Source organism: Macrobrachium nipponense, chromosome 25 (genome assembly GCF_015104395.2).
Source record: "Macrobrachium nipponense isolate FS-2020 chromosome 25, ASM1510439v2, whole genome shotgun sequence".
NCBI lineage: Eukaryota > Metazoa > Arthropoda > Malacostraca > Decapoda > Palaemonidae > Macrobrachium > Macrobrachium nipponense.
The window spans coordinates 1,757,097-1,818,526 of NC_087214.1; the positions used below are offsets into that span (position 1 = coordinate 1,757,097).

At 42.4% G+C, this 61,430-nt stretch overlaps 2 protein-coding genes across 2 annotated transcripts; both read left to right on the forward strand.

The window, feature by feature from the left end:
• The first annotated feature begins 35,795 nt into the window (after window positions 1–35,795).
• LOC135198948 (gastrula zinc finger protein XlCGF49.1-like) lies at window positions 35,796–36,497 on the forward strand. The gene has a single exon (XM_064226867.1). The coding sequence runs from the start codon at window positions 35,796–35,798 to the stop codon at window positions 36,495–36,497; it is 702 nt and encodes a 233-aa protein (XP_064082937.1).
• A 196-nt stretch (window positions 36,498–36,693) lies between these two features.
• On the forward strand, window positions 36,694–37,248 carry LOC135198949 (zinc finger protein 300-like). The gene has a single exon (XM_064226868.1). The coding sequence runs from the start codon at window positions 36,694–36,696 to the stop codon at window positions 37,246–37,248; it is 555 nt and encodes a 184-aa protein (XP_064082938.1).
• Window positions 37,249–61,430: the final 24,182 nt, after the last annotated feature.

Sequence of the window (61,430 nt, forward strand, 5' to 3'; positions counted from 1 at the left end):
AAGTCCGACAGAATTTCAAAACTCCCGGCACACGCAGTGGCCGGCTAGGTGGTTAGTACCCATTCCCGCCGCTGGGAGGCGGATATCAGGAACCATTCCCATTTTCTATTCAGATTTTTCTCTGTCGCCGGTAGTGTGAACACCTGTTTCTATTACCTCCGCCTAGGATTTTGAAAACTTCTTTTTTGCCTTGAGTATCCTGATTGACTTTTGGTTTTTTTTTGGACTGGATTGTTGGCTTGGCATACGCGATAGTGTTTTGATTTGGATTTTGGCTTTGACTTTTCTTTTAATACGATGTCTGGATCTAGTTCTACTAGTTTCAGGGTGTGTGGTGTGCAAGAATGTAAGGTGAGGCTACCGAAAGCTTCGGTAGACCCTCACTCTGTGTGCACGAAATGTCGAGGTCATGTATGTTTGTTGAACGATAGATGCATCGAGTGTGAGGAATTGACAGATCTTGAGTGGAAGGCGTATGATTCTTATATAAGAAAGCTTGAGCGTGATAGAATCAGGAGGTCTTCCTCCAGGAGTGCTTCTGTGAATAGAAGTCAGGGTAATATTGTATCACCATCGACCCCCCCTGTAGATTTTATTGAACCTAACCCTGTAATGTTGCCTTCGGGCAATCAGGAGGTGTCTACAGAAGGAAATGTGCTCTCTACGATCATGGAGTCGATTCGTGCCCTGGAGTCAAAAGTGCTCGCACTACAATCGGATGTGTTGAAGTGCAATGAAAGTGTTGGTGCATCTAGTGTTGTGGAGGGGGCGTCAGATCGGTCCCATAATGCCTCCAGGTCTAGACCTCTGTCGGACTCCCAGGACTTAGGGAGTGGGCAAGTCGAAAGCCGAAGGAGGGTTACGGGAACTAAAAACCGGTCTGACGTCCCTTCGGCAGAATCTGTGGACGCTTCCCAGGCTGCCAAGGATCGTGCGCGGGCACGAATCCTTAAAGAATGTTTCTCATCCTCCGAGGCGTCCTCCCCTCACTGGGGCTGGAGCTCTCGGAGAGCCTCTCGCGAGGAGAGCGGCAAGGGCGCAAGACGTCGCACAGGCGGCCGTCGTCCTTGTCGCCCTCTTAAGAGAGGTTTTAGAGAAGAGGACGCTTCACATCCTTCTTATCAACCTTCTTTTCATTCGTCACCTGAATATTTTGAAGCCTTCCCACCACAGAAAAGGACCAAGACTTCATCGGAGGAGGACGCTTTTCAGCGCCCAAGTCGCTCTAAATTTGCCCCTGAGACGAAGGAGAGGGCATTCCCTCGCCCGTCTTCCTCTCACAGGATTAGTCCTTCTCCTGATCAAGAATTTTCTCTGTCAAGAGAGATACTGATGGATATGCAAAAACAGTTGGCGTCCTATTTTGCAAAGAGAGAGACAGAACCCTGTCAGTGGAGGAAGGACTGGTGGCTGCCTGTCAAGAGAACCAGGCAGTCCCCGGCTCCTTCTCCTCGTTCTTCGGCCTCTTCGTCACCTTCTAGCAGCCGACTCATTCGAGAACGTGAAAGCGTTCCTTGTGAGAGATGTCTAGGAGAGAAGAGAGCAATGACAAAGACGTGAGTTGTCGCACAGGCGGCCGGCGTCTTTGTCAAAAGGTCGTGAACGTCCAGAAATCTCCGACTGGCAATCATCTTTCTAAGTTTCCTCTCGTGAGCCAAGATCAGAGCGAGGCTCGCCAAGATCAAGAGCCTCGTAAGGACGTCTCTGAATACGCACGACACGCTCGACGTCCTGCACATTTAGTCGTTAAGGAAGATAATGTTAATGAAACTCGACGTCATGCTTTGCGTGACGTTTAATCAGGACCGCTTTTGAGGAAGCTTCAACGACATTTGGACGTCCTGCTCTTCGAAGCGCTCGCCAGGACGCTCGGCGTCCTACGCATCGGACACTCTCCAGGACGCTCGGGAGGACGCCTTGGAAGAGTATATAAGTACGAAGCGTCATGATGTGCTGCAGGATGTTACCATTCCAAGATCTTAAAGTGTCGAAGTTAGCGGTGAAACAGAAACGGATTGGTACTTCTACCCTACTTCAGACAGAGGCACCCTCTTGTGAACAGGGCCTCAAGGATTAATAACATCACGATCTTTGAAGGACGCTGCTGCTAGAGAAAGAGAATCGTCTAGTGATTCGTGTCCTGCGGACGATGAAGAGCCAACAACGTCATCCTCCTCGGATTATAAGACGTTGACTCACCTTCTGAAAAACTTGTTCCCGGATAAGTTTCAGGCACCGGTTCCTTGCTCTCCGCCTTCACAGTTGGCCTCATCGAAGACCAGGAAAAGCACCTGGCTTCGTTAAAATATGGCCACTTGTTCGCTCTCTGCGAACCGAGAGCATTTAAAAGAATCCAAGATTGGATGGACTCAGGAAGGCGAAAGGCAACACTTCCTTTGCTCTTCCTCCATCGAGGGCTAATCGGGAGAGCAGGAATCTGGTACGAAACGGTGGAGAAGAAGCGGGACTGAAAGCTCTGTCTTTCTCCCAAGGCGATTTCGCTAACTTGGTGGGTAGGGACTTCCACCCGTAGTCGGTGGTTAACTGTGTACTCCACCTTGTTTAAAGTTAAACAACCCTTTCCAGCTGCACTGAAAGTAAATCCTATTAAAATTTGGTATTTTATAATGCTGCAGTTTGTTCTGAATTAGTTTTTAGCTACCTCCAAAACTGAATGTTGCAGTATAATATTTCTGTAATCAAATCAGACAACCATTTCAGTTAGTGATCATTAGCATTACATAAACCCATTTTGTATCTTGAAAGTCAGGGTTTATGGCATATTAAAACCTGATATCAAAAAAGCAGATCCAACCTCTGGTAGAATATTTGTTTTCAAATAAAAAAAAATCTTGAGAGGTTATTTCATCTACTATCAAATTTGCCCCACTCCTGGCCCGTGTGTACTACTTCATTAGTCCACATAGACCAGTCTTTGTATTAAAAGAAAGCAGGCCTACACTTTCAGTTGGAAACCTTTTATGCGAATGTCAAAATTTCAACAGCCAATGTCATTTTTGGGAAATAAATGAATCTTATAGCCTAGTCCAGTGAGAGTCAGATATTTAGACCAAGTGGTCTGGTTAAACACCTAATGATAATTGTTTTGAAGGAACAGGTTTTGGTTTTGTAGTTCATTGGAACTAAACCTAGAATGGTATTTATATCTTTCTCCATAGATTAATCTGTGTACATTACATTGCAGAATTATTGTACTCTCCTTTTGAAGTGGTGTACTGTATGTGTAAACTGTTGCAAATAAAGCTTTAAACTAGTCCGGCAATACATTTTCATTTTGAAATGTTTAAATGAAAGTAGTATATTTTAAAATGACATATTTTTAGTTAAATATTAATTTGAAGTTACCCAGAAACATTAATAGGTACTTTAAAGGACACAGGACAGGAATGGGAAAGATTACATTTGTTCCTACACAATATACAAATCGTCGGTCCTTTACAATAGGAATTACTTAAGGCGTAGCATGGACACAGCTGCTGAATTCTTCAAAACAAGGCTGTTCAGTAGTTAAGTACCAGTCTGGTCGTTGGTATTCCCTCCGACGGGACGTAAACATTTCAATTTGACTTTCACCCATCCTCAAGGTAAGGACGTGTTCTTCACCGCTTTTTGTTTTTTTGCCCAACTGTTGTTCACTATTTCTTCAACTTTGCTGTCTTGATAGGATTTATTCCTTTTTCTGTTGAAAGTTTGTGATTGTTGTGTTTAAATGAATACCAGCAAACCCTAGATTTACAGCCTTTGTTGCCCTCTGCCCCCAGCCGGCGCTGCCCCAGGGTAGACAGCAAGAAGTGTAGAAAGATCCGCACCTCATTTGAGGTAGATCCTCATCCCTACATGCCTCCTGCCGAGGGCGTGAGTGCCATGGAGATATCAGGTGTGCGGAGTGTCCCCTGTGGTCCGCTGTTCAGTGGGGGAAGTTTGCCAGGAGGAGGAGGTATGTGAGGAAACCTAAACCCATGGTGGGGAGTAATTTGCCCCCAACCACTCCTAATATTGCAAACCCTTCATCCTCATGCCTCTCTCCTGCCAACTGTCCTGTACCCTCTGCCACCCATTTGGGGGAGGCCTCTCTCTCCACTTCCTCCTCCGACGATTCGAGGGTGGAAAAGGAAGGGGAGTGGTGGAACTGTGGCCACTGACCTGGGTAACGCTCCTCTTAGTGTCTCTGCTCGCTTCGAAGGTCCTCCTTCAGAGTGAGGAGGGACTACCCCTAACCCGACTTTTGCTTCTGCAGGTGAGGTGTCAGGACTAGGCCAGGCATGGTCTTCACTTGGTCTTGCTGCTGGCTCATCAGTGTCAAGGTTCCCTGTGCCTCCCTTGTCACCTGGTGATATGGCAGGGATGCCAGCCTTACCTACTGTTATGCCTGCCATGGAATAAGCACCAGAACCTTCTGTTCCTGTGCCTGTCTCTATTGCCGACCCTGTCCCTGCCTCCGGACCTGCTCCTGCCTCTGGACCTGCTCCTGCTCCCGTACCTGTTATTGCCCCAGAACCTGCTCCTGCCACCAGACCTGCTCCTGCTGATGTTCCTTGGTAGCGCTGTCTTCGTATTCATCTTAGTCGTCGTCGTCTGCCGCTCTGCCTTGCCTCCCCTATTGAAGGTTTCATGAACTAAGAAGGGGAAGATAGCTTTTCCACCCCCTAAGAAGCCTTGCCTAGAGGCATCTAAGGGTCTGCGTCCGGTCGCTCTCTGTCGGCTAACTCCCACTCCTTCAGGAGAGGAAACTGAGACTCTGCCCTCAGGTCACTGCTGGTGGACCGGGGCTGTGTCGGAGACTCATTCATGAGTTTTTTTTCTCCACATATACAACCTCCCAAGGGAAGCATACATCCACAGTCAGTGACGGGGAGTCAGCTCTCCATCACGACAGTGCAGGATGCAAGAGAAGGGACCTAGCTGCGGCTCGGACCCACCTACAAAGACCAAACCTGGTTCTTCATCAGAAGCTGGTGGATTGAGTCCCTGTCCCCCAGGATAGGGCATTGTGAGAGGAAAAGAGGTCCCCAGTACAAATCCTATTTGCTACAGGCTTCGGCCTTGTAGAGTGTTGAGGTGCATCATAAAGACGATGCTTATTCTTGCCAGGCAGTGAGCCACATCACTGCTAGCAAGGGCGCTGCTCTCACCAGCACTGCTACCAGTTCTGCTACCAGCGCTGCGAGAACCGATGCATTCTCCTAAGCAGAGCGTATTGTCCTTGCAATCACTTTCCTAGACCCATCACTTGTCACCCCGTGGGTTGGTGCAAGGGAGCAGCTCACTCCCCCCGGCAGCAGAGTTGCCAGGAGGAGTGAAAGCATCCGATCTACCTCTCCTATTTGCTCTACTTCCTTGAGCTACAGCAGGAGGGGTGAGCTGAATAGTAGAAATCCCAAAGAGCCTCCTCCACGGGATTCAGCGTTGGCGCCCAACATCACTGGTGTTTTAGGACCCCATCGAACATACGCTTAAGTTGTCAAGGTTGGATCCAGGGGGTCTGGCGAGGTTCTCCCTCACGTGGGGGTAGATCGGGAGGAATGATCTCTGGAAGGACCGGTTGGTCCTTTGCCAAGAGACTCAGACACCCCTGAGATACAGAGGATCTTTGTGTAGATTTTTGCACTGATACGTCAGCACAACGATCTTGGGGAAGCAGCAGCCACATCCTCTACAGGAGATTGCCCCTCCCACCTTGAATCTTTTTTGGGACCCAATAGGGAACCCAGGGCTTCGATGGGACTTCTGTGGTCAGCCTTGGCTGATGGAGTATTGGACCAGGTGAATAATCTTGTTTCAGGGCAAGAGAATTCACTTATGTCCAACAGATCGGATAGACTGCTTCCCCCTCCTCTACCTTGCCAGAAGTGCTTTTACACACCTTCAGAAAGGCCTCTGCCAACAGAGCAGGTGGATCTGGACCTGGTTCACTAAGGTTTAGATCTGTCGCTGCAGCAACTGACGAGCGAGAGTATTTCTCTCTTTCAGCATGAGGCAGCGACAATGTAAGCTTCTGCTTTCAGAAGACTGTGTCAGTCTGGGGGTACGGCTATTCTGGTTCTCAAGAGGTGTGATGCTGTCTTCTCTTGCTCAACCAGGTCGCTTGGCTCTGAGTTGGTTTTGGCCTTATGGAAAGAAACCTTTTCTGGCTTCTACTTCATTCTTCAATAGCGAACAGTTAGATGATCCGGTGGACAAGAGTTGGGATGATGATTAGGACTGGTGAAGGCTTCTGTGTCTTCGCATTCCACTGCGGCTAGACCTTAAAGTCCGGCTAGCTCTTTTTCAGCCCCAAAGAAGTCCTCCACTTCTAAGGGAGACCGAGGAACGACCCAGCCTTCTTCTTCCTCTTCGAAGGATGTGCCATCACGCCCCTTTCAGCTAATCTTGCCTTCAAGGAAGGGAAGTAAGGGTAAGAAGAGGAAACGCATAGTGCCTTTAGGTCCACCATAAGCATAAAGTCGTTCTCCCTGATCAAGGCCAACAACTGAATGTGTTGTCCTCCATCTTGACCGAGTCAGTATCTACTGGTCTTAATAAATCTGGAGAAGGCCAATCTTGAACCCAAGCAGAGGACGTATCTGGGCATGGTGATAGACACGGTAGCAGCAAGGGTCTTCCCCTCGTACTCTCGTATCAGCAGGCTCAGAGAGGCAGCTCGGCTGTTCCTGTCAAGGTAGGAACAACCTGCTCCTCAGCTTTGGCAAGTTGTGATTGGTCACCTGTTGTCATTAGAGAAGTTGGTTACCTCATGGGCACCTTCACCTTTGGTCCCAGTCACAGGATCCTCAGTCATTCCTCGTTCCTCTCTCAGGAGTAAGGGAAGACTTGCATTGGTGGCTAGACGACAGGAACCTCATCATAGGAGTGGATCTGTCCACTCCCCCTCCGGACATGCTCCTGTTCTCAGACACATCGAACAAGGGATGGGGCACACACCTGGAGGAGTTGCTGACTGCAGGAGTATAGAACCTTCATGACAAGTGCCTTCACATCAATGTCCTGGAACTCAAGGAAGCCTTCCTGGCCCTCCAAGAGTTTTAGGAACGAGTGATGGGACACTGTAGTATTGACGAGCGGCAACACCACAGTACTGGCATATGTCAAAAAGCAAGGGGGACTTGCCTCTCTCAAGCTACACTGATTGACAATGCAGGTGCACGAGTGGGCAGTAGCTCACTCAATAGAGCTGTCAGCCTGGTATAATCCAGGCAAGAGGAATATAGTGGCAGACAAGCTCAGCCACCAGAGTCAGGTGATGGGAAATGAATGGTCCCTACACCAGGATGTAGCAGAAAGACTTTTCAGCCTATGGGGGCATCGTGTCATAGACTTATTCGCCACCCGGTTCAGCAGGAAGGTGGAAACCTTCTGCTCTGTTGTTCCAGACCCATAGGCAGCTAAAGAGGACACATTCCAAAATCCGTGGTACAACCTAGAAGTTTACACTTTTCCCCCCGTTCTGCCTGATTCGAGCTGTAATCAGCAGGATGTGGATCACACAGAATCTTTGGATGATTCTGGTGGCACCCAAATGGCCTCAGGCTGTTTGGTATCCTGACCTCCTGGTTCTTCTTTCCGAGGCACTAAGAGAGATCCCCCTATGGTGGAATCTGGTGTGTCAACCGCACATTGAACGGTACCATCAGGCAGTAGAGTCCCTGTGTCTTCCTGGCTGGAAGTTATCCACCATTTCCTGCGAGCAAGAGGCTTTTCTCGTCAAGCAGCAACTGAGATGGCATGATACCACAGACAGTCCTCTGCAGCAGTATACCAGGGAAAGTGAGCCATCTTCTGTGGTTGGTGCCATAGATGGTGTATCTCTCCGGTCGAAGCCACTCTTCAGCAGGTCGCGGACTTCCTTGTCTACATTTGCTGAGAGAAGTCCTGCTCTGTTTCAGCTGTAAAGGGCTATAGGGCTGCGTTGGCCTTGGTCCTAAAGCTTGAAGGTTGTGGATATCTTCTCTTTCTTCGAGATATCTCTACTCATGATGAGCTTTGAGAGGTCTTGCCCACTCAGGGATTTCAGGCCTCCTGTGTGGGATGTGACTCATGTGCTACAGAGCTTGACTCATGCCCTTACGAGCTACTTCAAGAGTCCTCAGACAAGGATCTGACCCTCAAGACCTTCTTTCTGCTGGCCCTGGCATCGGCAAAGAAAGTAGGCAAACTGCGTGGTCTTTCTTCTGATGTTAAACACTGAAGAGGTAGGTGAACGGCTACACTCGACTTCATCCTAGATTTCGTGGCAAAGACTCAGAATCCATTGATCCCTGATGCTAGGTTCAAGTCCTTCTCCATCCCCTCCCTGAGTGACTTCGTTGGTGATGATCCTGGTGAGATGCTACTTAGTCTAATTAGAGTACTATGGCACTATCTAATTAAGAGTACTGTGGCCTGAGTCTCAACGACTCTGTTAGCACCGGTGGTTACAAGAAAGAGGTGTCCAAGAACTCTGTCTCTTTCTGGCTTCATGAGACGATCAGGAAAGCATATTCTGCTGCTGGCGATGACTCCTATACACTTCATCTGAGAGCTCACGAGATCAGGGGTATTGCCCCATCCCTCACATTCCATAAGAACCTGTTGGGTCAGGGCAAGCCAGACCACCTTCACTTCTCATTACCTTTGGGATGTTGCCCACAGGTCCCTGGACATATTTTCCTTGGGACCAGTGGTGGCTGCTCAACAAGTTGTGTAGCTTAGACAGAGTCGCATCTCTCCTCATTATACGGTATGATTGACCATGAATGTGGAGCAACTGGCTCTTCTTCATCCCTTTCATCCTACTCTTTCCCTCTGGGTAGAGAGTTAATGCAGACCTTAAAGTAACCTATCTATTCCTTTTTATTAGCAATATAAGCAAAATATCCGCCCCTTCCCTTACAAGGCAGGGAAGGGGGCTTTGACATAAGACAACCTATACTTGTATTTGCCTTGTAGTCTCCAAACATATGGTACGTTTGCCTTACCACAATGACGACTCACATCTCTCCCTTATGGGAAATGCCCAGAAGATTGACTCTGATCTCGCATTTTCATAACTCTGATCAGATGCCAGTGGCTGGTTCTTCTTCTTTGTTCTTATGTTCAGGAAGAGAAATCCAGGTAGGCTGAACCCCATTTGGTTCACTAAACTCACTCAGATTCCTTCCTCCAATCAGTGAGTCTTCCTATTGTAAAGGACTGACTGTTTGTATATCGTGTAGGAACAAATCACAATTTTTGAAGGTAAATTGTGTTTTTCCTAACTATACAAACCTGAGGTCCTTTACACTAACTGCCCACTCATGCCACCCACCAATCTGTTACCTGGGCCAAAAGCAAATTGGAATGGTACATCTGGTTGGAGGGACTACCAACGACGGACCACTAGTTAACTACTGAACTGCCTTGTTTGAAGAATTCAGCAGCCGTGTCCAGGCTATGCCTTAAGTAATTCCTATTGTAAACAACCTAGGTTTGTATAGTTAGGAAAAATAGTTTACTTTTTAAAGAATTGTGATTTTTTCACACATGTTTTGCACAGCATTAATCTAACATTTGCATTGAAGCTTTATGTGCTTATTCTACAATCTCATTGGTATAATATTGTGTATAGAAAACTTCTATGTGCTAATGGAGATCACATCTCTCGTCACAGATAACGTGTACTATTGTTACGGATGATCACTGATAACAATCTGCGAAGGAAAGGAAGTTTTCTTTAGTATCGTGTTAATTTCCTCAATAACATATTCTAGGTAAGTGATATAAAAGGGAAGTCATTGCACTAAGAGAGAATGTCCATGAATTATATGTAGTATTTAATGTAAACTATATAGAATCTTTAGTCACTTTGTTCAAAACCCAGTCTGTTAGTTATTCATGATGCACTGACTGATATTTGTTCCTACACAATATACAAACCTGAGGTTCTTTACAATAGGAATTGCTTATGGCAAAGCTGGAGCACAGCCAATAAAATTCTTGAGGAAGGTGGTTAGGCAGCACCTGCCGGCAGCTAGGTGGGGAGACCTGCTGGGTCAGATGTAAACATTCATAATTTGTTTTTGGCTGTCTTCAGGTGAAGACGTGTTTGTTCTGATACGTAATACAAACCATCGGTCCTTTAACAATAGGAATGTAACTTGCGGCAGTTGGAACCGGTCGTAAGCTTCGAACAAGGGAGTTCGGTAGTTAACTGCTTGTCCGACAGTGCGGGCACCGCGCGACTGGGAGGTGAAGAATCACTTTGCTTTCGGCCGCGCTGGGTGACAGACGTGTTCTCCACTTCTCTCTGCCCGCCATCATCGCATGCTTCGTATCTTCAAAACCTTGGTTTGCCTTCTCTTTCTAGTGTATTTGTGTGAAAATCCTGTAAGTACTTGTGACTTTTGATTTTCATTTAATTATGGATTCTCATGAGCTGGAGAGTTCCCCACGCCCCCCCCCCCCCCCCCACCCCCCCCCCCCATCAGCCGTAGATGCCCTGGTGTGGAGGGCCGTAAGTACGGGGCTTTCCGCTCCTTTCTGAAGTTGACCCTCATGATTTGTGTGCTCGGTGTCAGGGGCGCGAATGCTCTCGCACCGAGCCCTGTGATATTTGTTGTGTGTGGTCGGAGGAGCAGTGGGCGCGATTTGAGGGGAGGAGGAAGACGACTAAGCCTTCCAGGGAGTCATCGGAAAGTTTTCCGGCTACTCCCCTGGTCTCCAGACACGTCGTCTTCTTCCTCCCTCTATCTCAACTCGCGCGTATGGCTCCTTATCCTTCAGGGGGGCAGGGGGTTCTCGCTCCTCTTCGCCCGATCCGTCGAGGCTGGAGAAGGAGGCGAGATACCCCAACATTCAGTTGTTATTCGGGGTCTTCCGTTTGCTCGAGGTGGGACTCTCCCCCCCCCCACCCCCCCCCCCCCACCCCCCCCCCCCCCCCCGGGGCGAGGGGGAACCCTCCCCTACTAACCTGACCTTTCCTGCTTCCTCAGGTATGCCTGCCGCGGGTGACGACCTCGGCCAGGTTTGGTTCTTGGTTGGGTGCTCCAGGGGACACCGAGTGTTTGGGGGGCTGTTGCATCACCTGGCGAGTGGCTCTGCTCCAGTAACACACGACCCGGCGTAATAACCACTACCACCACCGTCGACCCCGTGGGGTATGCCACCCTCCTCACCTGGTGTACATCAACACGTAACCATGGTAAACACCTTCAGCTGCTGTCCAGGCGCTGCTTCCAGGTATTCCGAGGAGGGTCGTGACTCTGCCACCCGGGTTCGCCGCTCTCACCTCAGCCCCCAACTTCTGGTGGCACAAGAGCTCGCCCCTGGAGCTGCCGCCAGTACCCAGGATGTCGCTGGCTGCTGCCCCACCTCCTGCCGTACCTGGACCAATCCCTGCTGACGTCGGTCCTGCCCTTGGTGTTGCTGCTCCAGTCGTGGGTCCTTCCAGACAGGTGCAGCCGGGCTGTGTTGCTTCAGCAATTGCCGGCTCCATCCTGGATGGAGGAACCTGACGACTGTCCTGAGGAAGCTGACGAAGAAGAAGAGGAAGGTGCCGTCGTCGTCTTCGTCGTCTTCTTTGTCGTCGCCTGCTGCCGCCTCTTCCCCTTCGACTTCCAAGGCTTCACAGCCGAGGAAGAAGAAGGCTGCCTCCTCCCCCCCTACCCCCCAAGAAGTCTCCTTCAGGAGCTTCTAAGGGCCCTTCTCACTCCGGTGTGACGGGGGGTCTTCCGCTGGTCCTCCCGGGGCCCGTCTCTCCTTCCGCAAGGAAGAAGAAGACGGGGACCAGAGGGGTACCGGCTAACACCGGTACCTCCTCACCTGGTGCTAGGGGCTCTGCCGCTATATCAGGTTCCGTCTCGGCCTCTCGTTCGCGAGAGGTACCGGGTGTGCGGTCGCCCGCGGGTGACCGTACAGCCAAGGTTCAGGCTTCCGAGTTCGCTCGGCGCCAAGACCGAGACACGGAGCGGAAGACTGGTGAGAGTCGCTCAGGTGACTCCCGCCAGACCAGCGATCCGTGGGTACCCAGGGTTGACCGACGGTCCCAGACCGGCCGCGGGCCGAGGCAAGGAAGAGGTCCCCTCGATCGCCAGAAAGCGGCACGACGCGCTGTGAGAACAGGCCCCGCTCCCACCGCGACAGCGGACTCTGCCGGTCCCCTGACCGCCGCTCCCACCGGGACCGGGCGGGTAGGGGGACCAGCAGCAGCTCCTCTGACGCTCGGGACCGGAGCCGCTGTTCGCGGTCCAGCCGCTCGGGACCGGAGCTGCTGTTCTCGGTCCAGCCGCACGACCAGGCCTGCAGCTCGATCGCCTGCAGCCCCCCAAGCACAATGGTTCTGCCGGTGGGCGAGTGGGGAGCGTTAGGTCTTCCTCTCCTATCCTTTCAACTTCCTCGGGTTACACCGGGAAGAGCGAGGTGAACTGGAGTGATCGTGGGGAGTGCGCTCCTCACGGTCCCACCACGACGCCCTACACCCGATCGTATGTGCAATTGGCCAGACGAGACCATGAGGGGTCTGTTGCGGTTCCTCCTCGGGAGGCGTTCTTGCTGGAGGGACTTGACAGTCCTACTCCACAGGATGCAGTCACTCCCGAGATCCAGAGTTCGTTTTCGGAGGTTATTGCGCTGATCCGTCAGCACAACGACTTCAGGGAAGGATTGCCGCTCCCACCTTCTGAGCCTACGTCCAGGCTCGAGTCGTTCTGGGGTCCTAAGAAGGAACCCAGGACGACGGTGGGTCTGCCGCGATCTACTCTGGCTGACTTGTTGCTGGGCCAGATGGACACTCTCATCTCCGGACAGGAGGGTTCACTATGGTCTGGCAGGTCTTCCAAGCTACTTCCCCCGCCTCTACTGCGACAGAGAAGGTTCTACGTGTCATTGGATGACCCTATGCCGCCCAAACAGGTAAACCCGGAGCTAGCTAGGCTAACTCCAGGGGTATCTCAGCAGCAGCTCCTGTTGGAGAACCTATGGTTCTCGCTGCAAGAGGCACTCGCCTTGGAATCGACTGCCATGGCGGCATTCCAAGCAGTCTCCTGGCTAGACCTGAGTTCCCTCACAGTGTCTAAGGTCGCGGCCACCTCGGGGAACATCTCTCCTGAAGGTGACCCGGCTTTCGGGAGACTGTGCCAGTCTGGAGGTAGAGCCATCTCTTACCTAGCCCACCAGACAGCAAACCTGTGGGCCAACCTGTTTCTTCGGCGTGACCAGGCCGGCTGGGCGTGAGGCGGCTCTGGGTCTTCGCAACGGACCGATGCAGAGTTCCTCCTCTCTCTTCCCAAGAGAGATGGTGGACGCTGTGGTGGAACGACGGCGCACTGACGACAGTGACCGTTTAGTACACCAGGCAGTCTCGAAGGCGTCTGGGCAGCCTTGAGCTACTGCGGCCAAGCCCAAGAGTTTGGTTAGCGCTTCCTCTGCAGCCAAGACGATCGCATTGTCGAAGCCCAGAGGAAAGACTGCCTTCAACTTCTTCAAGGAGCGACCATAACCAGCCCTCCTCCCAGCCCTCCTTCTCATGAGGGGGAGCTGGGAAGATGAAGTCGAAGAGAGGTGGGAAACGCTAGGGACGGCGTTCCCCCTCACCTGCTGCCGGAAGTGGGGGGTTGCCTTGCGAGCCATTGGGCAACATGGCAGCGCTATGGAGCGGAGACCTGGATAGTAGACGTCCTTTGGGAGGGGTATCTACTACCCTTCGAGTCTCGGCCACCCCTCACCTCCAACCCGGTCCACCTTCAGACTTACGTTTCCGTATCATCCAAGGATGTAGCACTTCAGCAGGAAGTCCAAGCCATGCTGAGCAAAGGAGCTGTGGAGATCGTCAGGGATCGGTCACCGGGCTTCTACAGCCATCTTTTCCTGGTGGAGAAGTCTTCCGGGGGCTGGCGCCCGGTGATAAATCTCTCTCCCCTGAACCGATTCGTTCGCCAGTCTCGGTTCACGATGGAGACGGCACGTTCCGTGCTCGAATCCATCAGGGAGAACGACTTCATGCTTTCGGTGGACTTGAAGGACGCATATTTCCAGATACCCATTCAGAGAGAATTCACCCCTAGAATAGATAATGAAGATAATGATATAGAAGTAAGGGAAGAAAATAGTGAATATTTAGCTGACATAGATATTAATGAAGCTGATATTGTGCAGGCTATTAATGAAATTAAAAATGGAGCTGCAGCAGGGCCTGATGGTGTTCCTGCTATTTTGTTAAAGAAAGTAGTTCATTCTATCGTAAAGCCACTTGCAATATTATTAAGACAAAGTGTAAGATACAGGCATGATTTATGATGAGCACAAATTAGCATATATACCCCTATTCAAAAGTGGATCAAGACTAGAGGCAAGTAATTATAGGCCTGTGAGTCTAACATCACATATTATGAAAGTGTATGAAAGGGTAATGAAGAAAAATATTATGAATTATTTAATAAAAAATAATCTGTTTAATATAGGACAACATGGTTTTGTACCCGGAAAAAGTACACAAATCCAACTGTTAGTCCACCGTGAGAACATATACAAAAATATGAAAAGCGGAAATTAAACAGATGTGGTTTATCTAGACTTTGCAAAAGCTTTTGACAAGGTAGACCATAATATAGTGAAGAAAAATTAGAAAACATAATATAGTGGATAAAGTAGGAAGATGGTTAAAAGAATTTTTACACAACAGAAAACAGATAGTTATTGCAAACGATGAGAAATCGGATGAAGCTAAGGTCATTTCCGGTGTGCCACAAGGTACGGTGTTAGCTGCATTACTGTTTGTTATTATGATAGCAGACATAGACAGTAATGTTAAGGACTCGGTAGTGAGTAGTTTCGCCGATGACACAAGAATAAGTAGAGAAATAACTTGTGATGAAGATAGGAACGCACTACAAAGAGACCTTGACAAAGTATATGATTGGGCAGAGGTAAATAGGATGGTATTTAACTCTGATAAATTTGAATCAATAAACTATGGAGACAGAGAAGGAAAGCTATATGCATATAGGGGACCTAATAATGAGACAATCACAAATAAGGAAGCAGTTAAAGACCTTGGTGTGATGAATAGGAACATGTTATGCAATGATCAAATAGCAATTCTATTGGCAAAATGTAAAGCAAAAATTGGAATGTTGTTACGGCACTTCAAAACAAGAAAAGCTGAACACATGATTATGCTTTATAAAACATATGTTCGTAGGGTAGAGAATAGATCGAGTGTAGAGAATGTCCAGGCTACTGAATTGGTAGAAGATAGCATAATTGTTTCTCCTGTAATTCCTGTTGATTCTCCAATCATTTCTCCTCTTTCTCCTGTGTCACTAACTCTTATTCCAGGTTCGCTTGCTCTTGATCCCAGCACCATGTCTAGCCTCGAATCAAAATTCGATAAGAAGTTCGAATTTTTAGCAAGTGCAGTGATGGAACTTAGTAATTCTGTTAAGGCCTTGATGGAAAAAGGCAATCAAAGTGTTGTGAAGTGCATAGTGATTGTGTAGAGGTGGCCGTCTGGCCCGGCAGTGCTCCTAGACGAAGGTCACTGTCCCACTCCCCAGCACCAGGGAGAAGACATAACCGGATGTCAAAGGGATGCCGGTGGGGTTTGCCCCCTCAGTTGAACCTGCTGGCGATTCCCAGGTGTCGACAGTGCCGCTGGAAAGGCATCTCATTCGGTGTACATGATCTGTCGTCGGATTTGGACAGCTCGACTACCAGCAAGAGTTTTTGTGGGTGATTCCAAGACATGTCACCGCCCCCTCAAGAGACAGTCGAAAGATATAAATAAGTCTCCTCCTCCGTCTAAGAAGAAGAAAGAAGACATACTGAGTCCTCGACCTACATGTAGCTTCGCAGTATCGCCGCCTGATCCTTGTCGGCTTGGGAAAGTCCTGAAACCTTCTCAGGTATAGAGCGACAGTTTGTTTTGGCCAGGTGTAAGAAGGATACTTCGGAGAGAGTTTTGTCGGCCCCTAGATCCAAACCTATCCTGGATGTACTTAGGACTGCTGGTTGTGATTCTCCAGTTACGATGCGATGATCGCGTTCGGCTGAACGTTCGACACCAGCGAAGAAGCACCCACCTCCCATGTCAGCCAAGTCTAGAGTGGCTGCACCCAGCTTGCAGCCGTATTCTTCAACTTTGGATCCATCGCTCGCTTCCCTGAAACAACAATTGGATGATATCATGTTGTTGTTGCAGAAAGCTCCTACACCTTTGCAAGCAGAAGAAACGGGGTTATCGCCTATCTCTTCAGACGAGGAAGAAGAGGAACAGGACTCAAACCCTTCATCCTCTTAGTCGACTTTGTTGAAGTACTTCTGGACCACTTCCCGGAATATTTCTTGCCTGCAACCCCAGCAGTGCCGGCTTCAACTTTCCTTATGAGGAAACCTGCTTCAGACAATTTGTCACTACCCAAGTTGGTTCTCTCTTCATCTACGAAGAAAGCCTTAAAAGATGTGAACACCTGGTTACTGTTAAAGAGAGAAATGGGTAAAGCATCTTTCGCCACACCTCCTGCAAATCTGATTACGAAGTCACCGTTATTATGACACAGGAGAATCTCCTTCCTTGGGAACTTCTGCCTCTTCCCAGGGAGATTTCTCAGGCCTCATCGACTGTGCTAGACAGTCGGTCTTTTCTTCAGCCAAGGTTATGCTCAAGTCAGTGGAAGTGGATCACCTTTCTAAAAGCATTTTCAAAGTACTAGAGGTGTCTAGCTTCTTAGACTGGACGATCGGTGCATTAGCCAGGAAGGTGGAGGTTGATCCAATGATGACAGATGTCACAACCGATTTACTAGGTGTATTGTCTTGCGCAGACAAGGCTGCTAGAGACGGCTCAGCGGAATTGACATCTCTCGTCTCTTTTTGCATATCGAAGAAGAGGGATCTGTGGTGCTCCTTTACTACTGAAGGGGTAACCAAGACAAAGAAGTCAGCGTTGCTTTTTGCCCCATTCGATAAGAAACACCTTTTTCGGGAAGAACAAGTCATTGAAATTTTGTCTTCTCTGCAGAAGACAAAATTTTGGCACAATCGTTGAAACGGACGAGGGAACGACAGATCAACACCAATAGGTCTTTTTCTCCTCTCCAGAACCCAGAATTTCGTGGAGCAAAACAAAGAGGCCAACAAAGACCCCTTACTAACCTATGACCTCCAACCAGGTCTATTAAGAAAATGATCTACGAGACAACAAATCAGAAGTGAGGAGTATGTCTTTCGCACACCCTTAGGAGCCAGGTTGGGCCTTTTTTTGGAGGGAATGGAGTTTAAGAGGAGCAGAACCTTGGGTAGTCAAGATGTTACAGCCGGGGTATATCATTCCCTTCAAAGAAGGCCCACCTTTTAGTCAGTTCGCCAATAACCCTCTTACGCCGATTGGACGTATTAAACGTCTACATAAATTGTCTCCCGGGTGCCGATTGGACGTATTAAACGTTGACATAAAAAAAGTTTTTTTTTAAATTCGCGGAAAAATACTTATAGGCCTACCCGCCGAAAACTTTTGAATCATGCGCCTTTTGGGGATGCTGGGAGCTCACAGATCAAGGCGTTGTTTTGTTTACAGTCGTTACGCAGGCGCGCAAGCGTGAATTTCTTTCTTATCGCACTAAAAAGTATCAGTGACACATATCAGAAATTATTTTGTCACTTTGACATAATTTTTGCACCATTTTAAATTAGCCATTACATGGAGTATTATATATGAAAATGTGCGCAATTTCATGGAGAATACAACTCAAAAGTACTCATGATTGTAGCTTTTATCAGTTGTGAAATATTTTCATATAAATAACGATAAGTGCCAACATTTCAACCTTCGGTCAACGTTGACTCTACCGAAATGGTAGAAAAATGCAATTGTAAGCTAAAACTCTTACATTCTAATAATAATCAATCATTTGCCTTCATTTTGCAACAAATTGGACGTCTCTAGCACAATATTTCGATTTATGGTGATTTTATGAAAAAAACTTTCCCTACGTCCGCGCGGTAACTCTTCCGATAAATTTTTTCATGCGATTGTCGTAATGTTTGCACCATTTTAAATTGGCCGTTACTTAAAGTTTTATATATGGAAATGTGCGCAATTTTATGCACAATACAACTAAAAACAACCCATGGTTGTAGTTTTTATCAGTTTTGAAATATTTTCATATAAATAATGAATAAGTGCCAAAATTTCAACCTTCGGTCAACTTTGACTCTACGGAAATGGTAAAAAAACGCAAATTTTAAGCTAAAACTCTTATATTCTAGTAATATTCAATCATTTACCTTCATTTTGCAACAAATTGGAAGTCTCCAGCACAATATTTTGATTTATGGTGAATTTATGAAAAAAAAACATTTTCCTTATGTCCGCGCAGTAACTTCCGAAGAAAATCAGAAATTTTTTCGTATGATTGTCGTAATGTTTGCACTATTTTAAATTAGCCGTTACATAAAGTTTTATATATGAAAATCTGCGCAATTTCATGTAAAATACAACAATAAATAATTGAAGGTTGTAGCTTTTCTCATTTTCAAAATATTTGCATATAAATCACGATAAATAGAAAAAAACACGTTTGGTCAACTTTGACTCTACCGAAATAGTCGAAAAACGCAATTGTAAGCTAAAAATCTTACAGTCTAGTAATATTCAGTCATTTATCTTCATTTTGAAACAAATTTGAAGTCTCTAGCACAATATTTAGGTTTATGGTGAATTTATAAAAAAACTTTCCATCCCTCCGGGCGCGGATTATCCGCCGCAAATCTCCGATATGCGTATGTCGCATTATTGTTATATTTGCTCCGTTTCATATTAGGCGTTTCATAGAGTTTTATATGTGAAAATCTGCGCAATTGCATGTAGAATACAACTAAAAATAATTGAAGATTGTAGCTTTTTTCATTTTTGCAATATTTGCATATAAAAAAAAATTCAACATACAGTCAAATTTAACTTGTCCGAAATGGTTGAAAACTGCAATTGTAAGCTAAAACTCTTACAGTATAGTAATATCCAATCATTTATCTTCATTTTGAAACAAATTGGAAGTCTCTAGAACTATATTTAGATTTATGGTGAATTTAAAAAAAAAACATTTTTTTACGTCCGCGCATTACGAATTCATGCATCATTTTGTGATAATATTTTCTCTGTGTTGCTTTAATCGTTTTACAATGTGTTATATATAAAAATTATCGCAATTTAGTGTACAATACAACGAAAAACAATTAATTCTTTTGCTTTAACCGTTTTGCTCACAGCGCGATTTGAATACAATTATATATGAAATTTTGTTTTCGCGCTATCGTATATCGCATTATTTATATATGATAATGATATTTTTTTACATTTCTGATGGTTGCATACTAAACTTCAGGCAATGACAAAAAAAGGTGCCAAAAATGAACTCTTAATCTTGAAAACTAAGCGCGGTGTGATTTTTTGAAAAAAATATTTTTTCCGCTTCGGCGCTCCGAGACCGCCTCGGCATGCGGGAGACGATTTTTATTATACCCCTACGGCGTAAGAGGGATAACATTACTGGCATACTCTGAGAACTCAGAAAATTTTGCAGCTCCCTCTCAAGAGTAAAGTTACTGCTTCACAAGAGAGCAGTAGAAGTAGTGGAAGACCAAGACTTGGAAGGGTTTTACAGTAGACTCTTCGTAGTCCCCAAAACATCGGGGGGCTGGAGACCAGTTTTAAATTTAAGCATATTGAATCAGTTCGTTTTCAAAACAAAATTCCACAATCATATCTATTATCTTCCGCTTTGGCGAAAGATTGAGTGTCTTTTCTTACGACTGTTGTTTGTAAGCATTGCTGGTTCTACTTCTCTTCTCGCCTACGTTATATCTAGTAAAGTTGATTCTTCTTAGAATAAGGGAGATAATTCAAACGGAGGAAGTTGATATCTTAAAACAGCTAAATTTCTCAACTCCATCACTAGAGAAGATGGTTTGGTCAGAAGACCACTCCGTTTGATAACTGGAATAGAACTAACAATATAGAGCATCGTGTCGATAGCGAAACACTAGCTATCTCAGCGATTTATACATAAAAAAGAATAAGTAGTCCGCCGGCTCGGAAGTCATAAGTTTCCGGTGCAGGTTAACATGTCAACCACTTCCTATGGAAGGTGTTGTTGGCTGTTTGTAAACAGAAACGATGAGATGTCCAAATGCAAACCAGGCTACTGCAAGCATTGCACAGCGTGATCTAGATTTGAGATTGTCACGTAGGATGCTCCTTATTCACCGATGACCCCTCAGGTCATGGGTTCTATTTACAGATATGTAATTATCTGTTACAAAGAATGTATTTATTACATTAGGCTCGGACAGCTACCATTCAAGCCTTGAATAACAAAAGTTACTTTAAACATGGTTTCTTAGGAGTGTGCCCGTAACATCTATTTAGACATAATCATAAGCAAGTGATTAAGTGCATAAAAGGTTTTGTTACATACCCTTTTTGGACATATTCATGAATAAAGAAAAATGCATGGAAAATATAGATCCATGTTTGATAATAATGATTATTAGGTACCAGAAAAAAAATTAAAAGGTTAACATGTATACATGAAGATTATAGTAATAGGTAACCCGATTAAGAGTAGCGGTTACTCAGTAGATATACATAGCATGATCATGGATAATTGTTAAAGAGTACTTGACACTCTTTGTAAAGATATATAATTGTATAATTGTATATATAATTGTATAATTGTGCACAGATATAGATTCCTGGTACGTACACGCACCAATAGTTTAATATATAGGGCTTCAATATTTTATTAGGTGCCCGAAAGATACTTTTATGTATATTAATATATATATTGGGCTACAATATTTTATTAGGTGCCCGAAAGATACTTTTAACTGTTCAAAATGCAAAGGCTTGGAGTCTCTCTTGTCCTACATATTGCCAGCATACAGACCGCTTTTCACACACTACACAATTCCAGACAGTTTTCCTAGGACCAGGTGAAATGGCCAGTTCAGATGGCCCTGACGTATACGCTTTTAATGCAACAGGAGTGTCGTCTGGACGCGGCAAAACGTTCCCTTGAAGATCCTTCTGTGTTCGCCACAACCTACGCCAAGCAAAGATGTTAACGGCGATAATAATCATTGCCGTAACGCAAAACACGGCTAGCAGCACGTAGTAATGAAGATTTTCTCCTCCTGCATTAGTCAGCGACGTGTGGTCCGTCTCAGCCAGTTGTGTCAAACGATGAGCCACCCGTGCGTTGTATGGGAGAGGTTGTGATGGGATAATTGTAGTCGCCCACGTGTAGTTCGTGAAGTAAGACCTCTCACGTATTATAGTGTTGACCCCTCTGACTGTGTAGTTTGTAGATGTCCCTGTACAACCATCAGCTGCGACAAAGACTTGGGAATGGGTTGTGGTCCCGTCCGGACATGACCTTCGAAAACCTTCCTTGTCGTATCGGATCCAGGAGCCGTTGTTCATTCTGTAATTGAACTTATTACTGTCAAAGGGATAAAGTTTCTTCAGACAACCTTCGCGTGTATGGGAGAGAGAACCGTTTAGCACCATGCCTAACTCACATGAATCCATTGATATAGGATGGAATTCAAAAGAGTCAGCTGTACAAACTGTATTATTCATGGCTTCTGAACAGTGAGTGAATTTATCTAAGTCCTTAATGACTGTATATGATTTCTTATCAGGGGAAATCAATACATGTCCCGTCAAATTGGATATTACTGGACTTGAGTTATTCGTCATGAAAGTTGGGAACGGTGCTATTTTGTATGATTGCCAGGCATCGGAAGAATCAAGGGATAGTGATCATAATCCTGTATTTTCAACGCTTACCGATATTAAGCTATAATAAAACTCTATTTTATGGGCGTCTATAAAGGAATATAACCTAGTTTCTCCCGTCCGTTCTCCAAAGTTAAGTCAGATCCTTAATAGGCATAAGGTGTGGAGATGAACACACCCTTTGTTGCTAACGTAATAGCTTCTACATAGTCCTTTGATTTCCTCAATAAAAATGTGATATTTGGTACGGATATGATCTATTTTCGAACTATAATAAGCTAAGGTAGCCAGCAAGTGTTGTACTTCCATAATCTGATCGATATTACTAGAATGTTCGTTCACCAAACTCATTATTTGATTGATTGAGGATAACTGGCTACGCAGTTCGGACAAAGCTAATTCGGTTTTATGTTGCAAAAACTCAATTCTCTTATTTTGATTATTTATCTTAAGGCGATTTGAAATTCCTAAGCCTAAACTGGCAAAAGATCCCAAGATGTTTAATCCAGCAAATATAAGTGGGTTGCGACGTTCGAGAATATTGTGCCGCACAGACCACATCAGCAGGTCTCGAGCAAGTTCTTCTGCCTCAGTGGTTTTATTCTGCAAGTCATATGATAACATTTCCGCGACGCTTAGGGTTTGAGCTAGCGAAATCTCTGCAGTTAGCATGAAAATAACGTTGGTGCATTTCCCTTAACGAAACAGCAAACCTCAACAGGTCATTCTTTAGGTTAAGGGTGTCATCCTCAGGCAAAAATATCGACTGCATGTCTACTTCTATGACTATATTACTTGCTGTAATGAAAACGTCTTCTGTTCTTTCTATAATAGTGCCATGATTAAACTCTAATTCTTTCGTTTTAGTGCTCTTCCCACACGACAAAGATGTCTTAACGAACAATATCACTCCTAACAATAACAGATTCATTTTGGAAACCTGTAATGAGTAAAATATATGTAATAACTCTGTTAAAGAATGTTGTACATATAGATAGATTTTTATATATATATATAAATTATTATACAAGTTTTCATAAATACAACCATTTTTCCCTCACTCCATCTACCCTCTTTAGTTTCTGATAGTGCCAATGGAACGATTCTCATATCAGTGGGTTGGGTTACGTTTTGAACCCTAAATCTATTGGCTGTTAATGTTTCTAAAATGTTAAACGGGCCTTCAAACTTAGGTGTCAGTTTATAATTTAAACCCTTATGTACGTATACTTGTATGTATACCTTATCGCCCACGGCATATGTTCTAGTTGGCTTAGTCTTTTATCATGATTTCTTTTTCATTATAATTTGTGCTTCTTCTAAATTCTTACAAAGTAATATTATATCGACTTATGCTTGCATCCATAACATCCTTTAGAGGATTTGATAAATTGGTTGTAGGCGTTAATACATGGAAGGTGTTCTAGCTGGGATACCGTACAGTGCCTCGTGCGGTGTCATTTTAATAGACACATGATAGAGTGATTAAGTGTGCTTAGTACCGCAGGTATGGCAATGTCCCAGTTGGGGGTCTGTCCCCCCTAAGGTGACCCTTAAAATGTTTTAAAACCTTACGATTGCCCTTTCCACTAGCCCATTAGACTCTGGTGATAGATCATGGTATTGATTTTCTTTATGCAAGGAATTCACACAAAGAGTTAAGGAAATGATTATTGAACTCCCCGCCCGAGTCTGATATGATTGTGTTTTGGAATTCCATGTTTACAAATGTAGCACTCGTAAAACTTCCTAGCGCACTCGACTGCGGTTTTTTTGTTTTTAAGCGCTATCAGTTCTGTATATCGAGTCAAGGCATCTATGATTACTAGGAGGTGCTTATTTCCTCTGTCTGACTCGTAAAACCCTGTTAATAAATCTAAGTGTACTCTTTCAAAGGTTGCACGGGATAAGCCCCTAGGCTGACAGCTGTCTTCGTGTGCCCTTTGTATTCTTGACAAGTGCGACAATTAGCTATGTGCTTTTTTATATCTGTAAGCATCGTATGCCAATAAAATAAGGATTTGGCTTTCTGTGACATGGTGGAAAAACTCGGGTGTCCATGCAGTGGATTTTCATGCAACCATTTTAAGACAGTGTGTATGAGTGAAATAGGTACCACCACCTGTTTGTTATTCAACTGTGGTGTGTTGCGAGTTTTTTCCTCGTCACGGATCTACACAGGATATTGTCTTTGATTATATAATTCTGCTGCTTATACTTATATATTCTTTTTTCTTCGGATTTCCGTTTAACGCATTTAGATTTTTTCTATTTGCTGATCTTTTCTTTGTTCCGTCTGTAATAGTTCAGCACTCCAACCCAGATCTTCCTGTTCAGATATAGTTTAGACAATGGGCGTGGAGGTTGAGATATCTATTAATTCAGCTAATGGCTCTGTACAAGATGACGAGGGGTTGCGTGATAATGCGTCGCAGCAATGATATTTGCTTTCCAGGTAAATACCTGATCCTCGCGCCAAAGTCTGGATGATCATATGCCACCGAGTGCTTAGGGCTGTGACTAAAGCCTTTAAAGAAGTCGGTTGAGGGGCTTATGATCATGAGAACCTTGACGGGATAACCGTATATTATGAACTTAAAATGCCACTAGTGAATTAACAATAGCGAGCCCTTCCTTGTCTATTACTGCATATTTACTTTCGGAAGGTCTCAGTTTACATGAATAAAAAGCTATAGGGAAAAACTGTTTATCATATTGTTGAAGCAATACACCACCTACTCCTAGGTCTGAGGCATTTGTTGCAATAAGAAAAGAATTCCTTACCGAAGTCAGGAAATTTCAAGATAGGAGAACTACACAGTTCATCTTTCAATGTATCGGAACGCCTGTTGATGTTTTTTCAGACCATATGAAATCTACGCCCTTCTTTATAAGACCGGTTAGGGGAGCGGCTATGATTGAGTAGTTGCGTATAAAGCGGCGCATAATAGCCACTACCATCCTAGAAAATTGCTGTATTCCCTTGAACGTTAGTAGGTATCGGAAAGTTACGGATAGCTAAAAACGATACCTTATCATGGACTACTTTAAGACCTTGACTAGACACCGTGAAACCTAAACTAATGACTAGTTTCTGTTTTAAAAAATTCACACTTACTTATCTTTACCCTTAGGTTATGCTGCCTTAGTCTTTGTAGCACTAACTCTAATTTACGCTGTTCTTCTAAGGTATTAGAAAAGATTACTAGGTCGTCCATATAGGCATGTAGGATATCTCCTAACAGGTCTCCAAACACAATGTTTATCATTCTAGTAAAAGTTATGGGAGCACAACGTAAACCAAAAGGCATACGCAAAAATTCATAATGTCCCCTGGCTGTGCTGAAGGCAGTGTATGGGATACTCTATTCTTCCAACGGAATCTGATGGAAGCCTTTTAGTAAGTCCAAACAGGTAAAATATTTGTTCTGACCTAGTAAAGATAAAATATCCTCAGTACATGGCACTGGGAATCTGTCAGGGATTGTTTCCTCATTTAAGCGACGAAAATCGACGCATATCCGCCAAGTTCGATCTTTTTTCGGTACTACTATTAACGGAAAATTATAAGGGCTGTTTGATTTCCTAATGACTCCTTCTTTTAGCATTTTACCTACTTCCTCATTTATCTCATTCTGGAATTTCATAGGAAGTCTGTATGAAGGTACATAGATAACTTTCTGTTTGTATTTTAACTTTATTTGATGCTCGATGACATCCGTTTTTCCTAAGGTTCCATCCGTAGTGGAAAAAACATCATGATATTCAGTTAAAAGATTCAAAAATTTCTGCTGAATTTCTTCTTCTTGAATGTCTTTATTGATTTTATTTTTTATAGATTGCAAAAGGGATTCATCCGCAACTGATTGAGCGTGATTGATCTCAGCTACGGTAAGAATGTGATGTTTATAAACTTCCACATCCAAGATATGTTGATTTTTGTGGATTACTAAAGTGGTATTCAAATGATTACAGACTTCGATGTTACATTGTTGTTGTGAGCCGACTGTATAAATGGCTTGTGTGACGGATATTCCGTGTGTTTTCAGAGTGTCGGAAAGGATTAACATTTCAGATCCCGGCAAGGTTTTCTTTACACACACTAATATGTTCGAAGTTACGTTCGGCTCGAGAGTTTGCGTGCAAGCTGATATTACGGGTGAGCGAGAATTCTGTTGGGTCGCATGAATGATTTCTTGCGTCATGAGACAAGTGATTGGTTCTTCGATATATGTTACTACTCTGTTTTCTGTTTCCTCCTTATTCTAAAAACTGATTTTAGGGTATTAGAAGACTTATAGAATTTTCCTTTGATATACACGCCGTGTTTTGCAGGGGCTAAGGTAATATTTTTGAGTGCCCATAGACGGGTATCCGATAATTACTGCGGGATACATATTAATGTTTTGTACAACGATAAAGGTATCGGCAAACGTGCGCTTACCGACCTTGTACTGACATGAGTTACTCCTATCACATTAATTCATTATTTCCTATCCCGAGAGTCTTACTCGGGACTTCTCGTAGGGAAGTTTGAAAAGAGTAAATGATGAGTCCTCAAAATCCATGATATTACGTGGACTACCAGGAATCAAAGAACAAAGTAAATGACTTATGTTCCAAATTTACTGCATGTAAGGTTTGGTTGGTTAACTCATCTTGACTTATAATTGCATGAATTTGTTGCAAAGTCTAACGGGAACCTGCACAGATTTTTTGGATTCGGCCGTGTGTTTCATAGGAAAATCGATTGCCTCACAATGATCTGATAAATGATTAAACTGATTATTTGATACAAAAGATGTTGATATGAATGACCCAACATCGTCCCTCTCCCCCCCTGGAGCTAAACTACGTGGTATTTGCTTTTGCACTCCTTGAAAATTCGCTTGACCTTGCAAGTTCTGGCTAGACGGCCCAGGAACAGAGGTACCTGAAGCACGATTTGTTTGTTTCTGCTGTTGGAGCAGCATTACTGTTTGCTTGTTTCTTTTTTATAGTACTGAGGACCCTTCTTTCTGTTTCATTGGCAACTGTTTGCGTGTTTTTAGGATTCTGCTGTTGATTCCGCGAGAAGCAACGATTATGAATGAGTGGAACTACTATGTATTGAACAAAAATGTGTCCGACAGTCTTGAAATCATGTGACCTGGTCATTTACATCCCTGCAGCTTGATTATTATTATTATGGACCACGTTTACTTGTGGTTTTATTCTCATTTTTTGCAAAAACTTGAGTAAGCGAGGGATCAGGTCAGTACATTTAGACATGTGTTTTTTTATTTGTTTATACACATCTAATTCCGTACTGTTGGCTGCAGCTTTTTGTCAAAACACCGCACTAAAGCTTCAGGCAACATGGCTGTAATGCTTGTGAGGTAAATGAGACGGATAAAATCTTTCACGGTGATTCTGGAACTTGTAACCCACCCGGAGTTACTTAAATTTACTTGATATTCATTTAGCCGGTCGGCGATTAGCACCCGCTCGACAACATTAAGCTGAGTCATAGAGGCTTGGTTAAGGATATTTCTTAAAGCTAGTACTACGTCTAACGCCTCTTCACCGCCATACACGGCACGTAACCTAACTTTGAACTCGTCCCATGTAGCCGCCTCTTGGAAAGAAACACCTCTTAGATATACATTTGCGTCTCCTTTAGCAAAGTCTGTAGCACAATATTTTGATTTATGGTGAATTTTTGAAAAACGCTTTCTCCTTCCCTCCGCGCGTGGATTCTCCGCTGCAAATCTCCGAAATGCTTACGTCACATTGTCATAATATTTGCTCCGTTTCATATTAGCCGTTACATAGAGTTTTGTATATGAAAATGTATGCAATTTCATGTAGAATACAACAAAAAATTATTCATGGTCGTAGATGTTCTCATTTTCGAAATATTTGCATATAAATCACGATAAATAAAAAAAATTGACATTCGGTCAACTTTGACTCGACCGAAATGGTCAAAAAATGCAATTGTAAGCTAAAACTTTTACAGTCTAGTAATATTCAATCATTTATCTTAATTTTTAAATAAATTGGAAATCTGTAGCACAATATTTCGATTTATGGTGAATTTTTGAAAAAAAAAAAACATTTTTTACGTCCGCGCGTTAAGAATTCATGCATCATTTTGTAATAATATTTTGTGTTGATGTGATCGTTTTACAATGTGTCATATACCAAAATGATCGCAATTTAGTGTACAATACAACGGGAAAAAATTAACTTGTTGGCTTTAACCGTTTTGCTCTTAGCGCGATTTGTATACAATTATATATGAATTTTTTTTCACTGTCATATATTCCAATATTTATATATGATAATGATATTGTTTTCATTTTTGATGCTTGCATACTAAACTTCAGGCAATTACATAAAAAGGAGCCAAAAATGAACTCTTAATCTTGAAAACTAAGCGTGCTGTGATTTAAAAAAAAAAAAACTTTTTTCCGCTTCGGCGCTCACTCCCGAACCCCGCCGTCATACGGGAGACAATTTCTGAAATACCACTTCGGCATTTAAGGGCTAAGAATCTGACGGATATTCTAGAACCAAACGAAGAAGAAAGGCGGAGATGCCCAGTCAGAGCCTTAAAATATTACTTACAAAGAACCGAGAAGGCTCCATCATTCTTCCCATGTGTTTTGCCAGCATTTTATATTGATTATCATGAATTAATAAATGTAACAGTGAGTGTTGTGCTGTGGAGGAGGTAGCTTCTTGTCCCTCGATTCTCCTAGACAGAGGTCACTGTCCCGCTCCCCCACACCAGGGAGAAGACATACTGGAGGTCCCCAAGGGAGGTTGTGGGGGGACCTACAGGTAGTGTCCCTCAGTCGAGCCTGTTGTCAGTCCCAGGTATCGATAGACAGTCACTGGAAAGGCGTCTTTCTGAATGTGTGTTATAGGAGGTGACTATCTGGCCCCCCAGATCTTCTAGACTTAAAGTCACTGTCCTGCTCCTCCGCACCAAGGAGAAGACATTCTGGTAGTCAAAGTGAGTCAAACCTGTAGCTTTTCCCAGGTATTGGCAGACAGCCATCGAAAAGGCTTCTTTTTCCCCCCTCCCCCCTCGGTCGGACTGGTCTGGTGTTTATAGGTTTCGACCGAACATCGCTGGAAAGGCGTATCTTTTATTGCTCAGAGTTCATCCTACTCCAGTGGTTTGTCACCTCAGATTGCATTGATGACGTGATTCTTTGGTCTCTCCACCTCTGAAGAGGTGTTCTTCTGTCGATGAAGCCTCGTCCCCTTGCAGTCATGCTTGTTCGACTCGTGCTCAGCTGATCTGATTCTCAGTCAATTTTTGACTCGCGACTAAGCTGATTCGACTGAAGGGAGTCTGATGGGGGTTTCCCCCAACCACTCGGTCGCAATTGTGATATGCTTATAGGTTTCACCTGAATTACCGCTGGAAAGGCATCTAGTGAGTGGTGCTCAGTAGTCACTGGATTCAAGAAAAGTTACTTATTTTACATAATCAGTATTATTATTGAACGCCCTGTGCTAGCACCTAGACGTTGGAAGCATCGTAAGCAAACTCTTGCATCCGATAGTCAGTCCTCTCCTAGAATTTTGCAGCTAGGTGTGTCAACTCACTTGCCTTCACACACGTTCTTTGATATATCATCTCGACCAGCATAACCAGCTTTTCTGGGACTTTTTTCTTCTTCAACACCACATCACTTCTCTTGGGATTTTATTGTATTCTTTCTCTAGGTCTAGACCTCAAGGATTCGTATTTTCAAATACCCATCCATCAGTCCTCCTGCAAGTACCTCCGCTTAACCTTCAGGGTTACAGTATTCCAGTTCAGAGCACTTTGTTTCGGGCTCTGAACTGCTCCCCTTGTGTTTACCTTGACTGTTCATCCTTGTCTCACCCTAGGCCATTTCAGACAAGCTACAGCTTCTGTGGTATCTTGATGATTGGTTAGGCCTGGCAAGCTCTTGGTCATAGTTGCGCACGAATGAAGACTGTATTCTTGAGATTTGTCAGGTCCGGGTGTTGCGATCCATTATGAGAAGTTTGATCTCACTCCAAAACAGAAGGTAAAGTATCTGTTAGTCTGGGCATGCTAATAGATATGGCAACAGCAAGAGTCTACCCCTCAGACCTGCATATCACTAAGTTTAGAGAGGCAATGCAGTTATTCCTGTCTCAATAGGAAAAACCAGCTCGGCACTCGCAAGTCATTCTCGGTAACCTGTCATCCTTGGAGAAGCTGGTCCCTCATGAGTAGCTTCACCTTCAGTGTGTTCAGTGGAGAACAGAGGAATTTTGGTCTTCCATTAGGGACTCCTTGTTCCTCCCGGTTCCTTTCTCAAAGGAAGTAAAGAAGGACTATCCTGGTGGTTAGGTGACAGCAACCTTGTAATACTAGTGCCATTAGGAATTCATCCCCAGATGCCCTTGATGCTTCTATTTTTTGGATGCATTGACTGAATGATAGGCTCACACCTGGAAGAGTTGCTGGTTTCAGGTGTGTGGAACTGGAAACTTTTTTTCCCCCAGACCACCTCCACATCAATATTTTGGATCTCAAGGTGGCATTTTTGGCTCTACAAGAGATTCAGGATCCAGTGATGGGGCATTTCATGTTGTTTATATCAATGATACCACTGTACAGTATTGGCATTAGCCAACAAGTAGGGGAATTGGTTTCCCTTCAGCTCCACCTGTTGGTGGTGCAGGTTCACAAGTGGTGCTGTAGCACACTAAGTAGAGCTGTCAGCTGGGTAAATCCCAGGGAACCAGAACATAGTGGCAGACAAGCTCAGTTGCCAGGGTCAGGAAATAAGGACAGAGTGGTTCCTACTCCCAAGAATTTGCAGAAAGATTTTTTTATCTTTTGGGGCTTAACAGCTGTAGACCTCTTTGCAACCTGGTGCAACAGAAAGCTCCTGGTGTTCTGTTCTGTTGTGCCAGACCCAGGGGCATTTATAGAAGAAAGATGCTTTCCCTTGGACTAGTCCTTTGCTTAAAGGCTGTCGATCTCTCTTCCTTGTGGGAGATCTCCATGCTGTTTTGAACCATTGAACAGTCTTGGCCTCCCAGGGAATTCAGGCCCCCTGAGTGGGATGTGACTCTCATTTAACAGAGCCTGACTTGTGCACTCTAGCCTTTACAAGAATCGTCAGACAGATATATGACCTTCAAGACTGTGCTCTGGCTTGCCTTGGCATCGGCGAAGAGAGTTGGCGAACTTTCCTTTGATGTTAAACACTTGGTGGGATGAGGATCTGTCACGCTCGAGTTTGTCCCAGAATTCATAGTGAAGACTCACAATCTGTTGGTCACTGACACCATATTTAAATTCTTTTTGATCCCCTCCCTATAGTACATTGCCGGTAGTGATCAAGACGATATGCTACTGTGTCCAGTTCAAGTGCTGTGGTGTTATCTTAATAGGTGTTGACATCTCCAGGCTAAGTGTTGACAACTCTTTGTTAGTACTGGCTCGACCAAGAACACGATTTCTTTCTGACTCTGTTTGTCAATCAAGCAAGCGTACTCTATTTCTGACGAGGTAGATAGGAGTGCTTTCTGAGTAGGAGCTCATGAGGTGAGGGCCATTGGTCCATCCCTTGCATTCTGGAAGAACCTGTTGGCTCCACAGGTACCAAGGGGGGGAGTGTGTTCATGAAAAACCACATTCACATCCTTCTACCTTTAGGGTGTTGCCCATGGGTCCTTGGACACTTTTTCCTTTGGTCCTGTGGTGGCTGCTCAAAAAGTTGTGTAGCTCACCTGGCTCCCCTGGAGGAACAGGAAGCATCTCGCTTAAGGTGTTTCGTTACAAAGAGAAAGTATGAGCAAGTGACAGGTTTCCTCCCTTTCTCTTTATATGCCCTTCCTCGCCTGTAGAAAGATATTCTAGCTTCTATTTAGCATAGATTAATCTTTAGAAACTTTATTTAGATAGGACAAGGTTATTTTTTGTTATATGAAGTGTTTTCAAGTTGAAATATGACTTAAATATGTCTTGTAATTATTTGTTAATAGATGGTGCCATTGATTGGTTATCAGTGGCTAGGCCTCAGCACCGAGAGACCCTCATGAAATACAAACATAATGAATTTGCATCTTTTCCTTGGCTCATTTAAAGTTATTCTTTACTTCACTGTATCCAATAATACTATATGTAGTCTCATATTACTATAGTATTATAAAATACAAAGCGATCAATGTTTTGGTTTGGAAAAATCGGCAGAGAGTAGAGGTACGATTATTTCATTGTGGTGAACTCGCTTCAGAGAGATTTTCTTACATCTGTTTAGGGTAAATTAATCTCTAGAAAATCTGTTTATATGGGACAAGGTTATTATTTTTTGTTATATGAAGTGTTTTTTTAAGTGAAATATGACTTAAATACATCTTGTTGTGAACTGTATTTAGTTATATTTTTCGTTAATACATGGTGAGGAAACATGTTTTTTGTGTAAATAATTAACAGATTCCATTCGCTATTATCATCGTATTTCATTTCATAATAATACAAGATTTACATTTTTATCTTTTATCGGTGTGAAAGCAACAGTAAAATGTATTCTTTCATGGCCAGTATTTTTTATCAAAATACTTTTTTTCTCCAATATTATTTGCGGTCAAGTTTCATCCATGTTGTTGATCCACAATAATTTATAGTCATTAGCAATGTGAAAATTTTTTTTCTGTTTCAGCTACGACTGCAGCTGAAATTTAGCATTACTATACTATTTCCTCGCCAATATTTTCTCCATAGCAAATAAAGGTGTAATGCAAAAGTATTTAAGTCCTGGTCTACATAATTAACGTTCTTTGTAACATAACTATGGTATTTATTTATTATCGTACAATGGCTGAAATGCAAGAAAAACCTAGCTATTTTATCAGATTCGGTTCCATTGTTGCAGCAGAACAACCGTTATCATTCAGTGTTTATGGCTGTAGTGTTCAAGCAACGATTATAATGTTACTAACAATACTTTTATCATTCTCTTTTGCTTTTTTACCATATTAAACTAGAAGATATGATAAACAAAGAAATGGAGGAAATGTTAACAGTGTGCAAAAGGTGACTCTCTCTCTCTCTCTCTCTCTCTCTCTCTCTCTCTCTCTCTCTCTCTCTCTCTCTCTCTCTCTCTCTCTCTCTCATTCTAGGCCAAGATTTACCAGTAAGTTCACCGATTCTGACACTAATGATATGTAGAACTACCATGCAGTAGGTGAAGCGTAAAGACCATAGTAAATGATTAGGCAAATGAAAACATTTTTATCAAGGAGTTATTACATATTAGTGCAAAATATCTGGCTGTGACCTTGTCTAAGGCTTCCTTTAGGGGACCCTAAGTTGGATTGTGGCGCCTGTAGACTTTTGAATTTCAGTTAGCGACGATTTTCGGTTAGTGTCAGGCCCACAGGAACTGGTAACTGTGAGCTGCCTGTACTGTACCCTGTCTATAATCTACAAAAAATGTTCAAGTTACAATAATTTGTCTTACAATTATCCAGTTTTACGATGGAGTTAGCAATTACTACCGATCCGATATTTTGAAAATATTTTTAAATTTTGCTCGCAACTGGTACAGGCAGTGAGAGAGACAAAATTACATTAGCCTAACTTCTTTACCTCCATATCCAATATAAAAGTAGTTTTAACGTAATACTTTTTTGTGTAAATGTGTACAGCCATGAACAACTGAACAAGAAACATTTTTTTTACTAACTACAACCAAATTAGATAAGAACGTCTGTTTTGCTTGTTATTCAACCATCGCACTATTGTAAGCAATTACTGTAATTATGTTTTATTAATGATGTTATGTAGAATAGGACTGATATATTTCTATGTAAATCTTTATTTGCTATGGATAAAAGATCGGCAAGGTAATATACAGGCAGTCCCCGGGTTATGACGGGTTCGGCTTACGACGTTCCGAGGTTAAGGCGCTTTTCAATTATATTCATCAGAAATCATTTCCAGGGTTACGACACAAGTTCCAGGATTACAACGTCTACAATGCTCATCTGGCACAAGAAATATGACACCAAAAATGCAGAATAATCAATATTTGAAGTTTTTTTGATGAAAAATGCAATAAGAATGCAGTTTACATAGTTTTCAATGCACCCAAAGCAGTAAAAGTGAGATTTTCTTAGGATTTTTGATGATGTTCCGGCTTACTCTGATTTTCGAGTAACAACGCGTCTCAAGAACGGAACCCCCGTCGTAACCCGGGGACTGCCTGTACTATTAAATTTAAACTGCAAGCTGTAGCTGAATCTGAGAAAACAATGTTCAAGATGCTAATGACTATTATCATGCATTGGTAATAAGGATAAAACTCCAGTAAACTTTGATATGCCATTAAACATGGGAGAAAAAAAATTAATTAGAAAGTCAAATGTCTTCCACTGAATATAGTCATCAAACAGTGTACCTGAAAAATTTTCAGTGTTCAATAAAACGTTTCTTTACTCCAACACTAAATAGTCTTTACCTTTTCATGGACATCTGTGCACCTTCCCTCTGGCTTGACTTACAAATGGTTAATCTCTCTGGTTGTGACTAATGCCCCGGCTTTTTGATTCACTATCAGAGTATATTTCATTTTACATGTGCCCCGATGAGCATACGAACTCTTCCACGCGACTGTTCTCTCGGATTTGTTTGCATTCTTTTGTGACACTTGCCCTGCTCGAGTCACGTAGCTACAAGCTGGGTCAACTTTTGCTCACTTTTGCGCTCGTCTCCTCGATTTGATATGCTTTACTTCATCGGCATTTTCAGTCCCCACCCAAAACCAAAAATATTCGCCTGACCAAACCGGTTTGACACGTTGTAGGTTTTTTCCAAAAACATTCCAATCTTTTTTTTTGACAGAGTCTGTTGCTCCCTACACTTACATTCCTGACCACCCTCGAAGAACAAACAACAAATATGACATATTTGAGGAAATAAAGCAGCACATACCTTCCAAGACTGTCGTCAGTGTTGCTGGTCTTACAAGCTACTCATGTATTGTATCCACAATAACAATCAGTGAAACTATTTGAAAACTCTCGAATTGGCTACTCAATTCCCCCTTACTATTCTTTCTTCTTATTGTCTGCTGCATCTGTGGATAATATGTATAACTGGATCACATTATGATTAAGCATTGACTGTATACTCTTCTATGCTGTTACCCCCACAAAATTCTATTCTGGTCTCTTGTTTTCATTTTTCTATTCTTGGCCTTTGATTTGTTAATTAGGATATGTTCATAAGTAATACTGTAATGTTAAGCTAAGAATGTTGACAGATGTAAGAGGGTGGGCGTCAATATTAACTGTTAATCTATTGTTGCATTGCTGCCTCAGGAATGTTTTGATGCTTGGTTAGATTGTATTAATGTTTGGATAGTACTGTAAAATGCTCATCTTGCTGATTGGCCTGAGACCTTTATGTGAACCTGAATTAAATTTGATTTATTATTTTGCCTTTTCAGTTTTCTCATTATGTTTCCTAACTTAGCGTTGCATTCTTTGATTTCAGATTCTCCCTCAGAAGAGCCTTCCTTATTTCGTCAGTTTTGATTAGCCTCAAGATTTCGGGAATGCATGTTGTTGAATGGTACTACATAGAACAATACCAGTAGCAACTCTTAAAGTGTACTTTAAAAATTACAACAACAAGTAAAATCTGTTCCCAATATTAGATTCATACATCAGCAGTGAAATCTAGTTGTAGTCCTTCAAGATATTTTACAAATTTATAACAGATTTATTTGCTAATCATTTGTAAACAATTTTGTGTTAAGAATTGTTAATATAACGCATCATTACAAAACAGGACGGGACGAAAAGCTAAAATGAATCCAGAACATTCTTTAGAATTTACTTTGAAAAGTGAAATTGAAGGTCCATTATCACTACCTTCCATAAATCAAGAAAACAATAACGTGGCTGCCTTTAGTAAAACCAGTGATGGTGACTTTTGGCCTCTGGATCCATTGATGGACATCAAAATAAAGCCAGAGGAATTCTGTGAGTTCTAATGAATGAAGATGAATATTCATATGAAATGACTTCAATAGTGAATGAAAAACATCCACAAACTTGCAAAGAGGAAGTAAAACAAGAAAGAAGGATTAGTGACAATGGAGAGGAGCCTTTCAGATCCACTGACTGTGAAAAAGCATTTTACAAGAAAATTAATTTTATCGTAAAAACATTCGTGTGCAATGAATGTGGGAAAGTATTTTCCAGGAAACCAGATCTTACAGTTCATATGAGAATCCATACTGGAGGAAAGCCATTCGTGTGCAAGGAGTGTGGGAAAGCATTTTCCAAGAAATCGCATTTTATAGTTCATATGAGAATCCACACTGGAGAAAAGCCATTCGTGTGCAAAGAATGTGGGAAAACATTTTCCAAGAAAGCACATCTCACAGTTCATATGAGAATCCATACCGGAGAGAAGCCATTCGTGTGCAAGGAGTGTAGGAAAGCATTTTCCATTAAACATTCTCTTACACGTCATATGAAAATCCATACTGGAGAAAAGCCTTTCATTTGCAAGGAATGTGGGAAGTCATTTTCCATGAGAGATATTCTTAAAAGTCATATGAAAATCCATACTGGAGAAAAGCCTTTCATTTGCAAGGAATGTGGGAAAGCCTTTTCCCATAAATCAGATCTTACAATTCATCTGAGAATCCATAGAGGCATTCATATGCAGAATGAAGCATTCCCATAAATAGATTTACAATTCTCTGAGAATGATACTAGAGAAGATTCATATCAAGGAATGTGGGAAAGCATTTTCCCATAAATCAGATCTTACAATTCATATGAGAATCCATACGAGAGAACCATCATATCAAGAGTGAAGCATTCATAAATCGATCTTACAATTCATATGAGGATCCATACTAGAGAGAATTCATAGAAGAATGAAAGCATTTTCCAAGAAATCAGATCTTACAGTTCATCTGAGAATCCATACTAGAGAGAAGCCATTCATATGCAAAGAATGTGGGAAAGCATTTTCCCAGAAAACAAATCTTACATTTCATATGAGAAGCCATTCAGGAGAAAAGCCATTTATATGGAAGGAATTTTTAAGCAAGGAATGTGAAAAAGCATTTTCCCAGAAACCAAAGCGTACAGTTCACATGAGAATCCATACTGGAGGAAAGCCATTCATGTGCAAAGAATGTGGGAAAACATTTTCCAAGAAATGTCATCATATAGTTCATATGAGAATCCACACTGGAGAAAAGCCATTCATGTGCAAAGAGTGTGGGAAAACATTTTCCAAGAAAGCACACCTCACAGTTCATATGAGAATCCATACTGGAGAGAAGCCATTCGTGTGCAAGGAGTGTGGGAAAGCATTTTCCATTAAACATTCTCTTACACGTCATATGAAAATCCATACTGGAGAAAAGCCTTTCATGTGCAAGGAATGTGGGAAAGGCATTTTCCATGAGAAGATATTCCTTTAAAAGTCATATGAAAATCCATTAGGAGGAAAAGCCTTTCAGTCAAGGAATGTGGGGAAAGCATTTTCCATGAAGATACTTCTTAAAAAGTCATAGAAAAATCCATACTGGAGAAAAACCTTTCATGTGCAAGGAATGTGGGAAGGCATTTTCCCATAAATCAGATCTTACAATTCATCTGAGAATCCATACTGGAGAGAAGCCATTCATATGCAAAGAATGTGGGAAAGCATTTTCCCATAAACAAATTCTTACTGTTCATATGAGAAGCCATTCAGGAGAAAAGCCATATTTATGCAAGGAATGTGGGAAAGCATTTTCCCAGAAAACAAGTCTTACAGTTCATATGAAAAGCCATTCTGGAGAAAAGCCATTTATATGTAAGGAATGTGGAAAATCATTTTCCCAGAAAGCAAAGCTTACAATCCATATGAGAATCCATACAGGAGAAAGGCCATACATTTGCAAGGAATGTGGGAAAGTATTTTCCCAGAAATCAGATCTGACACGTCATATGAGAATCCACACTGCATAATAAGGAAAATAAAAAAAAGTAGAGTATGGGATGAACAAGTGAGCAGAAAACTGGCAGAACACCAAACCAAGGTAAAGTAAAGGCCCCAACTCCACAAATAAGAAACAAAGAACAGAAGATAAAAGCAAAATATAAATAGGCAGTTTGGTGAAAATACAAAGCTTATGTATAGAAACATGACGAAAGAAACGGTGGAGGTACTAACACCACTGAGCAAGGACGACCTAGAGAGATTTTGGAAGCCACTGTTTGAAGACCCTAGACAACACCAAGAGAATTCATGGACTAACACCATTAGGCAGAAGAACAGCCAGAAACAGCAAATGCCCCAATAAGGCTCACCATAGAAAGAGTAACACAGAAAATAAAAGAATACTATAGTAATTTCAAGACATCAGGAATAGACAAGATCCCAAATTTCTGGCTAAAAAAGATCTGCGTGCAGATTCAGAAGGAAAACTGGAAGAACTAGTCAGGAAAGTCCCCCAATTCTGAAATGACATCTGCATGGAATTTGGGTAGGACTAGTGTGCCAAGAGTACAGTAAAGAAAGGGAAGAAAGTAAGATCAGAAGATGTAGAGGTAGAGGAAGGCATGTTTGTTGAAGACCTGGCAGAAGAGTCTGCATAGAAGTATTTGGGGATAAAAGAAAACACTGGTATAGAACACAAGAAAATGAGAGAAAAGATAAAGAAAGAATACATCAGCCGGTTAAAGAAGATCTGTAAGTCAAAATTAACACCAAAGAACAAGATTACTGCTATAAACCAGCTGGCAATACCAGTGGTGACATATGGTTTTGTCATTGTAGACTGGCCACAAGGTGAGTTAGACAAGATGGATATTAAAACCAGGAAGATTCTCACCCTACATAAAGTCACATGCAGACACCAGTGTATGGACAGAATATACCTCCCCCACAGAGAAGGTGGATTAGGTCTGACTGAGATCATCCAGGCCTACAGAGCAGCAGTAGTAAGTATAGGGCAGTGCAGTGTAACTGTGGTTGTCACTAACTTTTTGATGTTACGGTTTATATGAATCTAATGTTTAATTGATGTGAAGCTTATTAATTTGGGTTTTGTGCTGTAAGCCACAGTATAATTGGTGATGGGTAGTTTGTGAAGACATGCTGTACAATGGGTCGTTGCTTTTGTGTAACTCGTCCGTAATTTGTGTTTATTCTGTTTTGTGGATTGAATAGCTGTTTATTAATTGTTATTAAAGTATACCTTAGATTTTAATGGGTTTTCATTCTCCTCCTAAATCATATTAATAATTTTTTTTTTTTTTATAAAACAATGTGATACAGCATTAGTAAATCCTAATGCTTTGTATTAGCTCACTAAACACAGTGGACTGTGTATTTGTTTTATGTTAACCAGTCAGAAGTGTCAAGACAGGACTTGTTTTGTAAATGACTAAAGAATCGTATTATTCTGATTAGATTAAACCTCTTTTTTTATTTTATTTCAACTTAGAAAGTTTAAAAATATTGATAAATAATAAAAATAGTTTATGCATAAATAAAGTCTTTCATTTGAGCACACTAAAACTTAAATAATATCTGAATACGCTGCCAAAAGTTAATGAATGCGCCATAATGTGGTCTGAATTCACAGAGTATCTAGTCCCAGTGTACCACTTCCCAGTCAAAGTGCACCCACTTCATTCACATAACATTGCAGGATTATTTTCTTTGATAAAGTGAATCAGTTTAAAAAGGTTGAATAAAAACAGAATATTATAAAACCAACAAACATCCTGCTATGAGAGAGAAGTTTAAAACTTGACTACCTTACTAGGTAGCTACCTCTTCATTCAAACTGCAAGCCTAACTGTTTCTGTAGCTGGTAGTTAACCTCTCAAAGGAATGACTGTGGTAACTACTTCTTGGGGCCTGTGGTGGCTACTTTATCAGGACAAGGTTGCATTTCGCCTTAGATGCGCAATTGTGGACTGGAGAATGAATATGGGAGTGACTGGCTTCTTTTCTTCTCCGCCCCTTCAGCCTTCTTCTCTTCCCTCTGCCAGAGAGTTGATTCAGCTTGAACTGGCGACCAATACAGGTAAAGTTTGGACGGGAGCCACCATTCTGTTTATCTTTTAGAATATAGAAGCAACCGCCCCTTTCTCTAGCAAGGGGAGGATGGGGAGGTCCCTGACAATAAGACCAGCACCCAGCCCCCGCCAACACCCCCGGATGGACCTAGGAGATCTCAACGCCTCAGAGACAAATTTTGTCATCAACCTACGACCAATTAAAATCCTTGCTTACCGACCTACCCACCGATTGTACGTGCCCTGCCTGCTATGAATACCTGTAAACTACATATCTTAATTCACTTACTTTTGTACTCTCTTAGATGAATGCCTGTGCGCTGTCGACACTTAGAGAAAATAAACCTAAGACAACTAAAATCTTTATATGTCCCAAGGGATCCTGATATACCAGCTACATGCTGATGAGAAAAACATAATAAGAAGAACTGAGAAGATTTTATATAAATTAAATGCCGTTGAAACAGCTATAACATACAATGCTACTGCCCTCAGAGAAGGTGTTCTCCCTTATTATTATTGTTATTAGATAGGGGGACCTCAGTTTTTGTAATCCGTTCTGGAGCCTCCAACGATATACGAAGAGTACGAACACCAAAACAATAATTCCTATAAGGAATAATGTAAATAGTATTAATGTGTTCCAGACCTCCAAAATATTAAAGAAATACATTTTACAGGGAATAAACACAGTTTTACCTACGGAAAACAATGAGTAATAAATATAAATGAATAATGAACTCTCACCTTAATGGAAGACTCTTGTTAGCATATTGAAGCCAGAGAAGAGGGAAGAGGAAGAAGGAGAGGTTACTGTTTGGAAGGGGAATCCCCCTCCAGAAGGACTTCGAGTATCGTGAACCTTCTGGGGTTACTTCTCTATGTTTTCAAGTGGCACTGTCTGAGGTTACTTCCCCACTTCGTTTTTTACTGGCACTAGAACCAGCTTGAGAGTCCCTATAGAATAACAAAACTGTCCAGAGACATCTGTTTCTGACGTCTCATCAGTTTCTGCCTAAAATGATAGAAAGCGTTGTCATTAAATGGATTACATCGTCTTTGTTAGGGTGGTATGTCTCAAGAAAGAAAGTTAAAGCGAGAGTAACTTAACATAACCTAACCTAGTAGAACGTGTTACCTGACCGTCGCCGGAGCCCCCCTTAGGGAAGGCAATCTTAGAAGTCTAACATATAGGTTACGATATTAACCTAACCTAGTAGAACGTGTTACCTGACCGGGGGGCTCCGCCCTTAAGGAAGGCAATCTTAGAAGTCTACATATAGGTTAGGATTCTTACCTAACCGAGTAGAATGTATTAACAAGACTGGGGGTAGGGGGCCCATCCCATAACCCCCTTGAGAAAGATGATATAATATGAAAGTAAATATAATAAGTAAAATGTTATCCAAGAAATTGTTATGGATCAGAAAGGCATGTAAAGATGAATATAGAAAAAAGAAGGGAGAAAAAATTCATGTGTAATTTGGAATGTCTAAAATGTAAAAATGTAATACCATCAATTTTCACATCATTGACGGAAAGGTCTCGAAACGTCCTAAAACCTCCTCCTAGTCCCACCCCTCAGGAGACTGTCAGGGGCCTGCTCTCAATTGTAACGTAATAGGGCAACATTATGAAGTGAGAACAAGTCAGTGCACATATTAAACAATACTATGATAAACGGAATTGAAATAAAAGCTTGAAATAATATTACATGATTACAAAACAAAGGAGGAAAAGGAATATATGTAACAATGCATGAATCCCCCCAAAACCTCCTATCACTATGCAACATTATTCGTTAAATGCATTAAACCCCCCCCCCCCCCCAACAACACCCCCATCATTTATCTCCTTAGGAAGTTTGTGTCTGAAATAAAAGCTGCCTTATATCACGGCGCATGCGCAATAGGATTGGCGCATGTGTAGTAGGGTTCGGCGTCGTAATAGCAGTAGTAATAAGTGGATTCTGGCTATGTAACTGCTCCATTATCAGTTTATTTATCGCTTTATTTCAGCTTGTATTTCGTGTTTCAAATGACATAAAAAAAAGAGGAAAAAACAAAATAACACGGCAAAACCTTCCCCCAAGTGTTTCACCCCACCCAAAACCCCGTATTCCCATCAGTCCCCCTTACCGTAGGATAGAGTTGAACGGCATTATTCTCCCAAGTGTTTTACCCCACCCAGAACTTCGCACTCCCATCGGTCCCCCTTACCGCAGGATAGAGTTCAAAGGTAAATTACAGGTTAATTACAGCTGGCTGAAAAAATATTACTTTAAATTCTTGTTCAGGAGGTAAAACTGTATAGAAAAACGTCAACTGGCATAGTCTAGTTCGCGGTATCAGGGCTTAGATCTACCACTATATACCCTAGGTTAGGTTATATCCTTATGTCCTAGGTTATTTTTTCAATTGATCAAGAGACAAGAGTAAAAGAGGATTTATGCTATGAAATAACTGGTGGAAATTGTGTCTTTCAGCAGTTTTTGTTGTTTCTTTTTTACAGGTATTCTCCTACTTACGATGGGGTTAGGTGCCAAAAAACCCATCATTTGTTAGAAAAATCTTATCTCGAATATAGCCTAGCCTACACTGCTGTAATCAGTACCATCCTTATGTATATGGTAGCTTAGCCTACCTACACAATATACTCTATACATATACTGTATAGCATTTATTTAAATCAGCTAATTCTCTAAGTTCAATGCAGAAATTGAATAACATTAACAAGAGTTAGCCTAGCATACACTATGGCATATTGTATATGTATAAAGTAGTCTACTATACATAATTACTATAATTACTATACATAATTGCTATAATTATTAACATCAGCTAATTCGTAAGGTTTTCATTGCCTTCTGACGTATGATAATTCAGTATAAAAAGAAATTGAACATGAAACGAGAATCGGGTTCAGTCCAACATTGTCATAATTGAATGGTGTAAGGCTGGTGGTGGCTACATATAATTATGAAATACAAATGAAATGAATATGCACCTTTTCCATGAAACTTTAAAAAAAGTTATATATTACTTCACTGTAATACAATAATATTGTATGTAATCTCATATTATTGTATTATAAAATACTAAGATAGTGGTCATTGTCTTGGTTGGTTTGGAAATCAGCTTATGGCGAATATGAGTTTATTTTGCCATGAGCAAATTTTTGCTTGCTTCTAGTTAGCATAAGTGAAGATCTAGATACTTTACTTGCATAGGATAAGGTTATTTTTCTTTATATAGCGTGTTTTTTTAAGTCAAAATATGACTGGAGTACATCTCGTTGTGAACTAAATTATTTCCTTTGCGTTGGGGCATGTTTATTGTGTAAAAAAATTAATTCCGTTCACTATTTTCACTTGATTTTATAGTGATACGAGCTTTACGTTCCTTATCATTTATCAGCGTGAAAACAACTGTAAAATGTGTTTTTTTTATTCTAGGTAGTTTTGATTAAAAATAGTTTGTTCCTACATGATATACAAACTCTCAGTGCTTTACATAAGGAAGTACTTTCAGTGTAGGTTGGAATAAGGCCATTAAATTCTTGAACAAGGTCGTTAGGCAATAACTACCATCTGATAGGCTGCAGGTAGGTAGGGCCGTCTGCCCAGATGTAAACACTCCACTTTGCTTTCGGATGCAAAGTGAAGTCGTATGTTTGTGAGCTCTTGTTAACTAGCCGATAATTACAATTTTCCTGGCGGGATCTTTAATTTGTTATTCTGAATGAATTTGTATATGCTGTGTTTGATATTGGTGATCAATTGACTCTAATAATGAATATGCAAACCCACTTTTTGGTAGCCGCCTTTCTGCTTTGTGTTAAGTGTCGGCGGCAAAGGTATGCCGACACCCTTATTACATATTTTCGCCCTTTAACGTTAGGATAAGACATGTATTCATCCAAAATTCACACTTACACTTTGGAAATCACCAAGGGAATGCTGGAGGTTTCTTCTGGTATTCGTCCTTTCGCTAGTTGTCGGCCGAAGTTACAGGAGGGGGCGTGTGGTGTTGGTGTTCAAGGGATCTCCTCTCGTTTCAGAGGGCGGTGTTCTTGGATGCGAGAGAAGTATCCTTATTTTTTAAAATCATATTTTCCTTCTTTTACAGGCTAACAGTGGTGATAGTTGATTACAGCAGTAGATAGTTGGATATCTCTTTGTAATGACTATTCTAACCCTGGAATTGTACCTGTGACTCTGTGATATTGGTCCTGGAGTGTGTGCACTGTTCTCCTGCTGAAAATCATATTCATTTGCTGCTGCTACCCTGGAGTTTCGTCACTGGACAAAGCCTTCGTCACTGCCCTGTGATTTATTATCTCTATTCCTGCCGGTAAATATACCTCATCCTGTAGCATACACTCTCTGGAGAAGTCAAGGAGGAAGAGAGCTCATCAAGTGTTGTCATCTTCCTCTTCGGAATCATCATATTTTTTTCATCAACCTCCACCCCTTCGACTTTTAAGGCTTCTTGCCGAAGAAGAAGAAGGTAGTCTCCCCCATTAAGAAGTCTCGTCACACAACTTCTAAAGGTCTGCCTCCTCGAACTGAGGAGACAGTTGGGTCTTCTGCTGGCTTGCCCGCTCCTTCGGGAACAGGAACGGCACGCTGTCCCCAGGCCAAAGCGTTTGTGCCGTAGAAGCTCAAACTTAGGTTTGCACTTCTGCTGGTAGTCCCAGAGGTTCTGCCCCTATAACAAGTTCCACGTCAGGCACTTGTTCACGAGTGTACCTGAGTGCGCGTAAATCTACGGATTTCCGTGCATCCAGAGTCGGTGACGATGAGCCCGCTCACTGTCATAACTGAGGCATGGAGTGGAAGAAAAAAGTGAGTATCTCAGGTGACTCATGCCTTGCCGGTAATCGCTTTGCAGTGATTGCTTATTACCCAGGGTTGATGTAATGGTCCCATGGGACCGTGCACGCAATGAGAAAGGTAAGGGTCCCCCATTCGTTCCTCTTGATAGGTTTCAGCCTTGACGAGGACTTGGACACATCAGAGGACGTTACCGACCCTCTCCAGTCAGGCGCACGATGAACCCCACCCAGACCACAGCCATGTTCGCATGACCAGCCAGTCTCGGTAGTGGCATACATTTCTCCTCCCGTGCAAGTTTTGTAAACCTCCTCGGGAAAGTGTTTCTCCAGGTCTATTTCCTAGACTTGCATCGTGTCCATCACCGCAGGTTGAAAGCTGCCCACGACTCGTTTCTCCTGCTAGTTCTACTTGCAAAGTGAGTGAGAGAACCCAGTTTTCCTCACCTATTCCTTCTACTTCCTATGGCAATACTGGGATGGGCAAGGTGAAAAGGAGGGATCTTGCAGAGTGCTCTCCATAGGATTCAGCGTCGGGGGACTACGTTCCTGGAGGGATCTTAGGGTCCTACCTGATGTACACCCACGTTGTTGAGGAAGGATCTTATGTCAAATCTGGAGACTATGTCTCCCTGGCTTTTTCTGTATTTTGGACATTTTTCAATTTGCAGTCCTCTATGGGTTTCTTGGTTTTTTGCTGGCATCCGCCAAGTGCTCAGCTTCATCATGTTGCCGAGTACCAGGGCAAGAAATGTGTCGGGTTTTCTCGCCAATCATTGAATTTTTATGAATTCTAGCGCTCACTATCACAAGTGCTTGGATAGCGAGAAGAGCCTTTACCAGTACAGATGAGATTGCTCTTCAGTCTGGTTTGAAGTTATGCACAACTTGGAACTTTATGCAACACCTTCTAGGTGAATAGTCAAGTACCTTTCTCGTGTATTGGACCTTAGTATCCAAATATGTTGTCAATGGTTCTTCAAATTCTCAACTATTTGCTGGATATGATCTCTGTTACATTTATCTCAAGAGTTAAATTTAGGGAAGGACACTAACACATGAATAGAATAAATATAAAAAAAAATATATTTCAGAATTAAATCATAGGCAAGTAAGTTTGAAATAAATGAAATATATACATTATAATAGATCTACATGTTCTTATGAGAAGATAACTTATGAATATGATGACTTCATATTGAATATCTGAAGCGATAGTTAGCACTGTTGGTAGGAGGTCACAAGCTTCAAACATTCATCGATGAAGAGGTTGACAAGTATATATATAGTTACTTAGCCAAAGTTATGCGGCTAGGCCAAAGTAACCACAGATAACAAGTCATCCTAATGGGTAAAAGTAGGAGCCTGGAAAAATACATATAATCAAACTATGTATTGTTAAGTCAACATTTTAACCCATCAACAATAGATGAACTGAAATATCACGAAACAAAATCACTTCACAATCACTTCACAATGTAAGTTATATTCAGCCACACTATAACCAAAAATTTAAACAACATATACCAACACTATTCATTTAGTTATATTTATGTAGAATATAAATACTTTCATATGTAGTGGTAGGTGGCAGGCAGCAATCACAGATAAATGAGACGAAGATTGAAGTCACTTACGGAAAACCAACAAGGATAGTGGAAGAAAAATAAATGAACTCCAACTCACCTGTCTAAACAACTACCAAACCAAACAATAGATGGCGCTGCGATTACCTGGCATACGTATGACAGCCGACACAGAATCCCTATTTATTTTTCTTCTTAGAGCTTCGGCCTCGAAGGAGAACAGTTAATTGGGAAGAAGTGATAGTTCTTCATTGACGATTACCACTCATGATTATGTAAAGGTGATCTGCTCAGCTCACTCGACTAGGCTCAACCAGACATGCCTGCTGAGCCAAACACCTCTTGATTAATGTGTCCTTGCCATGATATACCACCCTCTCTTCCCGTGTTGCAGTGAGTTTTCACGTGGGTCATCATCTTTTATCTTCATCATCTGACGCCTCCTAACCTCCCTCTTCGAAGGCTTCCACGTCCTAAGAAGAGGAAGGTAATTCTCTGCCCCTTAAAAATCTCACCTCGAGACTTCTAAGGGTCTGCATCCTTGGGTAGGAAGCAATTGGCTGTCTCTTCGGCTCACCTGCTCTTTTCGGAGCAGGAACATTGATGCTATCCCCAAAATATAGTTTCTTGGGAGCTCCAGGATTTCTAACCCAGGTTCGTTCTCCTGTCTCTGTTTCCAAAGGCGCTGCTCATGGAACCGGGGCTGCATCGGGTACTCGTGTACAGGTCTCTCCGAGTGTACAACCCCCAAGGGGGGTCGTATATCAGCAGTCAGTGATAGGTAGTCTTCTCTCCATCATGATAGTGGCACAGGGCGAGAGAAGGGACCGAGCTGCGTTGGTGGCTCAGACCTATCTGTAAAAGCCAGGAATGGCTATTCTTCAGGTGCCAAGATCGATGTCGCTGTTCCATTTCAAATCTGTCTGCCAGGCAATCACAGACTGAGGTCTCTGGTTGGATCAGAATTCTCCCATAAGGCCCATGTCTCATGCTCCACATTTGCCGTTGCAAGAATTTTCAGACAGAGACATCTCACTAAACTGGTTACCATCTTTCTGTTTACCCCACGATATATATAACAGAAGTCTGTAGCCCAGTCTTCTGTTTATTGCAAGTGCCGACTTTCTCGCCAAACAGCAATGAAATAGCGGAATAACTTTTCAGTTCTCTGTAAAACAGCAGGGATTAGAGCTATCTTCACTGGTTTGTATCATCGACGGGACTTTTTCTATGGTGAGAAACTTCTGTCTTGCCATCACAGGCAATTGACTCTCATTTAATGTGCACATTCCTCACAAGAATCATCATCTCGTCTCTCAACATCATTGTCGAACAAGATAAACGATTTACATGATTGTTCTCAGCATCACCCTTCAAAAGGCGGGTGTCATGTTGTGACTACATCTCAGATGCATGGCAGCACAGTCAGTCGGCATCTGTTGACAAGTATGAATCCTTCATGATCTCCTGCGCTATGGATTTTGTAATGGTTGATTCAGATCAGTCATTACTTTGTCCTATTGGTATGTTGCTGTACCTTCATTGAGTGTCGATGCCTTTATGCTCTACAGACCGCCAATGCAGTGTCTAATGAAACGTCATTCTCCGAGTCTTACGAGATTGTGAGAGACTTCTCTGCACTTGGATATGTTCAGTGGCTGGGTAAGTTTCATCACTCCGAAGAATATGTTGGACTGAAAGATAGATGAGGTCTCAATGCGACCATATTTATATTTTTCTTCCTTCGGGTCTGCCCACAGGTCCTTGGAGCCTATTTTCCTTGGAATGGAGGTGGATGCTCACAAGTTGTGTTTGCTTACCCGGCTTCTTCAAGAGGACAAGTTGCATCTTGCTTATGGTATGCTGTTCTAGAGGTAAGAAGGATGCTCCACCTTCACCTCCTTGTCCTTCAACTTCTCTTCCTTCGGGTTGAGGATAGGGCTCAAACTTACACTTGCTGGTCAGGCGATTGATGCAGTAAGCTTGCACATCGAGCTTCCTATCTATTTTTCTTATCAGAATCAAAGAAGCATTTCACTCATCCTTCTAGCAAGGGGAGGAAGGAGACTGGCAGTAATGCAAACCCTTCCCAGAACTTTGCATTAATGCCTCCCACTAAATATTCTTCCCAGCCCTTTTTTGGATGAGTTAAAATTCCTTATTCATTTTGAAAAGGTCCAGAAGTCAGACTGTTGAACATGCAGCTCCTATACTCCAGTCAAGTTGTCAGAGGCAGGCACTCCTCCTCGCTCTTACGACCAGGAGGAATAGCCCAGGTGTGCTGAACCCCAGTCAGTTCTAGAGGATCACTCGCACTTCTCCCACCAATCAGTGACTCTTCCTTATATCATGTAGGAACAAATCACAATTTTTTAAAGTAAATTGTATTTTTCTTAACTAAATAAACCTGAGGTCCTTTACGTTAGTGCCCACCTTATGCCACTCCTCAATCTGAAACCTGGGCCGAAGCAAAGTGGAGTGTTTACATCCAGGCAGGTGGGCCTACTCACCTTCCAGATGGTAGTTACTGCCTAACCACCTTGCTCAAAAATTTAACGACCGTATTCCAGCTTTCACTGAAAGTAATTCCTTATGTAAAGGACCTCAGGTCTGTATAGTAGGAAAAATACAATTTACTTTTAAATGTTGTGATTTTCTATCGATTTTACATACAGTTGTGTTTGATTGCACATCAAAGTTTAGGGAAGTTTTATCCTTGTTGCCGATGCACGATGATAGTCATTAGCAGCTTGAACATTGTTCTCTCAGTTTCAGCTACAACTAACAGTTTAAACTTAAAAGTATATTACCTTGCTGATCTTTTATCCATGGCGAATAAAGTTATTGTATAGAAATTTATCAGTCCTATTCTACATAACGTCATTTATAACATAACTATGGTAGTTCTACAAATTTTTAATGAGGGGGAGAGAGAGAGAGAGAGAGAGAGAAATGTCACCTTTTCGGACAGCTAAAGTTTCCTCCATCACTTTATTTATCATTTGTTCCTACCCGATATACAAACACTTGATCCTTTACACTAGGAATTTCTTTCAGCATAGCCTGGAATAGGCCGTTAAATTCTTGAACAAGATGGTTAGGCAGTAACTACCATCTGGTAGGCATATAGGCCTGCCTGCCCACATGTAAACACTCCACTTTTGCTTTCAGCCATCTTTATTTTGTTGATTTGAATGAGTATATGTGTTGTTTGATGTTAATAATTAAATGACTTTAATCATTATTATAGAAACCCACTTTTTGTGATAGCCTTGCTGGCTGCCTTTCTAATTTATGTTTTAAGGGTCAGTGTTTTTCGCTTTTTAACGTCAGGGAGAGACAGTGTATTTATTTGAAACTTACGCTTATGCTTTCGAAATTACCGAGGGGAACTTCGGAGGTTTGTACTTTGTTTTTCTGCTGGTATTTCCTGTCCTCTTTTGTCCTTTCGCTAGCTTATTGGATGAAAAGGGGGGTGGGTGTGTAATGCAATACATTATTTTAATACAGATATTTTCCATATCTGTAAATAAACCCATGACCCAAGGGGTCATTGGCAAGTTAGGAGGGTGATCAATAGCCATAACAGGACGTAAAACTAGACCATGCCATGCAATGCTTGCAGTGGCCTGGTTGCATTTGTCTGTATAAACAATTATCATCTCTTGTAAACAGGTCACAACACCTTCCATGGGAAGCTGTTGACCTATTCACCTGTAGCGGAATCACATGACTTCCGAGCCATATGGCTACGTACTTGTTATTCTTGTAAACGCTGAGATAGCTAGTGTTAAGCTATCGATGCGACCCTCTGTAAAGTTAGTTCTACCTAAATTCTCAAACTGAGCGGTCATCTGACCAACCTTTCCTATACTCCAGTGATGGAGCAGAGAAATAAAGTTGTTAAGAAGTTAACTCAGGAAATTTGAGTCATCTCCCCAATTCTGAAGAAAAACAAAATCTACTTGATGTCACTTCAACGAGAAAGGGAAAGAACCACAATGCTTGAGTATCACAGTCGCAAGAATAGACATATAACTGATCTCCGTCCTATACCATTGTAAGTGGTGGACCGAAGACAGTTAAAGGTGTGGTGTTGGTGTTTGAAAATTTCCTCTGCCTTCAGAGGGCGGTGCCCTTGGCTGCGAGAGGAGTATCTTTATATTTTTTTTTTATTCATATTTCCTTTCCTTTACAAGCTAACAGTGGTGATTGTTGATTATAGCTGGTTGGATATCTTTGCATTGGCTACATCCTAACCTCGGAATTGTACCTGTAACTCATAGGATGCTGTGATATTGGTACTCGAGTGTGTACTGTTCCCCTCTTGAAAATCATATTTATTTGCCACTGTAATCCTGGAGTTTCGTCACTGGATAACGCCTTCACGGCTGCCCTGTGATTATTAACTCTACTTCTGCTGGTAAATGTGCCTCATCCTGTATAAGAAGTCTTGCAGAATCTGGAGATGAAGAAGTCGAGGAGGAAGAGAACTTTTCAAGTATCGTCATCTTCCTCTATGTAATCATCATATTTTTTTCAACCTCCTCCCATTCGACTTCTCAGGCTCCCTGCCTAAGGAGAAGATAGTCTCTCTCCCTAAGAAGTCTCGTCATGGGACAACCTCTAAGGCTCTGCCTCCTCGAACTGAGGAGGCAATTGGGTTTTCCGCTAGCTCACCTTTTGCTTCGGGAACAGGAACTGTTATGCTGGCCTAAAGTGTTGGGAGCTGTAAAAGCGCAACTTTGGTTCGTGCTCCTTCTGCTAGTCCTAGAGGCTGTATCTCTGAGACTAGTTCCGTGTCGGGTGCTCGTTTGCTAGATAACCCGAGTGCATGTAAATCTATGGATTCTCGTGCATCTAAAGTCGATGACGCTGAGTCTGCTCACCTTCATGACTCAGGCAAGGGGTGGAAGAAGGGAATGAGTCGCTCAGGTGACTCAGGCCTTGCTGGTGATCGCTCTCATGGTCATTGCTCAGTACACAGGGTTGATGTGACTGTCCCACAGGACTGTGCGTGCAATGAGACCAGTAGGGGGTCCCCCATTTGGTCTTCTTGAGAGGTTTCAGCCTTGACGAGGACTTGGACACATCGCAGAGCAGTACCGGCCACCTCCAGTCAAGTTCACACTCAACTCCACCCAGACCGCAGCTACATTTGTGCAACTGACCAGTCTCGGAGGCGGCAAACGTTTCTCTTGCCATGCAAGAATTTTATAACCCTCTTTGGGAAAGTGTTTCTCCAGACGATAACACTTTCCTAGACTCACGTCACGGCCACCACCGCAGGTTGATGGCTGCCAGCGACTTGCTTCTCCTGCTAATTCTGATAGGAAGGTGTGCGAGAGCCGCCAGTCTTCCTCACCTATTCCCTTTACTTCCTATGGCTACACTGGGAGGGGTGCAATGAATAGGAGGGATTCTGCAAAATGCTCTCCGTAGGATTCAGTAGCGGGTGACTACATTCCTGGAGGGATCTTAGGGTGCTACCAGAAGTATGTTCACATCGTTGAGGAAAGAACTTATGTCAAATCTGGAGACTAGTTTCTCCCTGACTTCTGTCCTTAGGACAGATTTCAATTCTCAGTCCCATATGCGTTTTTGCATTTTGGAAGCCTCAAGTGTGTATTCTGTTGAATTATACTTGCATTCCAGTCTTAAATGCTCGCATTTAGGACTGATTTTTATTCCCATTCTTCCTCGATTTCTTAAGGAGTCAAGGAGGGGCCTCACCCCGATAATCGTTTGACAAAATTCGGGAGTCTCACCGAGCTCTTAAATTCTTTGGAATTTCTAGCACTCTCCAATTGTTTTGGTCTTCTACGATCTGCAAACACTTGGGCAAGACGAAAATTCCTGGTAATTGTTACTAGTACAATTCCCGGGAATCATGCTGAATGCTCGAATCTCTTGGAATTTCTAGCATTCTCACAGTGTTATGGTTTTCTATAATTTACAAATACTCATGCAAGACAGACATCCCCGGTAGATGTTATTACAAAAATCAGGAGTCTTGCTAAGCCATTAAATTCCTCGAAATTTCTGGCATTCACAGAGTGATTTGGTTTTATGCGATCTCCAAACAATCGGACATCGGGCATTCCCGATAAGTATTGTAATAATCCTGAGTCTTGCCTACTGCCTGGATCCCTTGGTTTCGCTGGGAGTCACCAAGTACTCGGCTTCATCATCTTACCAAGTACCAGGGCGAGACAAGGCTCACCCAATTATTGTCTTACAAGAGTAGGGTTTTCTTGCCGAGCGTAGAAATTCTTACTAATTCTAGTGCTCTCTAACCACTCATTATCACAAGTTCTTGGATAGCGAGACGAGCCTTTACCAGTACAGATGAGTTCGCTCCTCAGTCTGGTTTGGAGTTATGTAGAGCTTGGAACTGCATGCAACGCCTTCTGGGTGAATGGTCAAGTACTGTCCTTGTGTATTGGACCTTAGGATCTGAACACTTAGGACAGCAGACACAGAATCCCTCTTTATCCTTCTTCTCAGTGCTTCAGCCTCAAAGGAGAACAGTTAATTGGGAAAACGTGATAGTTCTTTCCTGACAATTACCACTCATGATTATGTAGTAGTGATCTGATCAGCTTACTCAACTCGGTTCGGCAGAGCCGAATACTCGACTCTACTGAGTGAACTCTGCTCTTGATGAGTGTGATTTTTTGCCATGACATAGCATCCTTCCTTCCCATGTTGCAGCGAGTTTTCACAGGGGTCATCGACTTCGTCATCTGACACCTCCTCACCTTCCTCTCCGAAGGCTTCCACAGCCTAAGAAGAGGAAGGTAGTTTCTCCGCCCCTAAGAAGTCCCACCTCGAGACTTCTAAGGGTCTGCATCATTTCTATAGGAAGGGAACATTTGGCTGTCTCTTTTGCCTAGCTGATCTTTCCAGAGCAAGAGCTGGATGCTATCTCCAAAATACAGTGTCTCGATACCGGGGCTGTGTCGGGTACTAGTGTGAGTCTCTCCAAGTGTACAACATCCAAGAGGGGTTGTACATCCACAGTCAGTGATAGGTATTCTTCCCTTCATCATGACAGTGACGCAGGGGGAGAGAAAGGACCAAGCTGTGTTGGTGGCTTGGACTCACCTGTGAAAGCCAGGAATGGCTATTCTTCAGTTGCCAAGATCGATGTCGTTGTTCCTCGGGGCAAGGCGTCTGAATGAGATAGCAGGAGGTTCTCTTTGTAGTCCTCTTTGTGAGGTTCGACCACGAAGAAGATAGATGCATAGCAAGATGTGTCAAGTTCTTGCCAGCTTTTACTGTATTTAACTCCGCTCAACTTTTGCTCATGTTTACATGAATGAAACAGTTGTAGGGAATAAATGCTTTGTTTGACAGTGAGAACACCGCAAGTTCATAGAAGAGCGGGCAAAAAGTAATTCCTCCTCTCTTGTCTTCCCTCTTCTTCCTGGTTACACCGGAATGAACAAGGAAATAAGAGGAATTCTATGAAGTCTACTCCTCAGAATTCAAATCTGAGACTATGTTTTTGGTTCAATCTTAGGATCTTACCAAACATATGTCAATCTGTTGAGGATGGGTAGCACCGAGAAGTTTGAACACCTCTCCAGTGCTACTGTTTTGGGGACAACCAGTTCGGCTTGAACCAGTTGTCTTTGGTATCCTGATATCACTATAGAAGTCTCCCTCCGGGAAAACTTCACCTTCGCTCTCTTTATTAGATTATTTAGGAAGTCTGCTTCTAGTCCTTATTCTTGTCTCTCGAATGAAGAAGAATTAGGCTGGAGGCATGATTTAGAGGAACCTACGAATAGACTGGTATACTCTCCTAGCGACCTGTTTCTGTTATTAGTTATATCATCCGAGTAATAGGTGCATATCTGTAAGTTAATTCTTCTGGCACGTGACCAATATGAATAGTAATTTCTCTTAATTAACCTGAAAATCAGGACAGCCTTTCGGACCTCCCAAGAGGTTCCAGTCTTGATTTTGAGATGAATAATGGTATTTTTGGCTAAAACACCACATTTCCTTTATAACCGAAAAAAAGGGTTTCTTTCCGTCCCATTTCGGTTAAAATGCAGATGATCGAGTGTATCTTTTTTGCACTCAGTGGTTCTAGCAGAACGCATTCCATCATGGAATGCACTACCAAGCAACTCAGTATAAGTAGTCAGGCGAGTGGCAGAATACTGCTCTCTCTCGGAGATTCTCCTCGTCTTAGTATTGTTTCTTCTTTGTCAAGGATTTACTATCAATTCGAATCTCTCTGCCCAGCAATCACAGACTTAGATCTCTGGTTGGCTTGGAATTCCACATAAGGCCCATGTCTTGTGGTCCACATTTGCTGCTGAAAAAATTTTCAGACACAGATATATCTCATTAGACTCATTATCATCTTTCTGTTGCCCCATGGTATAACAGACGTTTGTAGTCGTCTGTTCTTTTGCCCCTGCCCCATCAGCCACTGCAATGGCAATTTGAGTTTTGTCTTCTAATATACATTTTCTATTCATAAGGTGTTCAATTTATTCTTTGTTCACCCGGAATTGAAAATAAATAATGGAAGACTTCGCCTGCACCCCACCCGAGTAACTCTGCTGCCAAAGTAAATAGAAAATGCCTCCCTGATCCAACCTAGAAGAAGCAGTTCTTCAAGCAGTACATTCCCTGTGTTTTCATTACTGAAAGACTCTCCACCTTCATTGCTAGGTCCGACTTTCTTGCTGAACAGCAATGATATAGCAGAATAACTTTTTCAGTCCTCTGTAAAACAGCAGGGATTAGGGCCGTCTTCACTGGTTGGTGTTATCGACGGGACTTTTCCTATGATCAAAATCATGAGAGTTTACTTCTCTTAATTCAACTGTGAAGATGTAGGTCCACATTCTGGCTGAGATTTGGCTACTGATGAGAAACATCTATCTCTCCATCACAGAGACCTCGGTCTCTAGAAGGCATTTGAGTCTCGTCTAATGTGCACATGCCTCACGAGAATCATCATCTCGTCTCTCAACATCATTGGCGAACAAGATAGACAATTTGTATGGTTCATTCTTAACTTCACCCTTCAAAAGGCGGGTGTCATGTCGTGACTAGGTCTCGGAGACTCAGGTATGCAATCTGTTGATGCGTCAGAATCCTTCATGATCTGCATTTTGGACTTTGTATTGGTTGATCCAGATCAGTCATTACTTTGTCCTATCGGTATATTGCTGTACCTGTGAAGGATCGGCAACCTTCCTTGAGTGTCGATACCTTTATCCACTTCTTACTTCTAATGCAGAAGTGTCTATGACACATCTTTTTCCAAGTCTTACGAGATCATGAGAAACTTCTCTGCAGTTGGATACATCCACTGTTTGCTTTCTCAGAGAGAGAGCAGTGTCAGTGGATGGGTAGGCTTCATTTCATCACTCCGAAGACTATGTTGGACCAGAAGATAGATGCGGTCTTATTACGACCACATTTATATCTTTCTTCCTTCATGTCTGCCCACAGGTCCTTGGAAACCTCTTTTCCTTTAGGACCGGTGGTGGATGCTCACAAGTGTTTGCTTACCTAGCTTCGTCAAGAGAACAAGTTGCATCTCGCCTATGGTGTGAGGGTTTAGAGGTAAGAAGGATGCAAAAGTGACAGACATCTCCACCTTTCCCTCCTCGTCCTTCTACTGCTCATCTTTCAGGTTGAGGATAGGACTTGAACCTACACTTGTTGGTCGGGCGATTGATGCGGTAAGCTTGCACATCGAGTTTCCTTTCTATTTTTTTTTATTAGAATCATAAAAGTAATCCTGCTCCTTCCTCTAGCAAGGGGAGGAAGGAAACTGGCAGTAATGCAAACCCTTCCCAGAACTTTGCATTAATGCCTCCGACTCTAAATATTCTTCCCATCCCTTTATCGAATGAGTTATGGTTCCTCACTCATTTCGAAAAGGCCCAGAAGTCTGACTCTTGATCATGCAGTTCCTATATTACCGAGCCCAAGTGGTCAGAGGCAAGACACTCCTCCTCGTTCGTATGACCAGAAAGAGTAGCCCAAGTGTGCAGCACTCCAGTCAGTTCTAGAGGCTCACTCACATTTCTCCCACCAATCATTGAGTCTTCTTTATATAAAAAAAAACAGTGGGTTTGTATATTGTGTAGGAACAAATCACAATTTTTAAAAGTAAATTGTATTTTTCCAAACTATACAAACCTGAGGTCCTTTATATTAATGCCCACCTCATGCCACCCCTCAATCTGAAACCTGAGCCGAAAGGCAAAGTGGAGTGTTTATATCCAGGCGGGTGGGCCTACCTGCCTACCGGACAGTAGTTACTGCCTAACCAGATCAGTCTGCCTAACCACCTTGTTAAAGACTTTAACAGCCATATTCCAGCCTATGCTGAAAATAATTCCTTATATAAAGAACCTCAGGTTTGTATAGTTAAGAATAATACAATTTACTTTCAAAAATTGTGATTTTTGATTGATAGGGTAACCTATTTTTCCCCTAACGAATGTTTTAAGATACAACCAAGAAATCAACAGTCACTTTACTTGCTGTACTTTATGCAATGGAGAAGAGAGAGGAGACACCTCTGAATGATGCGGCATTACTTTCTGCTGTATACCCAGATCCTAGGTTTCAGTGTCTTCTTAAGCAGCCATAGAAGATAATAGCTCAAATGCATCTATGGGAATTATGGAGAAGAATGTCAAAAGTGGAAATAGAAAAAGAGTCAAACAAGGCAATAATGCATGATGCGATACTTTCTGACAACAAGAACACTGTCTGCATGTCGAGGATAGGACATAGATGTGAATTTTCAGCTTTTGAATGCAAGTGACAAAAATAATGAAGCCTGTGAGCGAGTAGGCACTGGCATGCATAACATTAGACAAGTGGTAGTACAGAAGTTTGGCAGCTGTAAGCGAATAGATAAGAATGTAATCATTTTCAAATGGTGGCTGTGTCATCCAAGTCAAAACTTGAAGAAACTGGTTGAGGTGGCAGTGGCTCTTCCTGTCAGTCACTCAGACCATTGTAGAGAGAGCGTAGTACTTTTCAGGTTTACAGTATATCCTCGATGAACTTCGGCCAGGGCTCAAAGAGGATATTGTTGAATCTCTATTAGGTTTTTGTGTTGTAACACCTAATAAATAATCAAAGGACCAGTTTATGGATGTGAAATTTCATTTTGTGGAAGCTAAATTTTTTTAATGATATCTCTATACCAAAAATATTATCAAGGGAATTATGTTTATTAATGTGAATTAAAGTTCATTTTAAAAAATCGGTGAATGATAATAATGAAGTTTTTTGTTCATTTAGATGTGGAAGTTATAGTACATTTTTCATAATAAAGTACGAGGCCAATGTTGACATCTCTTTAGTATTTCCTATTACTGTAGCCTATTATGGGTTAATTGCTCTGATTAGTTATAATTCTATGATAAAAATGCAAATGTGTATATTAAATAGGTTCAAAAGATCGCTAACAGGAACAAAATATCGCTAACAGGAAAAAAATAATTGCAGTTTTAGCAGACCTGCCTCCGCCTTCCATTCTCATTTTGTTTGTAGATGCCTAATCAAGTTTTGCAGCCATCACCTCTGGCTCTGGAAAGTGCCAGAATATAATAAAATGGTAAACCTACTCACAAATGAAAACACATTAAATATCTCTCTCTCTCTCTCTCTCTCTCTCTCTCTCTCTCTCTCTCTCTCTCTCTCTCTCTCTCTCTCTCTCTCTCTCTCTCAAACTAGTCAGTCCTGTCAGCCATCCAACAAGGGGATTGGATGGTAACGATAGACATGCAGGATGCATGCTTTCATATTCCAGTCCAACCGGACTTCAGGAAGTATCTGAGGTTTGTCATTCAGGGTCAGGTCTTCTAATTCAGGGTACTGTGTTTCAGCCATTCCAAGGCAGCCAAAGTATTCACCAGAGTTCTTGCACCCCTTTCCAATCGGTTACACCTCATGGGCATAAACATGTGCCTTTATTTCGATGACTGGCTCCTTTGCTCCTCCTTGAGATCCAAGTGCATAGAGGGCCTTAAGAGGACATTGAATCTAGCATGCCAATTGGGATTACTAATCCACCTAAAGGATTTTCAACTGATTCCCTCTGAGTCGATACCTCATTTCAGGTTGAAGATAGAGTCTCTTAATTTTCAGGCTTGCAAATTGTCAGAAGAGAATTCAAAGCTTCATTTCTAGTCCCTCATGCTCGGCCAATGAATGGACGAGCTTGTTGGGGACACTGTCATCAATAGAAAAGTTTGTACTTTAAGAAGGTTAAACCTCAGACCTCTCCAGTTTTACCTAAAAGCCAGATGGGAAAGGAAGACACATTCAGACTCGTTCATCTTTCCCATTTCTTCTGAGATCAAAGATCCGAGATCAGTGGTGGCTAGAAGAACGCAGGTTTACGGTAGAAAAGTCTTTGTACACATTGAACCCCAACCTAACATTATATTCAGACTCGTCTGACCTAGGTTGGGGAGCCCTGTTGGACGGTAAGGAAATTGCAGGGACATGGTCTCCAAGAAAGAAGAACCTGCACATCAACGTGAAATAGTTGAGAGCAATACGTCTAGCATTTCAGGCTTTCTCAACCCTAACATCCAACAAAATAGTAATAGCTCACTCCGACAACATGATGGCATTAGCATTTGTGAAGAACCAAGGAGGAACTCATTCCTTTGCCCTCTACCAAGAAGCCAGCAAGAGAGAGAGAGCTTCTGTTTTGGGCAGAGAGCAACCAAACGAGGATAATGACACTATTCATCCAGGGAAAGTTAAATGATCTAGTGGACAAACTAAGCAGCTGCAAGCAGGTATTACTGGCGGAGTGGTCATTAAACCCACAGGTATGCACCAACCCGTGGAGACAATGGGGAAAACCGTCAGTAGATCTGTTCGCAACATCAAGGAATCATCATCTGCCTCTTTATTGTTCGCCAGTTCCAGACCGTCAGGTTTGGGCAACGGATGCCATGCTCCAGGAGTGGTGGAATCTAGACGTGTATGCTTTCCCCCCATTCAGCATGGTGAGGGAAGTTTTAAACAAATTTATTTCTCACAACAACATCTCGATGACGTTGGTAGCTCCCTTCTGGCCACAGAAAGAGTGGTTTCCAGACTTAATCAATCTGCTTATGGATTACCCGAGGCTGTTACCTCAGACAACAAGGCTTCTCAAACAGCCACATTTCCATCAAAGATTATCTACTCTCGCTTTGATGGGCTTCAGGCTGTCAGGAAGCTTGTCGGAGCGAAAGAGTTTTCAAGAAGAACTGCAGAAGCAATTGCGAAGTGCAAGCGCTAGTCTTCAGAAGATCTTTCTCAAGTAAAATAGTCAGTTTTCAGAACGTGGTGCCGAGAAAATAATATCTCTTCTTCTGAAACGACTATAATTGAAATTGCAGATTTTCTTTTATATTTGAGTACCACAAAGGCTACAGGTCAATGCTGTCATCAGTTTTTAGACTTAGAGGGATAGATTTGTCAGCGAACTAAGATACTGCAGATTTGATCGAGTCTTTGGACACAGAAAATGAAAGATATCTCAAGTGGTATCTTGGAATTTAGAATTTATAATGGGATGGCTTTGAGGTCCTTTTGAACTGCTGAATTCTGCTTCCCTGAGAAGAGATCTTACAAGGAAGACAATATATTTAGTATCTTTAGCTACGGCCAAAAGAATAAGTGAAGCCCAAGCACTTGATAAAAAGATGGAATTTTCTCAAGGAAATGCAGTTTGCTCCTTTACATTAGGTCTTTTGTGGAAGAATTACTCTAAGCCCAACAGACCAAGACAGAAATCTCTATCCAGTTAGAGCTCTTAAATGTTCTTTAAAAAGAATGAAAGGTATTAGAGGCACTTCTCAGAACTTGTGGTGCTCAATGAGAAATCCCTTACATGCTTTCTCGGAAAACTTTGGCTTTCTTTTTTAGAAACGTGATTGTATAATCACACTCAAAATTAGGCTATATGAAGATGTATTTCCCTTATTAAAAGTCAAGGCGCATGCTATAAGAGCAGTAGCCACTTCACTGGCTTTTAAGTGGAATCTCTCTCTCTCTCTGTACAATCTATGTACTGGAAATGTAGATCGATGTTTGCTACACATTGTCTTTGGGACGTTCGAGACAATTTACGATGAATGCTGTACATTGGGTCTATTCAACATGGCGGGCATGGTACTGGATAACGAAGATTAGGAGTTAACCTCCTATTTGACTGTCTTGTGGCTTTGATTAAGGTTGTCGAGTTTGTCTTGGGAGGCCTGGAGGCACTGTGTACCGGAGTACCCTCCAGTCAATTGTCTTTTATGGAAGGATATTTTTGATAAATGTTGTTTTGGTGTATGTCTTTAATGGTGGTGTAGTGTTAATATTGGTCTTATGTTGAAAAAATTGGGCCCAGGGCAAGGGGATTTATTTTGTTCAAAATATCAGCTTTGGCAATAAGCAAAATTATCCCAACAGGTCGAGAAGGGCATCTACCAGAGGCAGCAATTACCTGTCATAGCTTCCTCACCAGCTAAGGTTACAACAAGCACCAATCAGTGCTAGCTAATTTACTGTTTCATGTAAAGTTCTGTCAAGAATATTAGTATTGAAATAGTACATATATGTCCATATATCCCACCGCCTGTCAGTGTGGGATTTAGCTATGTAATTACTTGGTAGGTTTATACAAAAATGTATTTTATTATAACAATGTCATATTTTTTATGTTGCCAAGGCGTCCTCCTTTCCATGTGTGCTAGCCTCTCGGCAATTGTCAAGATGAATAAGCCTTTAAAACACGGTTACCATACCGTTTTCATAAAATGTTGGTTTTAATGGAAGTCGTCTTGCTACATGTTGCCAGCCAAAACGTGGCCATCTGCTCCACCCTATTCCTCCCAGAGTGCAACAACCCACAATCCATTGGTGGAATGGCAGAGCTGCGACATGCGCATCTCACATGCAAGGCTTATTACACAACAACTCTCATTCATTCAGGAAGAATCTGTCAGTTCCTCAGGTTCTGAATACGGGAGTGTGGTCGCACCAGACCACTTTCACCTTCTACCTATAGGACGTTGCTCACAAGTCCCTGAATATGTTTTCCTTGGGTTCTGTGGTGGCTGCTCAACAAGTTGTGTAGCTTCCCCGGCTCCTCTTCAAGGACAGGTAGCATCTTGCCC

What these genes read in the sequence shown, in the direction of transcription:
- LOC135198949 (XM_064226868.1), top strand. Translation starts at nt 36,694, where the DNA reads ATGAAAGCATTTTCCAAGAAATCAGATCTTACAGTTCATCTGAGAATC.
- LOC135198948 (XM_064226867.1), top strand. Translation starts at nt 35,796, where the DNA reads ATGAATGAAGATGAATATTCATATGAAATGACTTCAATAGTGAATGAA.